The sequence below is a fragment of the Bidens hawaiensis genome, unplaced genomic scaffold, assembly GCF_021521415.1.
Source record: "Bidens hawaiensis isolate Kalapana, Puna unplaced genomic scaffold, B.hawaiensis_p1.1 tig00046777_1, whole genome shotgun sequence".
Classification (NCBI taxonomy): Eukaryota; Viridiplantae; Streptophyta; class Magnoliopsida; order Asterales; family Asteraceae; genus Bidens; species Bidens hawaiensis.
In genome coordinates, this window is record NW_027505999.1 from 77,129 (window position 1) to 143,476 (window position 66,348).

A 66,348-nucleotide genomic window follows, 5' to 3' on the forward strand; every position below is an offset into this window, starting at 1 on the left:
CGGTACGTTTCCTATAAATAATGTTTATGATAGAGTTCTATTTGATTCGGGTGCAAACTAAAGCTTTATAGATTATAAATTTTGTAGTCTATTAAATGAGCCCTTAGTTAAATTAGATAAACATTAGAAGTCGAGACTGCTGATGGTAATGTAAGTAGAATAACCGAGGCTTTAGATAATGCCACAATTTCTTTAGCCAATCACGTCATACCTATCTGATTGTTACCCATGACATTAGCAGGTTTTGATGTAGTTTTAGGTATGGACTGGTTATCGTTTAATCAAGCCCGTATCCTATGTAACGATAGAGACATCGACATTCTAACACCCAATAATAAAACCATTCGTATAACCGGAGATAAAGAAGGAGGAAACGTAGGAATCATTTCCAAGATTAAAGCAAGTCATTGCATAGGTAAGGGGTACCTTGCATTCATGGCCTATGTAACGAAAGAACCCGAACCAAAGAAGATGGAGGAAGTGCCAATCGTGTCCGAATTTCAAGATATATTTCCTGATGAGCTACTAGGAGCCCCGCCTGATAGAGAAGTAGAATTTAAGATTGACCTCATTCCAGGAACATCACCAATTGCCAAATCACCTTATCGTCTAGCACCAGCGGAAATGAAAGAACTAAAGAAACAGTTAGATGAACTTTTGGATAAAGGATTCATACGGCCGAGTTCGTCACCGTGGGGAGCTCCAATTTTGTTCGTAAAGAAGAATGACGGATCGATGAGGATGTGCATAGATTACCGAGAACTGAACAAGGTCACGATCAAGAACAAATATCCATTACCAAGAATCGACGACTTGTTTGATCAGCTTCAAGGAGCAAGTTGTTTTTCCAAGATTGACCTAAGATCGGGTTATCATCAATTGAAGGTGCAAGAAGAAGATATACCAAAGACAGCCTTTAGAACCCGATATAGTTCACTGTGATGCCTTTCGGACTCACTAATGCTCCAGCAGCATTCATGGATATGATGAATTGGATTTATAAGCCATACCTAGACAAGTTTGTTATTGTTTTCATCGATGACATCCTTGTTTATTCAAAATCCAAAGACGATCATCAAGTTCATCTTAAGATCATACTTGAAACCCTAAGGAATGAGAAATTATACGCCAAATTCTCGAAATGTGAATTTTGGTTGTCCGAAGTACAATTTCTTGGTCATGTTATAAACGAGAAGGGTATTCAAGTAGACCCAGCAAAGATTGAGGCTATAACCAAATGGGAGAAACCCAATACACCGACTCAAGTCCGAAGTTTTCTAGGCTTAGCCGGATACTATAGAAGATTCATTCAAGACTTCTCCCGAATAGCGGTCCCATTAACTTCACTCACAAGGAAAGCAATTAAGTTTGAATGGGGACCGAAGCAAGAGGAAGCATTCGAAACACTAAAACAAAAGTTAACTAATGCGCCGATTCTGGCTTTGCCAGAAGGGCTAGAAAACTTTATCATTTACTGTGATGCTTCGCACACGGGAATGGGAAGTGTTTTGACGCAAGGAAAGAAAGTGATTGTTTATGCTTCGAGAAAATTGAAAACTCATGAAAAGAATTACACCACACACGACCTTGAATTGGGTGCTATAATCTTCGTGTTGAAGTTATGGCGACATTACTTGTTTGGTGTAAGATTCACGGTATATACTGATCACAAAAGTCTGAAGCATATATTCGATCAAAAGGAATTGAATATGAGGCAAAGGCGTCGGATGGAAACACTTAATGACCATGACTGTGAGATCATATATCATGAAGGAAAGGCAAATGCTGTGGCTGACGCCTTAAGTAGAAAAGAACATGAGCAACCAAAGAGAGTTCGAGCTCTCAGACTAGAACTTAAAGTTGATTTAGCTAGTCAGATCAAAGAAGCTCAGAAATTGGCACTGGAAGAAGGAAATATTAAAGCTGAAAGAGAGAATGGTTCAATCGATCAACTAGTTAAAGGAAGTGATGAAATACTTAGACTTGGTACTAGGATTTGGGTACCAATAATCGGAAGTCTAAGAGATAAGATTTTAGAAGAAGTACACAAGTCAAAATATATGATGCATCCGGGAAGCGACAAGATGTATCACAATTTAAAAGATGATTATTGGTGGATCGGGATGAAGAAAGACATTGCTTTGAATGTAGCAAAATGCCTGACGTGTTCTAAAGTGAAAGCTGAACATCAAAAGCCGTTAGGATTACTACAACAACCAGAAATCCCGATATGGAAATAGGATATGATAACTATGGATTTCATCATGAAGTTACTGAAAACTTCACGCCAAAATGATGCGATCTGGGTTATTGTCGATAGACTTACCAAGTCTGCCCATTTTATTCCAATTCAAGAAACGTTTAGTATGGATAAATTAGCACATCTATATGTCGAAAACATAGTATCCTTACATGGTGTGCCGCTATCCATCATATCCGATAGAGATAGCCGTTTTACTTCGAATTTTTGGTCAAGTTTTCAAAAGGCTATGGGGACTCGATTAAACCTAAGTACTTCTTATCATCCCCAAACTGATGGCCAAAGTGAACGAACAATTCAAACCCTGGAAGATATGCTTCGTGCCTGTGTTATCGACTTAGGAGGAAGTTGGGATACTCATCTTGCACTGATGGAATTCTCTTACAATAACAGTTATCATACGAGTATCTAAGCGTCACCATTTGAAGCATTGTATGGACGTAAGTGTAGAACACCTGTATGTTGGTCAATAACAGGTGATAGTCAGTTGTCAGGACCCGAAATTGTTCAAAGAACCACTGATCAAGTTATACAAATCCGAGAACGATTAAAGGCATCAAGAGATAGACAAAAGAGCTATGCGGACGTACGTCGCTAGCCATTAGAATTTAAAGAAGGCAATAGAGTTTTATTGAAAGTGTCGCCTTGGAAGGTGTCATCCGATTCGGGAAGAAAGGAAAACTGAGTCCAAGATTCGTTGTACCATTCAAGATACTTGAAAGAATTGGACCAGTTGCTTATCGGCTAGAATTACCCGAGGAGATGAAGGGTATTCACGATGTGTTTCATGTGTCCAATCTACGCAAGTGTCTAGCCGATGAAACCCTTGCAATGCCATTGAAAGATGTCAAAATCAACGAGGAGCTTAAGTTTGTTGAAAAGCCGATTCAAAAAGAAGATAACATGATCAAGTTTCTAAAACACAAACGACTCAAGCTTGTGAAAGTCAAATGGGATTCAAGACGAGGACCCGAGTATACGTGGGAACTCGAGTCAGAAATGAAGAAAAAGTATCCCAATTTATTCCAATAAATCTCGAGGACGAGATTATTCAAAAGGTGAGGAGGATGTAACACCACGTTCCTAACCCTCTTAATTTAAGCTTAAATATATTAACTTAGAAAGTACAGGGACCAGAATTGTAAATTCTGAAAATTTTGTCCCGCCGCGGTACTCGACGGGGGTAACATATAACCCATCGCGGTACGCGATAGGGTTGCTGAGTCAATGGACACGTGTCCAACCACGTGTCAACACGTGGCGCAATGTGACAGGCCATGTGTCACCACCGCATAAGGCGGCGTATTTTTGCGGCGCCGTGGTACGCGACCAGTCCCAAGGGACCGGGCGCTGTACGCGACAGGCTACAAAAATTGGCTATAAAAGGGGGGTGACGGGCATGAACCCATTTCATCCCAAACACACCTTTCTTTACACACACATAGCCTTGGATAACGTGCCCCGTTGCCGTAGCGAGCCGACGTACTGTTTTCTCGATATTCGTGCAAGAAACGAAGTTATAATTAAGTAGTAATCACTTAAGCAAGTAGATCAAGATCCTGCGTTTTTCTTATTATCAATCTAAGCATCCGAACTAAGGTAGGGGTTATGTTTAAGTTATTTGAATTATAGCTTAGACTATCAATCGAGGCTATGGCCTTTAACCTTGATCGTATTTTACAAACATTCATTCACAATCATGTTTTCATAAACGTTACTTCATGATGAAGTAATGTTAAACGAAAGATATATTTTGACGGGCATGTAGTAACTGGAAGGGGGATATCATTAGTAGTAAGTTTCTTGCCTAAGGAAAAGTAATTCGCATAAATCCCAATCAACCGAGGGACCTGTTACTTACCTGGAGAAACTTACCAACGTGATAGAACCTATTAGGCCAAAGCATGCTATATCAAACGTCACAAAAAACTAAGTGTTTTCATTCACAATCTAAGATAAACGATTTAAAGGTTAAGCTTACAATCATAGCTTAACATCATTCAAAACATTCATACGAACCTATTTATGTATAGGTTAATATCATTCACAGTCGATCAATCAATCAGTCAAGGTTTACAACACCGACGGTACAGGTGAATACGTTCAAAACTTTTTAATCAGTCGAAACATATTTATACTCAATGAGACGAACGGGTGTTTGTCTTAACGAGTCAATCAATGTCTACATGAGATAATGAAATCTCTAAAACATTATAATACAAAGTAGAGAATAATATCAACTCAGACCAAATACGCATGTGTATAGATCCAAACATAACTATTAAAGCTCAAATCAATCAATCAATCAAAGGCAATGAAGCCACGAGCTTAAACGGTCATGACCAATTTTCAGTTTAGGGCCGTTTGGCTCGGGAAATACCGTTGTGTGTGTACGGCAGTGGTACATATACCGGAAGTAGAAATGCTTCCGCTGAGATTGTCAAGAAAACTACATTTGTATTGTAATCGTCATTCAAAATGATTTATTGAGTCATACGTGTTCACCAGCATATAGCTGACGTATTTTTCCAACCCATTGCAAGTAATTAAGCATAAGTAGCATTAACAAGGATTGGAGTCTTAATGAAGATAGAAGCACGTACAAGATGGCTCCGTTTTGATATAAAATCCTTGTAATAAGAAAACATATCTTTTGTAAACCAATACTCGGGTATTTAATTCCCGAGTAAAATTTCAATGTAAATTAATATTATATTCATCCTAAAGTCTTCCGCTAAAATTAACCCATAAACTATGATATATTTACAAAACAGGTACCAACTTGTGGTCACACGCCTAGGCCCTAAGTCGGGGTGTGACACCACTCTATCTATCAAGTTTGTAGGACCTGATATTGTATTGATGATCCCTTTTGTCGGTTTCAGTTTATGAAAATATTTTTTAGATCTAAGTATAGTATGCGTGGCTCCACTATCCGCTATACATATATGATCTTCATTTGTTTGATCTTGTGCTACAGTGATTTTCATTTTAAATCTTGAAAGTATTAAGAAAAATAATAAGTGTATAGCAAAGACATTATGATATGTAAATAAGAACTTTATTTAATTGAAAAACAAACAGTACATGAAAGAAAACTACGTAACTAAAGATAATGTGAAACACACTTAATTGTTGCATATAATTATTCTCGTAAAGCAACATTTGTTTCAGAGATCCAAATCATAGTCTGCAATGCTCAGATCAGCATTGAGATCATCAAAGTTATCAACATGGTTAATTTCTTTCTCTTTTCCTTTAAGAGAGGCTTGGTACAGTTCACACAGATGTGGAGCTGTGCGACAAGCCTTTGCCCAATGGTTTGTACTTCCAAATCTAAAACAGGGTGTACCATTGTTCTCGGACCTACCAGCTCCATTTCATTTATTGTGGTGGTTGGAATTGGTATTGTGTGGGACATGATAATTATTGGATCTCTAGTTACGACCACGACTGTAAGAATTAGTGTTCCATTTGAATGAATGCTTACGATCATTAAAATGCCTTTTTTCCAAATGACCACGGCCACGTCCATGGCCTCATCCACGACCTTGTTCCCATTTATTACCAGAATTTTTATGAGAATTTTTGTGAGCAACATTTGCTTCTGGTATTGCTAATGATCCCGTGGGACGAGATTGATGATCTTTCATCAATAATTCATTATTCTTTTCTGCTACAAGGAGAAATGCATTTAGTTCAGAGTATCTCCTAAAATTCTGCAATCGATAATGCGTTTGCAAGGTTATATTTAATGCATGAAATGTGGAGAAAGTTTTCTCCAACATATCTCCCTCGGTAACAGTTTGCCTACAAAATCGGAGCGTTGAGCATATTCTAAACAAAGCGGAGGTGTACCCATTTACTTTTTAAAATTTTGGAACCTGAGATTGTTCCATTCATCTCTAGCAGTGGGAAGTAGAACTTCCCTTTGATGATCCAATCTGCTTTTTAAATCTTCCCACAAAATACATGGATCCTCACAATTTGAATACCCAAATTGTAACATCTCATCAATGTGTTTGTGGAGGAAGACATCGACTTTTGCGTGTCTTGATCCTCACAATTATTTCCCACTGTTATCGTATCCAAAACACCCATTGATTTGAGATGTCGTTTGACATGTGCCGTCCATGACATATAATTATCTTCGGTGATATTGAGAGCCGGAAATTCAAGTTTTGCGATATTTGCCATTTTATTACTAAACACAAATAAGATAAATATTAGGATACTTATTAAAATTGAAAGAAAATACAATGGTAAAACTATAACAGATAAAGAAAAAAAGAAAAGGTTAAACTCTCTAGGTGGGAGATTACAAATTAAGAACAATTATCAGCATAATGGTAGTTAACATTAAAACTGGATGAATCATCTTGAAAGCTTTATCTTGGATAAACTTAAGAAGAAGAATGTTTGTTTTAAATGAAATGGAGTTGATAATTGGTTATTTATAGTGAAAATTTATAACCGTTTTACAACGGTTATATTACCGTTTTATAACGGTAACATTACCGTTTGTATGTGTGTATGTATATATATATATAATATTAATTATTTTAAAGTAAGATAATAAACAAGATATTAAATAAAGTTTATTTTATAAAATATATAATTAGTGTGCATAATAATAAGAATAGAATTGTTAGTGTAAATAAACCTAACTTCTAAATGAAATATTAGTGTGCATATATAAATAAAAGTTAGAATAGTTATCAAATTTTAATAACAATGTTTATACACATTACTGTTGTTACTTAGTATATGTATATGCATATATATATTTCCAATGTACATAATTAAAGAAGTGTTTATGATGCTTATGTGGATACCTTTGTGTCTATTACATTTTTTGATTAGGGTATAAGCGGCTCGTGCTGATAACGTGTTATAATATTAGCCTTATTTACAACAAGATTATGGAAGTAATATTTGAACAAAGAAACAAGATGATAAAAGGAAAAGATGAGAATGTGTATTGGGATAATCTTTCATTTACATCGTAGTATTATTTATACTACACAAAAGTAAAATTGCCGACAAAATCAAATTATTAGATTTTGACTTGGAGTGTTCATGTGACCATATTTTTGACAATTGTGAAAAGGTGACATACAACTTGCACAATTTGTCGGTGGTTTAATAAGTTTCTTATTATTAGTTATTATTTGGAAAACGTTAAATAACCATTTCTAGCGAGATTTGATTGTTGGTTAGACCATATGCAGTCATGACTTTTCATACCTATGTGTTATGCGACATGTGGTGCTCAGTCAAAGTTATAGTTTTTGCAAAAAAGAAGGTGTAGTCATAAATTTCCACCCCCTGGGCGTTATGCGTCACGTGGCGCTCAGTCACTTTTACACTTTTTTGTTTTTTTAATTCCCACTTCTTGCTAATTACGTTAAAATTGTTAACTCCGTCGGATTTTTAACGTTACATGAGGATATTTTTTTGCCAATTTTTATTATATTTTTATGTATAGCTTACAACTTTGGGGGCCAATTATAAACAAGTGAATATGAAAGATGGTTAAGTGTAATAGTTTTCAAATTTAATTAAAAACCCCATACCCCTTTAACCTACCTAACCCCTTTTTTCATCTTCTTCCAAACACGTTTCTTGACGGATGAAGATCAACTGACCAAGCCCCATGCTTCGTTCGATTTTTCTTAATTCAGAACAATTTTGGTCTAATTTTGGTTTAAAATTAGGTAAGAACCAGTTCCCCTTGACTGACTTGGTCTAATTTTGATATGTTTTGATTCAATTTTGACCATGAAGGTCTGATTTTGACCACCACGATGGCAAGAAGAGGATGAATATGGTGGTTGTGGTGGCTGCCAACTGTTCTTTATCAAAATGTGAGTCATCATCAACGTTATGTAAAAAACGTTTAAAAAACACCCGAAAATGCCGTGTGAGGGGGGGGGGGGGGTGCCCCGGCGTTATGCTGCAAAACACGACAACTACGGTTGGTCTTAGGGTTTTAGGTTTCATCCCATCATTATCCACCATCATCATCAGGCCTTAATTAGTCTCTCTTTTCTTAATGTAAGAACTCCCCCATAAATCCAATCATTCCAAAAAAGATCATGACAGTATTGACACTTAACTTAACTGACTGTAACAGACATGACCCTTCAACTTCTTCTTTACATTGTTTTTGTTGTCTTCTTTTAGGTTTATAGTCTTTTTAATTGTTTGCTAGTATTTAATGGCAGTCACTATATTTAAAACGTGTCATACTTGTTCGTAACAAATTAATTTACCTCTTCATCAATTACACCTTTTTTGTTAAAAAAAATATCCATAACGTAAGTGCATAACTTAATGAATTGTGTTAGTAGAACTTCTTTGTTTTAAAAAATTTAAATGTTAACAATCTTCGTTGCTTTGAGATAGTTGGAAATCAAAGCACATAAAAATTTAGGTAAGTTGTTTTTGTTGATTGTTCAAATGATTCGGGCTGTTTAGAACAAAGGTTTATATCTCAAGAGCAGGGGCGGATCTATGTACATTGGTGCGGGTTCACGGGAACCCACCGAGTTTCGGAATTTATATATACTGCCTATACAACATATGAGAGTTAACCCACATATAAATTATGAGTGAACCAATAGACAAAGTAAATCAATGGTTTGGTGGTAAACATGCTACTATTCTATTGTAAGAACCAAGGTTCAATTCCCTATTACAGCGCGTTTCTTTTTTACTTGCGAGCATAAACAGGTAGAAGGAGTTAAAAGAAGATTCTTGAAACACTTTACTAATTATCAAAATTACATAACAAGAGGAAAAACCACTGTGTTTAATATGTCTTCATCATTTTAACATATTAATAAATAAAAAATCCAATTTAACTATTGTATCATACAAAACTAAACTAACATAAAATCTGAATATTAGTTTATGTAATGAGATACTAAAAGTAACTAAATTAATTGCTAAATTATACACTTATAACTAAACTAACATAAATTTTGAATATTAACAAAATAAGTTTGAGTAAGGAGATACTTAAAGTAACCAAATTGCTAAATTAGCACACTTATAATATAGTTAAAAAACATTTTGACATTTGATTGCCTAACTTGAAAAGGTTATGATTGCCTAACAGAGGACATAGTCTTCGTATAATGAGTGATGTATACTTGAATATTTTTTTGCATCTGTTACATTGAAAGGAAGCTCCTTCAATATATATATTTCGGATGCAAAATGTAATGCTAGGTATTCAAAAGATAAAAATTTGTAAAGCACGATTATAAAGTATTTTTTTTTAAATCAAAAAGACTATCGTATTTATATGATATCTTTTTTAGTTTCTAAGGATGATGTTTGTTTTTGCTATTTCATCGTATTTTTATAATGTGATAAACCTTAACTGATCCGAACTGTCGTATCGATCCAAAGAGTGAACCTTTGAACCGACTCAAATAGTGAACCCACTGTAAACAATTCCTGGATCCGGCACTGCTCAAGAGTATTTACACAAATCACATTATACTAAAATAATTAATAACATGAATAAATGATCAAAGATCCCACTACAATCTAAGCACGGGAAGTGACCCACTGGCCTATAGCTTGTGCCTCAAAAGCATTAATCTTTGAGACGACAACGGCTCTGTGAACATGTCTTCAATTTCGTCATACATAGAAATGAATTGAATACGGAGTTTTCCTTAAGCTACTTTTTTAGTAGACAATGCGAAAACAATTTTCAACATGCCTTGTTCGAGCATGTAAGACTGAATTAGCTGTAAGATAGGTAGCCCAAATTATCACACCTGAGCGCCCAAATTATCACACCTGAGCGTGAGAGTAGATTTTGCATCTACTCAAAGCTCTCAAAGAAGAGTTTGTGACCATGTTAATATTACAACCATATCAGCTAGAGCTTTAAAATCTAATTCACTGGATGACCTAGAAACAATTTTCGAGTTTTTGTACGGAGGGTTCTTGCTAGTGAACATCTTGTAATCAGATGAATAGGAACAAAGAACACAATATTTGGCTAACACTCAAACTTTATTGATCAAGAAATCTAACTCAAAAACTTGATACAAATTGTCCCATACCCTGAACATGGTATATATTGACTAACCTAAAGACGTTAGAATATATTTAGGATACAATAAAATAAACATGATAATTATTTCCATCTGAACCTAAAATAGATTTTTCCGTAAAATAATTATCCATAAATAACCCGATTACTTGCACGCCAAGATAACCGGTTTCTTGTATCCCAAGCCGCTCCACGCAATAGTGTAACATCATGAAAATTTTGGATTAAAAATGTCAAGTTCTAAACTCCAAGGTTAAAAATAAAAATTCTGATTTTTGGCCAGATCGCGATACGCGATCACCTTTAACACAACGTCATTGCGTATCGCGATGACGTGGTCTGACATAGGGACACATGTCCCGCCATGTGTCCCCACATGGCACAATGTCCGCCACGTGTCACCATGTGGCACCGCATCTGCCACATGGCACCACGTGGCAAGACTACAAGGTGTGTCATCATAGCTACGTCGCGTATCGCGACGGCTATCTTTAGGCCCATCGCGTATCGCGACGGGGACCCTGGTCAGCCTATAAAAGGGGGCCTCCAGCCCTTATTCCATCACACCTCAAGTTCACACACTCTTTCTCTCTCTAGAAAACTCTCTTTCACTCTATCTCGATAAACGTGCCAAGCTTTCTCGATTTTCGTTCCCTGAACCGACGAAACCTCGAAGCACGTGCAATACACCGACGACATTACATTGAAGTACGAGCCATCCCAAGACGACCCAACGCTCCGCCTCGAAGTGCGTGTCAACGAGTTAAGAAGATTGGTGTGCCTCGATTCGTGTGCCAATAAAGGTGTTGATCAAGGAAATTTAAAGGAAGTAAAGGTGTCGAAGTGCTGCCCAAAGTTTTCAGGGTTTCATAAGCGAAGCAAGGTAGGCATAATGCTCGAATAAAATGTTAATAAAATATCAAAAGGCTTAAAACCCTAAGTCGAGGGTATACTCAATACCTCGAGAATAAACAAAAGAAACAAAGAAAATATATATAAAGATAATTTTATGAATATAATTATTTGTTATAGACAAAGTGTAATTATTATTTAAATGATTTTAGATAATAATAAAGAAATAAAGTATAATCATGTGTTGCTGACGTATTTTTAAACATTTTATAGGTAATGAAGATTAGCCGCTTGAAGTATCAAAGTTGGAGTAGGCGATCTGATGGCTCAGATCATTTTTGATAAACTTAAAATATATGTAAATGATGGTTTAGATAAAAAAGTAATATTTTGTAAACATTAACGGGTATTTTATAATCTCGTCTTTTGATTTATAAATATAATATTTAATCCACGCTAAATATTTTTCCGCACTTAACCCGCAACTCTGATTAATTTACAAAAACGGTACCAACTGTTGGTCACACGCCTAGGCCTAAGATGGGGTGTGACACAATAATTAGTCAGATTGTATAAAGCATCTTGGCGTTCCTCGTGACCTTCATTAATAACCTCCCACTACTATCGTGCATCGTTAAGTAGCTACTCTTCATCTGTATATCACAAATCAGTTGTTTGACCCAAACTAATCACATATCACATTACACTGCAAACCCGGAATATAATAGATGTCGGTCATTAGTTTATCGTTTGCCACTTTACCTTCAAATATAATTGAACCCTTTCCTTTGATCGGTACACAAGAACTATCCCCGAACCTTACTCGTCCGACTATTTGTTCGTTTAATTCCGCAAAATATTCACGGTTTCCCGTCATATGGAAACTTGAACCGTTATCTAAGAGCGACATGTCGGTCTCGCCCGAATCGGTACCATACTTTGTCGGAATTACTTTATCTTCTTGAAGGTACACGATTTCCCGAACACCTTCCATCATGAAAAACGAAGCATCTAAACCATTTGTTTCATTTTCTTCTGTTCGGTTTAGATTTACTTCATCTTTCCGAAATCGGTCGTGGCACCTCGAGACAAAGTGCCCGAATTCATCGCACCTGTAACATTAAATGTGTGATAAATATCGTTTCGTACCTTTTCCTTTCTTATCATCTCAACAGCATCCCCGTCCTCTTGAAGCATAGGATCCTCGACCTCGACACCTGCTAAACGGTTTAGATTTAGTGAACATTAACCGACTTTGACTGCTCTCGGTTTCAATATTGTCTTCTTTTATCCTCTCTTCATAGGCTTTTAATCGACCCACCACATCATCAAACCCAACAGTCTTTAAATCTAAAACTTGTTCGAGTGATCCCATTATATGAATAAAACGTCTCGAAAGACTTGTAAGGAAATTTTTTACCATTTTTTCTTCCAAGAATATCTCTCCGAGCGTGGCGGCTTTTGATAAGTAGCTCGATAACGTGGCTGCATACTCTCAATTGTCCTTGTTTCTTTCATCTTCAACTCGTCGAAGTCTGACGTTAGGGTTTGGAGCTTCTCCTCCTTCACCCGTTCTGCACCTAGATGTCGGGTTTTTAACGCCTCCCACATCTCTTTCGTCGCGCGCAGATTAACAACTTGTAAAATCTGTGCTTCAGGGATCGACTGAAAAATCAAGGCTATTGCAATATTGTTTAGTTTTGCATCGTCGTTACCCGGATCGATTGTTTCCCACACGCCATGCACATTCATCAACACGCGCATATTCATAGCCCAGTCCGTGTAATTTGTTGTTGTTAGTTTCGGACATTGAAACAAGTTCGGGTTCTTGTTCGTTTCTTTGGCCGATTGATCACCCATCATTGTTCGTTAAACTTTAACCGCGAAAACAAGCCAATCAAGATTTGTTGAACCAAGAGAACAAAAAGAAATAACCCCCTTGCTTTTTCTTCTATTTATTTTTCGTTCTTCGTTAGCAGCAACAAAAAAAAGAATAAAACTACCTTTTAGGCTTTTAGCTTTTGTAGCTTTTGTGTTATTTCTTCTTTAATTGCTATACAAATATAATTTGTTTATTTCCGTGCTGTGTAGAACCACTCACTTCAACAAATAATCTTTCGGTTGACTTCGTTTTGCACCACTTTAGAAAACCTGATCAAAATCTATACACGTTTCGATCGCGTCACGGATCTCCCGTTCCAACTTCCTCTAGCGTAAACATGATCACCGATTGCCGCCGAATAGCAAAGAACAACGTTCCGGTCACCAAATCTCAGCCCGTCGACAACCCTTGTCTCGATTGCCGACCGTTGCTCGATTTCTTCTGTAATCAGATGAACGGGAACAAAGAACACAATATTTGGCTAACACACAAACTTTATTGATCAAGAAATCTAACTTAAAAACTTGATACAAATTGTCTCACCCTAAACACGGTATATATACGGTATATATAGACTAACCTAAACACGTTAGAATATATTTAGGATACAATAAAATAAACATGATAATTTTTTTCATCTAAACCTAAAATATATTTTTCCATAAAATAATTATCCATAAATAACCCGATTACTTGCACGCCAAGATAACTGGTTTCTTTTATCCCAAGTCGCTCCACGCAATAGCCATAAGTCGACTCAGTAATTCCCAACAGAACATCAGCGAATGCATGGAAGGTGGAGCAAGAGTTGGAATATTTTTGAGTATGTTAAAAAAATTTTGTGGCTTCAAAGGTACAAGAAGAGGGACGCCGTTTGCTGCTCAAACCGCAGCGGCAAATGCTATTCGTGTAGTAGTAGATCAAGGTGTGTCGTATGAGTAGGCTATGATAAAGGGTGCCATTTAGGTATTGTAGTATTCATTTAATCATAGTGATTTTCAGACAGGGCGATTGCGAAGGCATTATCAAGTATTGAAAGGGTTACTGAACTGCAACTACAAGATAGCGATACTTGGCTGAATCTGAGAATAGAGGGTTATCTCCAATAGATAAGACCTGAGAACAGGGCCGGCCTAGGGGTGTGGCCGGGTAGTCGGCGGCCACATGCCCGACACCCCGCTAGGCCCGAAAAAAAATTAGAATTTTTTATGTAGTTTTATAAAAAAAATTATGTATAAATAATGTTTCAACATAATTTCATAACCACTAGCTTGGTCTAGTGGCAAAGAGGTATGACATCCAACCAAGAGGTTGTAGGTTCTAGTCTTAGTTGAGATATTTTTATGTTTACTTTTATACACAAGTTTTTTTACACAACTCAAATAATAACTAAGTGGTAAGTAAGCCCACTTAAAATTAAATTGTTTAAACAAAAAAAATGTTTATTTTACTTAAGGTCCAAAAAAATTTTCGTCTTAAACACAAAAAAATAATTGTGTTTTCGAAGCCGGCCCTGTCTCTTCGTATTATGTACAGTTTATTTTAACACAAACTAAACTAGCCAATTACAACTAAGCCTCATCAGTGGAAAAAAAAATTATATATGTAGTTTTGAAACAATTATTCACCCTTTATTTGTCTCTGGTTTGTATCAAAACGTGGTGCATTTTTAACAACTCAAACAAAAAACGAGTTGTTTTCATAAAAAAAAACACTCGCATAATAAATAGACTTGACACTTGCAACAAATCAATTTTGTCAAAATCAGAGAATGACACACATGTCACAACCACCCAAAGAAAACGCCAACATAAAGAGATTGCCTTGATCATATATAGATACCAATATAAAGCATCTCTTATATAAAATAAAACTTCATCCATCAGGCATCAAAAACTTTTATAAATAGAAAATCAATATACAACACGCAATACTATTTTTCAACTAGCTAGACATGCTTATCCGGCTGATTTATTTGTAGTTTTGTACCATTAAAATTCAGTTTTCTTATATCCAAGGGCGGTCCTATCACCTGTGCTTGTGGTATGGGGGTAGGGCGTCACTTGTAAAAAAAAAGCCTATCTAGTGCTATTATAGTTTAAAAATTCCAACTGATTTATAAGTGTATATATATAGCGATTATCTAAAAATATTTATGAACTCTATAAGAAAATTTTATGGGTCCGCCACTGCTTATATCCAAGCACTAGTTGAACAAATTGTGTTGATGATAACTAAACTTAAGAGCTAAAAGAGATAAATTAATTACTTTTAAGCAATGGCGAAGGACTCTTAGGGCTAGGGTGGCCCTGGTCCCCCCTGTTTTTTTACATGGTAATGTAAATTTATCAGTTTTCGTCCGAAATTTTATATACGTAGCGTAAAATTTAACCGTTTTCGGCCGAAATTTTTATACGTGGTGTAAAATTTAGCCTTTTTCGCCTGAAATTTTATATACGTAGTGTAAATTTAGCCGTTTTCGATCGAAATTTTATATACGTAGTGTAAAATTTAGCCGCTTTCGCCCGAAAATTTTTATACGTAGTGTAAATTTAGCCGTTTCGACCGAAATTTTATATACTAGTGTAAAATTTAGCCGTTTTCGACCGAAACTTTATATACGTAGTGTAAAATTTAGCCGTTTTCGCCTGAAATTTTCTATACGTAGTGTGAATTTAGCTGTTTTCGGCCGAAAATTTAAGTCCGCCCCTTTGTTTGTGTAATTTTGTATACATTTTGAGTTCGGTCCCTCCGGTGTCTTAGTCCAAGCTTCGTCACTGCTTTTAAGTAATAAAATTAAGAGGAATGGACTATTATGTTTTGTTACAAGTGTAAAAGCTCTAAAAGATTGATAATGGGGTTGTATGTCTTTAGTTTTACAAAATTAATGTATGTTAGCCAACACATAAAATGATCTACTTTAAGACATATATTAAATTTTTATATATTTATTTAAAATAACAATTAAAATTTAAATATAAATGTCAATAGTATTTTTACATCCATAAAAGAACAAGAGAGAAACAAAAGACAAGACCATGTGAATATTGGTTGAACAAGGGCATGATCTAAGCACATATGTCCTACAAGGAACATTGTACAGAAGTTATTAAGATATCTTGGTTCTCCAAGGAAAGATATTTCAAAACAGTTGATAAAAATCCGTAAAGAGAGTAATGAAATATGAAGAAAACTAATTTATTTCAAAGTGTTAATGACAATCAAGTTAGTTTGTTACTTATGAGCCTGAGTTGGGAGTCAAGTTGGCAACACCATAGAAAACCATTATAGGTGGTCTCGAACTCTCGATTCTCGTAATATAGTCTCAGAGATAACTTTTTGTCAGGGCCAGTTCAACCACTTTGGTGGCCTAAAGCGATGTTTAAAAACCGGAGTGAGTGGTTGATATCCCGTATTAGAAAAGCTCATCCGAGTATTGATGGTGGTTCCAACGGATTTAAAAAAAAAAAAAACCAAACTTATATATTTCTTGTTATTATGCAATCTACAACGTCTACTGTCTTGTGGACGTGTGGTTTTGTGAATCTTGATATTCCACTTTCGATTGGCAGTACGATCTTATTATTACAAATATTAAATGATAGCTAAATATATATATCGAAAATCAAGCAATCTCTTGCCGCTCATGATATAAGACATGGGTCATGCTTCAAACGGTGATCATCCATGCATCTTCATTTTTTATTTTTCTTTAATTTCCATTTCTGTATCTGTAGACTGTAGAGAATTGTTAAATTTATAAGGTTCGTGATTTGTTTTATAATTTATTAATCACCGTAAAATACATGCCGACTAATCTGTAGTAACATTTTAGCAATAATTGAGTAAACTGAACTTTAATAATGTACGCATAAGTCATGGACCATGCTTCAAATGGTGATCACCTGTGCATGTGATATATATATTATATTCTCAATATGCGTATAATTTTATACTGTTGCAAACAGTACCTAAGAAGAACTTTTAAAATTCGATGAATGATTATATATAGTTGATATTATATTCTTAGGCAGGCCCGGCTCATAGGGTGGGCAAAGAGGGCAACGGCCCAAGACCCACCATATTTTAGGGCCCATAACTATTTTTAATCATTTATTATATAATATATAAATAAACTAATCTATGCTAAAAGATATAGATTGGTGTAACTGGTTTTCCTATTTCTTTAAAACAGGTGGTCATGTGTTCGATTCTTGTCATAAGCTTTATTTTATTTTATTTGTTATGCTCATTTGTCTTATGTTTCTTTATTTTTTATATTTAAAAACCAAAATAACTTTTTATTTAAAATAACGCGAATTGTTTAAATATTCAAATTTGACAATTCTTACAATAACTTTGTTAATTGTTATTATAATTATCATTGTAATATTAAATATTTATATACAAGTTATTGATTTTTTAAATTTTTTAGGCCCATCTTTTCATTTGCCCGAGCCCTCGACTTTTAGAGGACTCTCGGGGACGGCCCTGTTCTTAGGAACATATAAATAATTACTATTATAGTTAGTAGATAATATATATATATATATACTAGTTGCGTGCCCGTGCGATGTGGCGAGGTATGCACGCAAACATGACATCAGATGCGTAACCGGTGTTACTGTCTCTGTATGTGTGTGACTTCACAATAGTACGCCCGTAGCCCGACGATAGTATGCTCATATTGCGACATTGGAATCTTAACCGGTGTTAGTAAGCATGTCACACAACGACGGTGCATGCTAAGTCAGGTGTCGGTGCGCACGTAACGCTACATTTAACTCGTCTTGACCCGCAACCTGTTCCACTTGACAATGTTCTAACCGAAATTCGTTATGACTTGACCCCTTTCAACCCAAACCCGGACCGACCCAAACTAAATTAACCTTTTTGTATCGACTCATTCCAACCTTAACTTTTTAGACCCATGATCCGAACGGCCGAACTCGCCCGATTCATATGCCGGTTTTTAATGGTAATCATGTAACACGTTAAGTTTCTTTAAAATGAAAAATGATATAACAATACTATACTCAAATTAAAGAGAATAAAATACTAGTTTTTATAGTATAATGTTTTAAAAAAAAATATTAGCGTGCGAAAAAGTTATAAACGTTTAAACGTCATCGGGGTAGTTGGTTTAAAATAAGGGGTATATATGTAAGTATTATATAAGTTAATAAAATGTGATTAAAGTTAAAGGACCAAAATTGTAATTATTTTTGAATAAATTAAAAAAAACATTTTGCTTTTGCTAAAAGACAAAATTGTTAAAAGACAAAATTGCCCCTAAAGTGTCTTAATTTTATGCATCATGGTTTGTACTAAAAACAACAAGTTTGGTACTTCTTAAAAATTAAGAGGTCCATCACTCATGCTTTATATATAGTATATATATATATATATATATATAGGGGAAGGTTATACTAAAAAGAAGTAGTTTCCTAAGAAGACTATGAATAAATAATAATCATTGGATCATATTAATCAATTGTTGAGATTTAAATTTACTAAAAACCGATATAGTTTCTTAAAATTACTCTTTCGTCATTATAACCGACATAGTTTCCTAGAATTGTTCTTTCACCATCATTTGTAATGTCAAGTGTCAAAAATTTGTTGGTTCTTACCATTTCTAGGAAAATCCTTATTCTTATTTGAACTCTTATATATATATATATATAGGGGTGAGATTCAGAGAGAACTCCTTTTAAATAGAGAACTAGAAAATAGTAAAGAATTATTTTTAACTATTTTTTAAAAAAAAATATTTTGTGATTTTTTTTTATTTCCTTCTTCTAACAAAATGATAATGTTCCTAAAGAAAAAAAGAAAAAAAACCGCCGATGTAATGCGTATGTGCATTAATGTGTATTGTATATATAAAATAGTGTTTTATTGCATACAATACAACACAAATACATTATCCAATACACACTATTGAATATATGCAAATACGACACTAATAATTGTATGCAAAACACATTATTGCATATATGTAATACAACACTAATGTATATATGCACTATATTGATTTTTTTTAATTTTTGTATATAATATAACACTATTGCAAAATATACAATACAAACAACTATATATATGCTATTCAACACTATTTCAAATACCAAAATGCACACTATTGCAAATATGCATTATAAAAAAAGTCGATGTATTGCATATATGCATTACAACGTTAATTTTTTTTATTTTTTATTTTATTTTATTTTTATATTTTTTGTGGTGAAAAATAACAACATATAAGAAGAATGAAAGAAAAAAAATTTTAAAAATGTTTTTTTAATTAAATTAAAAATACTTCATTATTAGTTCTCTAGTTCTCTTTATAAAATGGAGTTCTCTCATGATCCTCTCCCTATATATATATATATATGTATATATATATATACATACATATATATATATATAAGAGCATTCACATTCAGTTCTCTACCATATATTCATATATATCATATAATTACACTAAAAATCATTAAAGTTTCTTTCTCATTTTTCAATTAAGTAATACATGACTTTTATATCTTTATCATTATTATTTCTCTCTCCTTCACACACAAATATTTTAAGAAAATATTATACGGTGTGAACAGTGAAATTTCAAATTTAACTTTATCATATAACATTTTTTCTCCCCTCTGCTCACAACCACTTATAATTATACCATAAAATTAAAAATTCCACTCATATATTTTTAAGAAATAGGTTGAAAATGCCAAGGCCGGCCCATAGGGGTGGCAGGGTGGTCGACGGCCACAGGCCGGAAACCACGTTAGGCCCGAAATTTTCTTTTTTTTAAATTATATTTATTTTTATTAAAAACAATATGTATATGTAATGTTTAAACTCAATTACATGACCACTAGCTTGGTCTAGTGGTATAGGGGTATTACTCTCAACCAAAAAGTTAAATGTTCTAATTCTATATAAAACATTTTAATCCTATTTTTATACAAAATTTATTTACACAACCCAAATTATAACTAAGTAAACTCATATAAAAATTTAATTGTTTAAAGCAACAAAGTACGCCTTTTAAATTAAGGCTCAAAAAAAATTTCGCCTTTAACCCAAATTTTTTTTTGTTTTCTCAGAGTCGGCCCTGAAAAATGCCCTAATTAATGTGTCATAGGAATTTTTATGTTTCTTTTTCAACCTTTTAAATTCCAAGGAAAGTATAAAACTATTAGTTACCTTGTAATTTATGAGATGCATAACGTATTTTAAGACAAGTGTTTAGAAAAAGAATACACGGCCTAGACATGAAAAAAAAACACATATGCGCACACGCGCGCGTGCTCGTGTAATTTTAAGTGGCTTCATTATTTATTATATATAATTACATATATGTAATCATAATTTTACATATGCGTATGTTGTTTTAAGTTCATGTGATAAGTGATTTTAGTTACAAGAAGTGCGAGAAATGGTAAGAAGATATCTCAACCACTCGATCATTTTAACCAATGATTAAAATTAATAATGACATACTAGTAATTAATTAAAACATTTAATGTATGAATTAATTAGCTAAAGGTGGTATTGGAATTTTTTTTCTTTTTATTTTTGGTATATTTCTTCTTAATTAAATGAGTTAAGACTGTTTCAAGTATCCGTTAGTTTTATTTAGGGTGCTACTAAATGTACCACTTCACACCCATTTTTACTAAATATACTCTCTCCCTTAAGTTTTACATTAATACAATTTAGACATTTTTGTTGTTTTCTTTGTCATTTTGTTATCTTTTATTATTATTATTATCATTATTATTATTATAATTATTATTATAAAAGCATTGTTTTTATATTTTTATTAACAACCTTTTTTTCTATTTATCTTTTTATGTATATTTAAAAGCCTTTAAAAAAACATATTTCTTCTTTACTTAGGAAAACGTATTTTTTTTCTTATCTAAAAAAAAACGTCGTTTTTCTTGTTTTAAAAAAATATTTTTTTCTATACTTGTTTTAATCTTTTTAGAGAGCATTTTTTTTAATTAATAGATAGCTTATATTCTTTTAAAAAAATCATATTATTTTTTATAAATAAAAGGGTTAAATAACATACAACTTGATAAACAAATTTAGCTGTTTTCTCAGGTTACATTAATCTCATGTATCCAAAGCTAACAAAAAAACAAATTGTTTTGAATACATTATATAAAATAAAAAACTAAAAACTAAAAAACTAGCTATAGAAAACATACAAAACTTTTTAATACATGTAAAAAAATCAACAAACTATTAATAAGATCTTAAAGAAATAAAATAATAAAATCAGTAACAAATATATATATATATATATATATATATATATATATATATATATATATATAAAGCTGTAAAACAAGAATAAAAACTTAACAGTTTTTTCTTTGATATTTTAAAAAAAACAATAAAATAAAATAAGAGGAACTAACATGTCAATTACAAATGTTAAGGGGAAATGAAAATTCAAGGGGGTGTATGGTTAGCAAGGAATGGGGGTACGTTTAACCTGACCCTTTTATTTATTATTATATTATTATGTGATATAAACAAACTAGTGTTGCATGGATATTGTAACATCCTAAATTTTCGTATTTAATAAAAGAAAGTTGCGTTTAGTTGTTGGGCATAAATAATTAATTAGTGTTAACAAAGAAAGGATCATGGACTTGGATTAATTAAGATGGATTAAAGGGTAATGGGTCTTAGGTCCAGGGCTTTAAGGGATATAAATACCCCCTTAAACCATCCTAAAACCCTAACTCCCATTCCATCTTTCCATAATCTCTACACACACACACACACTTACACCGTCCGCGACCGAGAGAGAAAGGAAGGCCCGAGATCAAACAAACTTGGATCTTTGATATACAAGCCGTATACAAGATAAAGGTTCAATACCAAGCGAAACCGTAACCTTAAAACGAATAAAGGTACGTTCTTGATCCTTAAAGGTTATGTTTTTTACAAACGGTTGGCCATGAACCTTGAACCGAGAGTAGATCGGGTATAAACGAAACGCAATGTTGTAAACTTGATGCTAGAATGAACTTAATGGATCTATAAATAGGTACGGCTCATTTAGAATGAACCTTAGATCTAGTTTTGAACGTTTAAGGTTAAAGGTCCAAACTTTATAAATTTCTGGGTCGTGTTTTATCCAAAAATGGCCACGGGAACGTTTACGGGAATTATTAACATCGTATCAAAGGATTTCACGTTAAAAATGAGATGTCTATGGGGTTAAAACCAAACCCGAAACTGCTACTGTACAACTTCGCCTGCAAGCAAGTTCGCCTACTTATCAACTTCGCTGTTGATTAAGTTCTCTGCTGGTTAAGTTCGTTTACTGACATGTTCACATCGTACAAGTTCGCTTATTGATAAGTTCGTTTAATGCTAAGTTCGCTTAATGTTAAGTTCGCTTAAGTTAAGTTCGCGTAAGTGAAGTTCGCTTAACATGTATGTTTGCTTAAATTTATGTCCGCTCATAAATACAAGGTAACGAATCAGATAGCGAATCAGACTTAATTCGCTATGAAGAATGAGCTAAACGAATTAGTAAAATAATTTAAAATTCTAATGAGAAATATGTTAAGACAGTTAATGGAAATAAAATTTTTTCAAGCTGACCTGGCAGCTTAACCCTAGCCAGGGGCTCTGCCCCTTGGACTCCGCTAGGGGCTGCCGCCCCTAGAACCCCGCTGCCAGGGGCGCTGCCCCCGGACCCCCGTTCGTTGAGGGTATTAACTAAACTAGAAATACAATATGGTTACGCTTTATATATTGATACGAATAATTAATGTACAGTCAGTCGAGCTCAGTTAAGGAAAGGAGTAACCATAAACAGAGAACGAAACAGGATTCATGTGAGTTTATAGCCCAATTCCTTGTTATGTTTTCGGGGTTGTGTGCATACTCGATGTGACAGTTAATACACTTACCTTAAAATGGTAAGTGTATGCCATGTATGATATACGTGATAGATACAAATGATTGCTTGCTGGTACGTGAACGATCTTCGGATATTGCATGTACCGTCAGGTGATAGTTAAAGATACGATTGATATATATGATGTACGAATGATGTCATAAACGTTCATTACATTTTCTTGTCATAAATTGTTTTTTCATTACTTTTATTATTGATTATTGATATAATTTCTATTTTGTTGTCTTTAGCAACCATTGGTGTTATGTATGTTATGTTGATAGCTTATTGATACGTGAACGATCTTCGAATATTGCAAGTACTGCCAGGTTAATAATAGAGATATGAATATTGTATGTAATGTAAGGATGATTGCTTGTCGATACGTGAACGATCTTCGGATATTGCATGTATTGCCAAGAATAGTGATGATTTCCTTATATGGATATTAAATAATAACTTATACATAGAGTTCCCTCTACGGATAATATATAGAGTGTTCCTTTAATGGAAAGTAAAGTGTTCCTTTAATGGAAAACATAATGATCCTTTAATGGAAATCATAGTGTTCCTTTAATGGAAAGTACAGTGTTCCTTCTATGGAAAGTATATAAAGTGTTCCCTCTATGGGTAATATATATAGAGTGCCCAATCTATGGAGAATATATAGCATGGGCAATAATAATAGTTCTCTTAATAGATATTACGTGACGTTCCTCTTATGGATATTTATACAAGGTTAAGATATGTATGTATGTACGATATGTGTAGGTATTGTATGTCGTCTGATTAACTAGAACTCACTCAGTGTAGCTGACTTTTAGTATGCACGCAGGTAAATAGGTTTAAAAAGCTAGCATGAGGACGGCACATGCATGGATTGAACGGCTGGCATCTGAAGATGGAAGAAATGATGTTTTAAATATGATGTTTTATGTTATGGCTTTAAGGAAAGGATTAAATGATTTGTAACGAATGATCTAACTAACGTTTCCGCGAAAGTTTTAATTGACTCTGATTTGTAGAACTGTGTTTATGAGTAAATCCAACGCTAAAGTAGGGCTACCGAGTTCGGGGCCTTACAGATATTTAAAAAATAAAGAGTTAAGTATCATTTTAGTACATGTGGTTCGGCCAACTACGCAACTTTAGTGCCTATTCTTTATTTTGTACAAATGGCTACCTCAGTTTCAAAAAACTTGCAGTTTTAGTACTTTTCTTCTAAACCCGTCTATTTTTTCTGTTAAGTCGAGGATAATTTGGTAACTTCGTTATTTACTTTGTTCTTTTCTTTTTTTTAAACGCTTATATCTTGTAAACCCTAAATCCCCAAATTATAACATCAAAATCCAAATCCTGAATCCCCAAATATCGTAAATATTTAAACCCTTTGATGATATGGAGAAAGGGTTTGGAGATTTAGGATTTGAATTTTGATGTTATGATTTGGGAATTTAGGGTTTACAAGATATAAGCGTTTAAAAGAAAAGAAAATAAAGAAGTTATCAAATTATCCCTGACTTAACGGAAAAAATTGACTGAGTTAGAAAAAAAGTACTAAAAATGCAAGTTTTTGGAACGAGGTAGCCATTTGCACAAAATAAAGAATAGGTACTAAGGTTGCGTAGTTGGCCAAACCACAGATACTAAAATGACACTTAACTCAAAAATAAATTAAAAAATTCTCCTATCTCATGATTTATTCTACACAATTATAAATATTTTTTCCATACATTACAATTAAAAACGTTTTTCATAAATTTTTATACTTTTTTTCATATTGTGTTATTGAATAACCTACACTTGGGTGTTTATATATATTTTATTTTTTGATATATAAAAACATTTTTCCTATGCATATAATTAGTATAACTACACAATAATAAATACCATACACTTGTGTTTTTGCGCAATAATATATAACATACACCAAAACATATACATGTATAGGTTATATACTTTTGTGTAAGTTATATATATTTTTGTGCAGGTTATATATAATTGTGCAAAAAAACTAATGTTTGGTATTTTTTTTATGCAAGTTATGTTTTATATGCGTAGGAAAAATGTTTTTTATATGAAAAAAATATAAACACAAGTGTAGGTTATCTGTAGATATACAAAAATACAAGTTTAGGTTATTCAATACTACACATGTATGAAGAAATTTTGTGTAGGATGAAATAATGAGAGAGAATAAATTATTAATATTTTTTAATGTTTGGTTTGATTAATTATGTTAATTGAAGAGATAATTATATGGTTCAATTAACTATATTAATTGGAGAGAAAACATATTTAATGTTGCTTTTATATAATTTTCATTTAATTTTAGAAGTTTAAAATTAAAACAAAATGAGTGGTCTAGATTGATTTCTCACGTTAACATAACTTCTCGCGTGAACTATCCAGTATCCCGTATGTATGTATTAACAATGTTACATATATGTGTAATAGAAATTTAACCAGGTGTAAAAAGCAATTTCACGCACATATAATTATGAAACTAAATGTAGTAATTAACAAAGCTAGCGTGACCATGATTAAGACAATATAATCTAGTCAGAGTGAGACATTAAAGCTCTTCAAATTTGAAAAGTATAATAGCTTATACAAGAAAATCGTTGTTCTAAATAAATTATATTAACGCATGTGTGAATATGTTAGTAAAGTTATTACTGTTTGTAAATATCTTTGATCTATCTAATAATACTTTATGGGGCCTCATACTTTAATATGTTTTTTTTTAAGTTCATTGTTAGCTTTCTAAATATAAAGTTCTAGTGGCTCCACAGGAGTCCACATTAAGTCTCATCGGCTACTAACAAGACCGCGACACAAATTGTAACAAAGCTAAAACATCACGACTATAAATTCAAAGAGGTTGAGTTCAACTCCTTTACATTTTATGTTTAACAAAATAGGATATGACTAGACTGCCGTAAAAAAATATTGTTGATGTATTCATGTTCTCCTTGTTGTATCATTTTTAGTTTAAAGATATTATTGTCTTAAACCATACCGTACAATCTTGAACCACATCAACTTATACTATTCAAACAAAATCATTTTTCTACATGTCATTCAATTAAAGTAACCAACTAACTAGGATGTCAACTAATATCATTATCATTTATAAAATTACTAACAAAGTTACAAATATAACTTTAAATACTGTATTAAATGAGTTTTTAGACATTTATGAATTATAAAATTTTATTTATTATTTTTTATACCTTATGAATCCATAATATATGTTATTATGTATATTATTAAACTAGGTTATGCACCCAAGTCTTACACGGTTTAAACAACTTAAATTTTGTAAGTGATAACTTTTAATAAATAAAGTTGAGTAATACATTAAGTACGAAGTTAAATTATAACTACTATTCACAAACTTAAAAATAAAACATAAATCTCTAAATACTTCTTTCGATACAACATTAGATAATGCACTAAAAATATAGTAGCAAATAAAGTAAAATAGTATTATAAGAACATAAACGGTACAATCGAAACAATACGAACCCCCCCACCAATAGAAGAAAACGTTCGATTAGTTGAAGAATGTACATTAAAGGAGAATCGGTAATGTTTTGATCAACAAAATAAGGATAGAAAGAAAGATGTTACGGTTATAGGTGAAAAGAATGCGGGTTGGGTTCAATAAAAGATCCACATGTTTTTAACAATGAACCCGTTGTATAATGAAAATGTTCAACTTTATAAATAAACCGTTTTTTGAAAATATAAAATACGTTTTGTAAAAGCAATTAGAGAAATCATAAACAAAATATATATAAATAAACTTTAAAAAGTACGCATAATTAATAGAAGAGAGAGACGGAAAGAAAAAATAAGAATGCATAAGAGAATGACATATGACATGAGAAACTTTTATTTATTATATAGTATAGATTTAATTTTTTAGTTGCATTTTTTAATTACTCGTGTATTACACGGGCTATATTTTAGTTGTGAATAATCCTAAACCATTTATTTTGCAAGCAAACCACATTACTTAAATTCATTCAAACTAAGGTTAACTAATAACCACGTTACAAATTGTCCTTGAGACTTGGACAAGTAATATGACTTCATTTAAAGTCGGATTTAAGTGCCATTTTTGTATACGGTGGTTTATCAGGTGGTTTATCAATTGCTCAACGTTAGTACTGCTTTTGAATTTATTGCAAATTGATATCTCACGTTTCTAAAACTTGTCATTTTAGTACTTATGATACTAAAATGACAAGTTTGAAAAACGTCAAGTATCCATTAGCAATAAATTCAAAAGCGATACTAAAATTGTGTAATTAAACAAGTCATATGTACTAAAATGACAATTAACTCTTTAAGTTGTTTTTCCTTTGCTTGTATTTGGAATCTTTCATCAATAAGTAAGATGCAACACTCTAATTTTCGTAAACCTTTTTATAATATTTTTCAAAATGATTTCATATTTTTCAAAATTTAACATATGACTAGTCACATTAACTATTTATAAAACTAATAACTTACATTCAAGTTTTCACAAACCTCGTTCATATTTAATAAATGAGTACTGATAAAACCATGGTGTAACTTTAGAAATCTACAAGTTTTGTGGCATATGGGTATGGGCTAATTAAATATTTAGTCCGATTTTCGTCTCGAAAACCGATCATGCCTTTTCATCCCAAATTATATGTTTAAATAACATATTAGCAATTTTAAGTGAGAACACAACTAAAAATACATTAAAACTTGGTTAAAAACAAAAAAATCAAACGAATTAAGATACAACGTATGACAAGTGTAGGGGAAAAGGAAAATGTTAGACCCGACATATGGCTTACGTAAGCTAACTCCGACCTTTGTACTAGCATGGACAACCCCTTTATAAAAGCCATATTTTTCAAGTTTTCAAATCAAATCATATAATTTTTCACACACATTCACACATTACTAGTTTACATAACATAAATGAACAAATAACTCATTTAATTCTTAATATTCTCAATTTAAAGGTTTATACCTTTGATATGCATCTGAGATCCATATATCACAACTTGCGATCTATGTCAAAAAGTTCTTGTTGTGACCCTTATTGTTAAATATCATGGCCGGTCTTCAACTCTATCATGAACCAATTATCATAACTCGTTATATAATTCGTTTGAGATAGTTGAAAGAGGGGTTGAGAGAGAGAGAAACCATGATGAAAGACATCTAATTCCCTATATAAAGAGGAGGAGATTAAGAGGGTGAAGGCCAAGTTCTCATACAGGAATTTGAATCAACATTAGATATTTATTACACTAGCTAGTTCTAACTTTACTATATATATGAAAGAAAAGATGAGAAATGCCTTAAACCCAACCATATTTCCTTTATGATTTTACATGTGTGACTTATATTCTAATTTCATATATATATATATAGTTTACCAAATCCTTTAGAAACGACAGTACGTATATATCTTCTATCATTCTTCTTGATAAAGGTTTCATCTCCTCCCTTCTTCTTCTTTTCATTTCACTTTTCTGCATATCAAAAACCAAACTCATGCAGCATGAGAAGTTTAATTACAAAAGATAGCATAAAGCTAAGATAAGGGGTGGGATCCGAAAGAGATCAAATTAACGTATTAAAGGTAAAAATAACTACAGTAATTATTTTACAGTTTTGAACTATAGTAATTACAAAATGAAGTTGAGTAATAGTAACTCTAATTCAAAAACTATTGAGTACCAATAGTATTAGCGTAATTACCACATATGTGTGTACGTTTCTCACGTTAAGAGTTGCTTGTATATTATTAATATACGCTTCTAGAAATATATCTATATATATAATTCAGAAAGCATTACCTAATGATCTTTTGCAGTGAACAATGGCCTCATGAACCGATCCTTCATTATAATCATGGTATGCTTTATCATTTGAACACGAAATATGAGACCCACTTGTTGAATTGTGACTCCAGCTCTTTGATCTCCGGAATGTAACAACCGAAGATGATATACAAACTGAATTGCTTGAACTGTCTACAATCCTTGTACTTTTTCTAGGTACAAGAAAGCTAAAACACTTTCTAAACAACTTCTTGGATGAAACTCGCCAACTTGCTATAAGTTGACTATATTTTTTCGTACATTTTGAAGGTTTTTTGTGTGGAAAATGAACCACAGGTGTGGCGGGACACGAGTAAAGCTTGATCTGATTGATGGATTTAGGAATTATGTGTCCATTAAAAATAACTTCATCGGCATCGACAAGATTCGTAGCATGTGGAAGATTGAAACAGAAATTTGTGTTGTTATCTTCGTTGTTGCAGTTGTTTTGATCGAAGATGTGGTCTAGGGAGGGTTTTTGGTTGATTAACCAAGAGTAGGAGAAGCTTTCTATGGTGAGAGGTTGAGAGGTTTCCATGGTTGCCTTTTGGAAGGAATAAGGATATTAGTTTTGAGTTATGACATATGATACGCCCTACTTGCGGTGCGCGCATATAATGTATATATGTGTGAACCTTCGGGTGGGCAAAAGTAAAATTGCACTAATTTTGACGTTATTTTACTAATCTCGTGAAAATAACGTTAAAAGTGGCGGAAGGTTAATCAGGCATCATGTGGTGGCGTTGATAGCCGAAAGACAAGGGCACATGCACCGATCAGCCGGTGTCCCGATGATTGAGTGCTATGTGCCTTATGTCCAAGGCTTGATGCAAAACTACTATCGAGCCGGGGGTCTCAACGGAAGCAGCCTCTCTATCCCTATGGGATAGAGGTAAGGCTGTCTACATCTTACCCTCCTCAGACCCTACCATAGCATTGCTATTGGTGGGATATACTGAGTATGATGATGATGATATGACATATGATTATCATGTAAAAGAGCATTTATATAATTGAAAGTGTACATGAGGGGCCAGTTTGGTGTTTTAGGTTTTTGACTTAATAGTTCTTTACAATAGGAACATAATTTGAATTGTTTATTTCGAAAGACGTTTGGTAATGATGTTAAAATAGTATAAATTCCTTTTCAACGTTCTACTAGTTCCTAAACTATTTCATTACCTTTAATATATATATATATATATATATATATATATATATATTCTCTAAGAACAAATGGTGGTTGTGTTCGGGTTCATGACATAATTCTTTGAAACCATGTTAATAATGCTTGCAGGAAAGTGGTAACGACTAATGATGACTTAAAGACCTAACCGCAACATCCGGCAACTCCCTTGATCGAGGCTAGGGTTTTAGAAAAACGTTTTTAATAAATGATTTTTGGAGCGATTTTGATGATATTTTGTTGTGATCCAAAACCGCACCAAAAGAACATTTTCACCACTCCAAAAGACAATATTTGTACTAGTGAATACACATTCACTTATAAGGTGTATGTTTATATGAACTCTGCATATGAAATCAGCGTACATATGTAACGTATCCAAATTTCATAAAGAGACCAATATATGCGGATATATATATATAGGTATCCCTAATTTGATTCCTGTCACATATGAAGTTAAACATCCAAAACCACTTACTAAAAACGATTAGTACATATGACATATCCAAGTTGCTCATTCAAGTATGATCAATGAATTTCTTTTACATCACCAAAAAATTGCCTGTTAATTTGTCTTCTTCCATGCATGGTATGCTGATATCACCTTCCAATTATTTTATAATTATTTACCATCAACTATCCAATTAAAAAATCACAACACTTGTACGATATGAACCCCAAAGTTGGGCCACCGACCCTTTCACCCATTATAATGGCATTAGATGATTAACCAAAAGAAATGGTCAGCTGAAACAATTTTGGAGAGAATTCAGAAAATATTTGAGAAAAAGAAATGAGGTAGGATTAATGATTAAAATAAAAGGGATTTTTGATTTTTATATTGTTTGTGACCCTTGTCTCGTTAAATATAATAATTGCTATTGTGAGCTCTTTAAATTCTTCAAATGTATTTAGAGTTTTAAATTAATGCCATTATATACACACCGAAACACTGATCAAGGGACTATAATAAATACTTAAAAAGTAACTAATATTTTGTTTTAAAAGGTTATAATAATATTAATTCGGTTGAAAATTATAAAAGAAACAAAATAATGTCGGAAGTGCGATTTGAACCCACGCCCCTCTCTCGAAGACCAAAACTTGAGTCTAGCGCCTTAGACCACTCGGCCATCCTGACCTTTTGATAATAACATTCATAAGAATTATTATATTTGTTACTTCTTCTCACACAACTAATCAAACTAGCATGCTTATGATTATTTGAACAAGATGCAATAAATTTTATATTTGAATATTTGACTGAACAATTGAATTCATTACTGTCAACAAGTTTACCACTTGAATTTTATCAGAAACAGGTGAGCATACAAGATAATTTCATTATCTAGGCTGTATAGTGTATATTATATTATTATGCATAAATAATATCTTAGAATAATCATATAAGTATGGCATGCTGATTGCTGTGATTACTTCATAAAACATTTAATTAATAGTTTCATAAGGGGCAATAATTTAGGATTCACACCTACTACTATTTAAATTCAATATTACAATTCTGTTTCTCATATTGTAGCTCAAGACTAATGAGTATGAGAGAAATCTCATTATAAATTAATCTTGATTAAATACTATATCTCAGTAACCAAAACCAATCCTTTCAAAATCTGAAGTTAACGAACTAATTCTTTGACTTGTCAAACCGTACAACATTAAACTTGAACAACCGAACTGTGAGCACACACTTAAACACTCAAAAGAAATTAACATACTTAATTACAACCAATGTTTCATAGCCGGGCTCGTCATCAAACTGGCTGCTTTATTGATTCATCTCATTTTTAGTCCAGCACACTAACTCCGTTGAATAATTATGTTATATAAAAAGGCAATTTGGTCCTTTGGTATGAGATACAACCATTGTTGAACAATAGATTTATTCCCATTTTTTTTTATAATTGTGTGTGTTCATGATGGATATGGTGAGGATGCAGCATATGGAAGAAGGCCAGAGGTTTGATTAAATATAAAGAAATCACTCATTATCCTAGATAATTTTTTTTAGAACGACGACTATTTTATTTCATTCCCTTGTTCATTTCATTCCTTCTTCATTCCATTACTTCCAACCAAGCATACACTCAATATATTCAAACAAAATAGACGATTTAAACAAATTTTATCAAAAAAAAAAAATCCATCCACCGAACTGGTAATGGGTCCGGTTGTCAATCTGGCCACGAAATAATGCATACAACTTCATCAAATCCACGTCTCAGCTTTTGCTTGAAGGAGACATTATTTCATCCATTTCTTTTTAGTAACGTTTTAGGGTAAATTGTATGTTTTAGACTTTTGGTGAGATATAAAGAGAAAATGAATGTTAAATAACTCATAAACCGGTTGAACCGGTCCAACCAAAGCATTATGGCCGATTTAAATTTCGTCTTTAAAAACAGGAAGACTTCAAATTGAGTTGCAAAAAAGAAAAAAAAACAATTATGAAAAAAGAGGATAAAACATGTTTTCTGTTGTGAACAACCGACACTATTTATGTATGACACATTTCAATTTTGTCAAAGTCTTTGGCCACAAGAACACTCAAGATATATTTAATAGTCATGTTTGTCTCCTGTATATTTACCTTTTGTGTAGTATAAATACTACGACGATGGAAATAAAATATCATCCCAGTAGAACTAACAACTTATATATATCTCTTCACTCTCTTGTCTATTAGATATAATAAAGATCAATTATCATTTCAATAATCTTGTTATAATTAGAGCTAATATTATAACACGTTATCAGCACGAGCCGCTTATATCCTAATCAAGAAAGGTAATAGACACAAAGATATCTACATAAGCATCATAAACACTTCTTTAATTATGTACATTGAAAATATATCTATGCATATACATATACTAAGTAATAACAATAATGTGTATAAACATTGTTATTAAAATTTGATAACCATTCTAATTTTTATATGCACACTAATATATCATTTAAAAGTTAGATTTATTTACACTAACAATTTTATTCTTATTATTATGCATAATAATTATATATTTTATAAAATAAACTGTATTTATTATCTTACTTTAAAATAATTAATATTATATATATACACACACACATACAAACGGTAATGTTACCGTTATAAAACGGTAATATAGCCGTTGTAAAACGGTTATAAATTTTCACTATAAATAACCAATTATTAACCCCATTTCATTTACAACAAACATTCTTCTTATTAAATTTATCCAAGATAAAGTTTTCAAAATGATTCACCCGGTTTTGTTGTTGGTCACTATAATTCTTATACTACTTCTCATTCTAATTTTTAATCTCCCATCTGAAGATTTCGGCATTTTCTTTTTCTTTTATATGTTTATAGCTCTACCAATGTATTGTATCTCATTGTTGATTGATATATATATGGATTCTAATATTTATCATACTATTTGCTCTATTATGTTTAGCAACAAAATGTCAAATATAGCAAAACTCGAATTCCCTGCACTCAACATTTCTGGAGAAAATTATATGTCTTGGACAGCAAATGTCAAAAGACATTTAAAATCTATGGATGTGTTAGAAACAATCCAAGAATACAATGATTGCTCTGACCAGGATAAAGCAAGAGCTGATGTTTTCATCCATAAACATATTGATGAATTACTACAGCATGAGTATTTTAATTATGATAACCCATATATGATATGGGAATATTTGAAAAGCAGATTCGATCATCTAAGGGAAGTTTTACTTCCTACTTCTAGAGATGAATGGAACAGTCTTAGGTTCCAAGATTTTAAGAGGGTAAATGATTACACCTCTGCTTTATACCGAATTGGCACAAAGCTAGAATTTTGTGGGTATCCCGTAACAGAGGAAGAAAAGTTAGAGAAAACTTTCTTCACGTTTCATGCATCAAACATAAACTTGCAAACACATTATCGTTTGCAGAATTTTAGGAGATACTCTGATTTAAATGCATTGCTCCTTGTAGCAGAGAAAAATAATGAATTATTGATAAAAAATCATCAATCTCGTCCCACGGGTTCATTAGCAATACCAGAAGCACATGTTGCTCACAAAAGTTCTCATAAAAATTCTGGTCATAAATGGGAACAAAGTCGAGGACGAGGCCGTGGTCATTTTGACAAAAGACATTTTAATGATCGTAAGCTTCCATTCAAATGGAACAATAATTCTTACGGTCGTGGTCGTGGCCGTGGCCGTGGTCGTAACCAGAGAGCCAATAATTATCATGTCCCACACAATACCAATTCCAACCACCAAAATAAATGGAATGAAGCTGGTAGGTCCGAAAACAATGGCACTTCATGTTTTAGATGTGGAAGTACAAACCACTGGGCAAAGGCTTGTCGCACAACTCCGCATCTGTGTGAACTGTACCAAGCCTCTCTAAAAGGAAAAGAGAAAGAAGTGAACCATGTTGATAACTTTAATAATATCAATGCTGAGCTGAGCGTTGAAGACTTTGAGGTGGAACTTTGAAACAAAGTCGCTTGATTACTATAATTAGATGCAATTATTAAGTGTGTTCTCATTATCTTTAATTATGTAGTTCCTCTTTCATGTACTACTTGTGTTTCAATTAAATAAAGTTCTTATTAAAATATCATATGTCTTCGTTATACACTTATTATTTTTTCTTAATATTTTTTCAAGATTTAAAATGAAAATCACTGGAGCACAAGATCAAACAAATGAAGAAGATATATGTATAGCGGATAGTGGAGCCACGCATACTATACTTAGATCTAAAAAATATTTATAAACTGAAACCAACAAAAGGGATCATCAATACAATATCAGGTCCTACAAACTTGATAGAAGGAGTGGGAAAAGCTAATTTAGCATTACCAAATGGTACAAAGCTCAAAATAGAAAATACTTTATTTTCCCCAAAATCAACAAGAAATTTGTTGAGTTTCAGAAACATATATCATAATGGATATGATACTCAGTCAAGGACTGTTAGTAATGAAAAATATTTGCATATCATAAGCAAAGATCAAATATTGGAAAAATTGCCAATGCTCCATTCTGGTTTGCATTATACATATATAAATGTGCCTCAAGCACATATGGCAGTCAAAGAAAATTGTTGCGATTCTGGTATCATAAACTTATCGCATGACAGATTAGGCCATCCAGGATCCACAATGATGAAAAGGTTCATTGAAAATACACATGGGCATCCACTGAAAGGTCAAAAGATCCACAAAAAAGATAAAATGCCTCAATGTACATCTTGTTCTCTTGGAAAATTAATTACAAGGCCTTCGCCATTAAAAGTCAATAAAGAAACACCAATGTTTCTTGAAAGAATTCAAGGTGACATATGTGGACCAATTCATCCACCATGTGGACCATTTAGATACTTCATGGTCTTAATAGACGCATCCAGCAGATGGTCTAATATCTCTTTATTATCGACTCGTAATGTTGCTTTTGCAAAATTTCTTGCTCAAATTATCAAATTACGTGCACGTTTTCCCGATTATACTATTAAGAGAGTAAGGCTTGATAATGTCGGAGAATTTACATCACATGCTTTTGATGATTATTGCATGTCTGTGGGGATAGTTGTAGAACACCCTGTTGCTCATGTACACACACAAAATGGCTTAGCAGAGTCGTTGATCAAACGCCTACAACTAATAGCTAGACCATTAATAATGAGGACAAAACTCCCTGTTTCTATTTGGGGTCATGCAATTATGCATGCCGGATCATTAATCTGTGTGAGACCAAGTGCAAATCATAAATACTCTCCCACACAACTTGTTTCCGGAAATGAGCCAAATATCTCTCACCTTAGAATTTTTGGTTGTGTTGTGTATGTTCCTATTGCACCACCACAACGCACAAAAATGGGTCCCCAAAGAAGGTTGGGAATATATGTTGGATATGAAACGTCTTCCATCATAAGATACCTTGAACCTTTAACAGGTGATGTATTTACAGCACGTTTTGCTGATTGCCATTTTAACGAGACAATGTTCCCAGCATTAGGGGGAGAAATGAAAAAGCAAGAAAGAGATATATCATGGTGTGTACCATCATTGTTACACCTAGACCCAAGATCAAAACAAAGTGAGACAGAGGTTCAAAAAATAATACATCTACAAGAAATTGCAAATCAGTTACCTAATGCATTTACTGATATAAACAGGGTCACTAAATCTCATATACCAGCTGTTAATGCTCCAGCTCGAGTTGAGATTCCAAGCAAGCAAAATAATAATAATGCACCTCGTGAATCCCAAATACGTTTAAAACGTGAAAGGCCAATCGGTTCAAAGGATAAAAATCCTCGAAAAAGAAAGGACTTTGAAAATGATACTGACCCTAAGGAAGGAATGATTAACAAAACCTTCCCTCAGGAAAGAATAAATGATATAACATTCTCTCAGAAAGGAATAAATGATTCCAATAAAGAATTGTCAATCAACTATGGTCAATCACATATAATGTGGGATCGAGATGAAATGGAAAATATTGATGATATATTTTCTTATTCTGTGGCAACTGATATCATGGAAGAAAATGATGACCCTGAACCAAAATCTGTAGATGATTGTAAAAATCGACAAGATTGGAACAAATGGAAAGATGCCATGCAAGCTGAATTAAATTCCCTAAATAATCGAAAGGTTTTTGGACCTATTGTCATTACACCAAAGTCAATGAAACCTGTAGGATATAAATGGTTTTTGTGAGAAAACGAAATGAGAAAAATGAAGTTACAAGATATAAAGCAAGACTTGTAGCTCAAGGTTTTTCTCAGAGGCCAGGAATTGACTATGAAGAAACGTATTCTCCTGTTATGGATGCTATTACGTTTAGATATTTAATCAGCTTAGCAGTCTCTAAAAATTTAGAGATGCGTCTTATGGATATTGTCACAGCTTACTTTAATGGAACACTAGATAGTGACATCTATATGAAAATTCCCGAAGGATTTAAACTCCCCGAAGCAATAAGCTCAAAGCCTAAGGAAATGTATTCCATCAAATTACAAAGATCCTTGTATCGACTGAAACAATCTGGAAGGATGTGGTACAATCGTTTGAGTGATTATTTGATAAGCAAAGGATACACAAATAATCTTATTTGTCCATGTGTCTTCATCAAGAAGACAACATCAGGATATGTGATCATAGCTGTGTATGTTGATGATCTAAATTTAATTGGAACACAAAAAGAAATTAATGAAGCAATTGCTCTTTTAAAGAAAGAATTCGCAATGAAAGATCTTGGAAAAACCAAATATTGTCTTGGTTTACAAATTGAGCATATGCATAATGGGATACTTGTGCATCAGTCAACTTATACTGAGAAACTCTTAAAACGTTTCAATATGGACAAAGCAAATCCTTTAAGCACACCAATGGTTGTTAGATCACTCAATGTTGACAATGATCCATTTCGTCCTTGCGAAGATAATGAAGAGATTCTTGGTCCCGAAGTACCATACCTCAGTGCAATTGGAGCACTTATGTATCTTACTAACTGTACAAGACCTGACATTTCTTTTGCAGTTAATTTATTGGCAAGATTCAGTTCATCCCCTACTAAAAGACATTGGAATGGCATTAAACATATTTTTCGGTATTTAAAAGGAACTGCTGATTTAGGTTTATTTTATCCTAACGATTCAAAAGAAGGGTTAGTTGGTTATGCAGATGCAGGTTATTTATCTGATCCTCATAAAGCAAAATCTCAAACTAGATACGTATTTAAGAATGGAGGAACTGCGATTTCATGGCGTTCTCAGAAACAAACACTCATTGCAACATCTTCAAATCATGCTGAAGTCATTGCATTGCATGAAGCTTCAAGAGAATGTTTATGGTTAAGATCTATGTCACGACACATATTGATTTCTTGTGGACTAGAGAAAGATCGAATTCTAACTCCTATCTATGAAGATAATGCAGCTTGTGTCTTGCAAATGAAGGAAGGGTATATCAAAAGTGACAGAACAAAGCATATACCACCAAGATACTTTGAGTATACTCGAGACCTTATTAAAGACAATCAGGTTGAGATGAGATATGTCCAGTCCAGCAACAACTCAGCTGATCTTTTCACAAAAGCACTTCCCACAGCAACATTCAGGAAACATGTTCATGATATTGGCATGCGCCATGTACGGACAATGTAACGACCTGCAATATGAGGGGGAGCTATATACTGCACTCTTTTTCCCTTAGCTAAAGTTTTTTTTTCCATTGGGTTTTTCTTTAGCAAGGTTTTTAATGAAGCAGTACTTCAAGACCCCGAAGTTTTGAAAATGTGTCATCCAAGGGGGAGTGTTGTGAACCACTGACATTATTTATGTATGACACATTTCAATTTTGTCAGTCTTTGGCCACAAGAGCACTCAAGATATATTTAATAGTCATGTTTGTCTCCTGTATATTTACCTTTTGTGTAGTATAAATACTACGACGATGGAAATGAAATATCATCCTAGTAGAACTAACAACTCATATATATCTCTTCACTCTCTTGTCTATTAGATATAATAAAGATCAATTATCATTTCAATAATCTTGTTATAATTAGAGCTAATATTATAACATTTTCAACATTGCCAAAGCATAGAGATGGACTAATTGGCCCGGTGGTCCATCGAACTCCCCAATTATTTGCAAATTCAGTAGTAAAATTATATCAAACAATGTGGATGATATTCATGGTCATCCATAAATCATTCATTATACTTGTTTAAAACATGAGAAAAATGAATATGAAACTGTTATACATATAAGTTAGATGTAAAACCATCAAAACTATGTAGAATTAATCTGGATCTAATTAAACCATACATGTTCAATTGATTGCCGTTGATTGTTCATCGCAGTCACTCTCTTGCTTGATCAGTAGTTGCGAATTTTTTACAAATCACAAATGTAATATTTCACGTGTTAATCGTCAGTTGCTAGAATATGCCTATCAAAGTGTATGTGGATGAACTGATATTCTTTGGATAATTAATTTTATGAGGTAACTTAATATGATGCTTTCTTTGGTGAAAATTGAACACCTTAATAAAGCATTTAGGGCCCATAAAATAAGTGGAAGAAAGACATTGGATTTTGGAGAAGGCAAACAGATATCGGTTGATGGTTGATAGAAGCTGATTCGAGATGGCAAATCTTTTAAGATAGTGTCTCTTTAAGCGGGTTAGACTTTAAAGAAATAATAGAGAGAACGAGACATTGTTTTATCAATTTTCTTCTTACCTTTTATTTTATAATAAGCAAAATGCCTTTTTATAAAGTATAGACTTACAAGAAAACTATAAAAGAAAGACATGCATACGTGAATTAAGACTAACTCCTCCACTAAGTCACTAACAATATAGTTACTAAATAAAAGAAAGCATTTAAAGGGGAACGTGGGTCATGGTTTGACATGGAGATGGGAACTTGAACGTGGGCACGTATCAATGGTCAACAAGGTTTTTAACCCGCGCGTTGCCGCGAACTTTTTATATTGTGTTTGTGTTTAATAGCATAAACATATGAAAACCATGTCATATAAGAACAAAAGATTTGGTTTTGAACCTACATGTTACTTACAAAATGCAATGTTAACGTTAATGCACTTGTAAATCCGCTGACATGAATCAACTACCTGAGAAAATGGGAATAATTGGTATGAAACATTTTATTTAATATTTCTTTTACTTGTCTTCTTTGACTTGTCAAACCGTACACCATTAAACTTGAACAACTGAACTATGAGCACACACTCAAAAGAAATTAACATACTTACAACCAATGTTTCATAGTCGGACTCGTCATGCATCAAACTGGCTGCTTTATTGATTTATATCAATTTTAGTCCAACCCACTAACTCCGTTGAATAATTATGTTAAATAAAAAGGCAATTTGGTCTTTTGGTATGTAATACAACCGTTGTTGAACAATACATTCAACAATTGTGGAATAATTGGTATGAAACATTTTATTTAACAATTGTGTGTGTTCATGATGAATATGGTGAGGATGCAGCATATGGAAGAAGGCCAGAGGTTTGATTATAAAGAAATCACTCATTACTCTAAATAACTTAGCTGATAAACTAAAATTTGCAATAAATAAACTCCATAATGTTTAAATGAACAAAATAAGTATATATGTGATGCTTTAAATTATATAGATAAAAGAAATTAACACACTTACAAACAATGTTTTCATAACCAGACTCGTCATCAAGCTGGCCCGTGCTCACTGGCCGGACTCAATACTCAAAAATCGGATGACGCCAAAATGAGCTTTATATAATATTTAAATATCACATAAAGGGTTGAGTTATAATAAGAAGATTAGTTTTCCTAAGAATGATAGGAAATAATCTTGTCCATTCATTTTAAAATTGAATGGTTGAGATTAGATTAGAGAGATCATCAAGTGTAAAACAAGGGTAAGGGCATAATAGGGATAACACATTTGTTGACTTTTTCTCTCCACATGCAAGGCACATGTCAAATACCCCCATCATTTTAAAACGCCCATAACTTTTTTATACATGTTTTTTTCAAAACAATTTCACCATAATAACGAGTGTTTTTTTATCTTTTATATGAGTACCATATTGCTATATAAAAATAAAAAAAAATTCGTGGGTTTTTTTACATAGTGTGTTTTATCAAAACTGTGTTTTATAAAATTGTGTTATACAAGTGTGTTTTATTTTTTCATAGTGTTTTTTGCATTGTGTTTTTTACATTGTGTAATTTAATTGTGTTTTTCATTGTGTTTTTGTCATTGTGTTTTTATTTTCATAGTGTTTATTCCATTGTGTTTTTTAAATTGTGTCTTTTTCATTGTGTTTTTATAGTGTGTTATTTTCCGACGAAATTTCCGAAAACTTTTCCGGCAAGGTGGTGGCGGTGGGTGGCGGTGGGCGGTGGTGGTTGTAGGAGATAAGTTAAAATTTAAGTGGGTTTTAATTAAGTGGGTTTTTGAAATTAAATTAAGTGGGTTTTCAATATTAAGGTATTAGACAAAAATGTCATCCTTCCTAGCCTTCTTAGGATAATCAAACTTCTTATTTGATCTTTTCTCATCACATAAAATCTAAACTTTATATTACTATTACATTTAAAGTTTGATATAAGTATGTTGTTACGTTAGTTATTTTAAAATAAAAGAGAAAGAAAAATTACTGTTTTAAAAAGAGATTAATAAGAAGTGTATTGAATTTATATAACCATAACTCTATTATCAATATATTCAAATAAAAAAATACATTTTAAATAATTTTGATAAAGAAACCGATTTATCGACTGAACTGCTAACGGGTCTGGTTGTCAGTCTGGCGATAAAAACATTACATACAACTTCATCAAATCCACGTCTCAGGTTTTGCTTGAAGAAGACAGTATTTCATCCATTTCTTTAGCAATGTTTTAGGTTAAATTGTATGCTTTGGTGAGGAATAAAAAGAAAAAAGATGCTAAAGAGTTAATGGTCATTTTCGTCCCTGTGGTTTGCCACTTTCGCCACTTTAGTCCAAAGTTTGAATTTTTGTTAATTTTGTCCTCATAGTTTTAAACATTGGCCAAATATGTCCCACCGTATAACGGCATCCAACTATGCCGTTAGTTTAAGGGGTATTTTCGTCTATTACATTTTACTAAATATTTTAATAAATAAGTAAATAAATAAACATATTTTCCTTTTCTCTTTCTTCTCCAACTCATCCTTCTCCTCCTCCTCCACCACCACCACCACCACCACCACCACCACCACCATCCCAACCCACCTGCACACCCACCTGACCACCCCTACATCTCAAACCTCAATATACAATAAACCACCAGCCAACCCGTCTTCCATCTCCCCTAAATCAATAATGGGTTAACCCTCAATTTACCCTCACCCCCAATTCCACTGTTCCGATCGTCTTGATACAATTGGCGACAGCAACGGGCGTGACCCACCTGCTCTTCCTCATGACAACTCCGCCCTTAATCGGTTATCAGAATCCATAGAAGTAATATTATTAGAACCCTCTAGTTCATCTTCAATACCAAGATTCTGGTGGCCGGAATTTGGGATTTTTGCCGGAAAACGAGCGGAAACCGCGGCCGGAAAACGAAAAAACGAGCAGTCGCCGGCGTTGAATTTTGGGAAATTATGTGACGAAATCTGAGTTATTTGTGGTGGTGGTAACACGCGGTGGGGCTGATAGGTTGTGGTGGTCATAGACGGTGGTTGTGGTGGTCATTAGTGATCGTGGGTTGGTGGTGGCTTGATGGTGTCGAACTACAGGTTGAGAGAAGAGACGCAGAGAGAGGGATAGAATATATTCTTTTAGCTTATATATATATATATACTTATTAAAATGTGTTTTATTAAATAAGTGGGTAAAATGACCAATATACCCTCGTATAAAAAGACAAAATACCCTTAAACTAACGGCATAGTTGGATGTCGTTAGACGGTGGGACGTAATTGGCCAATGTTTAAAACTATTAGGACAAAATTAACAAAATTTTAAACTTTGGACTGAAGTGGCGAAAGTGGCAAAACACATGGACGAAAATGGCCATTAACTCGATGCTAAATAACTCATAAACTGGTTGGACCGGTCCAACCAAAGCATTAAGGCTGGTTCAAAATTCGTTTGCCAAACCGGAACAACTTAAAATCGAGTTAGCATACCATTTTGCTTCAGTTTTGGTTGCTAAAAAACAAGAAGATAAAACATGTCTTCATCAATACAAAAGCATAGAGATGGACTTGAATCCTTGATACCGGGCCGGTGGCCCATCGAACTCCTCAATTATTTGCAGATTTGTAAAACTATATCAAATAATGAGGTGATATTTATAGTCATCCATAAATCAGTATACTTGTTATAAAAGCAAACTAAGATTAATATCTTATTTTCTTTTTGTTGTTAGCAGCATATCGATCCCAATTATAGATAGATAGATAATGAGATTTCTTTCTTTTCAAAATTAAAAACAAAAGAGTATAATGTTAGTTATTAAATGTGTATCTATATTTATATTTATACTAACTAATAATCAAAATCATATCACAAAATTTAATATTTACCTGTTTTGAAATACATTTTTATAAAAAAGTTGAATCAAATTAAGATACGCCTTTTATTTAGCCGAGATTTATGTGAAACCCCAAACTAAAATAAGATGTGAAGTTTTATTACATGTTATACAATTTATCACCAAAAGCTTTATTTGGATCTACAATATAAATTCAGCTTAAGAAGAGTAATTAAGATGGTGTGAAAACTACAATATCTGGCAACAATAATAAAAGAAGCATATAAAAATAGTTGTTATCGTAATATGTTAAATAGAAAGAATAAATGAAGGAGCGAAATAACTTAATCAAAACAATATACAAAATAAGGCTTGTCAATTAAATTCGTTTTATAAACATGTTCGGTTTTAGTTAATGTCTAGCATTATAGAGGTATAGGGGTAGCGAAAAGCTTCAAATACCCAAGAAATAGTATTCACGGATCTTTCAGGACTTCCTCAGAAATCATCCGCGCACTACAAGAAATTGGGGTGTTTACCTACACATAATTTAGCTACACATGTAAATGTGTAGGTACTTAACTACACATGTTTGTATAAGTGTTGGTAATTGTTTATGATATGTTTTTCATGATATCTAACACTTAATATATGTTGGTAATACGTTTTAGCTACACTTGGTGTTGGTGGGAAAGTTTCCTCCCTGTAACGGAGATACATAAAATACTTAATTACCCACACATGTTGTAAGTTTTTGTCATGTGTAGGTAAATTATCTACACATATGTAAACATCTAATATAAGTGTGGGTAATTGATATTATTTACCAACACATGATTTTTGTAAATAAAGATGTAGATAAATTAAGTAAATAAAATTTTAATTTATTCTTTGAAAATGACATGGCAAAATCAATACCTACACATTCTTAAAAATGTACAATGTGTAGAAAATGGATTTATATAAATTAAGTAAATAATTTACCCTTTTTTTTTAAAAAATGACATGGAAATATAAATACTCACATGTTTAAATTTGAAAAATATGTGTGGATACTTGATACACGCTATTATAAAAATGACCATTTTAGACTAAATTATTTGATATTAATTGTTAAGTTACAGTTATTTACGATTATTATTGGTTAATTTGGATAGATAATGGTTAATTAAAACAAAATTGGTGGTCACATAAAACTCTGCTTAGAACACATGGTGAAAATGGGTGTATAATGTTTTGTATTTGTATGTATTCTAAACATCATTTATACTTAGGTTGTAATTACATAAAAAAAGTAATATTTCATGGATTCCATTTACTAGTTAATTCTTAAATCATGTTTTCCTTTAGCATCTTAGGTATTATACCATGATGTATACTATAACCTCTTACCTTTACTTAGTTTCCATATTACTTGTTTTCCCCTCTTTCATTCTAACTCATACTAAAGAAATGGTTTAAAACATTTAACTCCACATCCCCCACTTTTTTTTATATTAAACATTTAATTTAAATAAAGTAATAAATTATTGGATTAATATTTCATTAATTTCTTAAAATGATACATACTATAATAAACGCTCGAAAAAACAAAATAGACCAAGTCCAACTATAAATTGGAGGTGACTCATTGGTAGAGCACTCACTTTATTAGTGAGAGGCATGTGGTTCAAACCTCACTATCAACAATTTATATGGAAGATATGAGGATGACCTTGGCTTGCCAAGGTTCGAGTCCTAATCTCACCCGGTTTTATCGGCTCCTCGCTGCCGTGCCATTTGGCAGGCGTGGGAGTCAGGTTTTATCCGGGGAATCCCTCAATAGGTACCCGACGTTACTTAGTTGGTCGTTCCAATAAAAATAGAAGACCAAGTCCAACTTCTTATCTTCTCAACAAAAAAAAAAAACTATTTTGAAATTCAAAAAATATTAGTAACACCAAAATCCAACTTTAAGCTGAACCTCTTGACTTATTTTGAAATAAAGGCCCACAAAAAAAATTAGGGTATTATAAAACCATAAAAATCATCTTTGGTTGATGTAAATAAAATAGGCCGTCTTCCACAATCCACAGCCGCACAAACACCGGAACCGCCTTCTCGTGGAACTGCACCGCCACACAAACCCAAGATGAGAAGGAGATTTAGCTTTTTTCGTTTATAGGTTTTGCCTATCGATTGGTGGATAACGGTGGCGCCGTCATGATGTTGTGAAGCTTGCCATTTAGATAGAGATCAATGATTACCCACGCCAGTCGTATATAAATGTTCGTTTTGTGTCTTTCTTTATTCAATCGTTTGATCTATTCTTTGCTTGGTTTATTGCTACCTATAAATTGGATCTTACAACTCTTTTATTCTTTCTTGATGTTTTTTTCTTATAAATGCAGGTTGGTGTTGATGGCTTTTGTGTTGGCTAAAGGTGCGTTGCAACTTGTAACATTGTTTTCGATTTCCTTTTCAAATTTATTGCTTCTATAATACTATATCAAATGATTAATCGCAATACTTCTTTCATGTTTCTACAGGTAATTGTTGATAACAAAAAGATTTATGATGGTCTGATGACTTTTTGGTGAATACTAGCTATGGAAATTAAATTTAAGAAGACAAGATACTTTGTTTATTAGCATAGGATATGGTTTTTTACTAGACATACTTGTAACTTTGTATGATTTCTCTATGTAAATTTTGTATTTGTCAAGAGTCTAGATATACATGAGTCGTTTGAGGTTTATACTGTGGCTTATTTGCACTATATTATTGTAAATGTTTATACATAAACAAATTTGTACTAAAACATCTATATTTAGTTTTACACATTGAAATCAATGTCCACACATCAACCACCTTTACATCATCATTATCATCATCGTACTCAGTATATCCCACCAATAGCAAAGCTATAGTAGGGTCTGAGGAGGGTAAGATGTAGACAGCCTTACCTCTACCCCATAAGGATAGAGAGGCTGCTTCCGGTGAGACCCCCGGCTCGATAGTAGTTTTGCATCAAGCCTTGGACATAAGGCACACAGCACTCAATCATCGGGACACCGGCTGATCGGTGCATGTACCCTTGTCTTTCGGCTATCAACGCCACTACATGATGCCTGATTAACCGTTCGTCACTTTTAACGTTATTTTCACGAGATTAGTAAAATAACGTCAAAATTAGTGCAATTTCACTTTTGCCCACCCGAGGGTTCACACATATATACATCATATGTGCGCACCACAAGTAGGGCTAATCAACCACCTTTACCAAACATATTATTACATTTACCAACACATATTTATGACACATGTCAGCAATAATTTGTAAAGACATGCCATGTCATTGTTATAGTCCACGTCATTTGGCATGTCATCTGCCAAGTTAGCTTCAACCCAACAAATTGTTATACCTCTAACCACACATATTAATCAGTTTTAGCCACACATATATCTGTAGGTATAACGTGCTATTTACCTACACATAATAAATGTGTGGGTGATGATCTATCTCAACAGTCCTGAGGCAACACATCATGATACTTAATTTATGTGTAAGTAAAGAAAATTACAAACACATAATACGCTTTCACCAACACATACTATGTGTGAGTAATGACCCAAATTTCTTGTAGTGGCGGGCCATCCTCATCACCCGCATGAAACAAAAAGGGCACGCATCATAGAAGTGCAAACTGATACAAGGGGTAAAAGGTTACTCGCGTATGCGAAGGTCTCCCAAACGTGGAATGATGAGATACTTACATCAACAAAGCAACTGTAACTAATTTCATTGTAGAAAAACAATTAAAATATTCCTTTGTGAAAAACACGTGGCACGGTAGCCAATCAGAGGAGAACAGCTGGATGGTTTGTTACAACCGTGCACATGCCTAGCTGTCATCTCCTATCAAATGTTGCCACGTGTACAGTCGGTTAGAAAGTATATCTTCTAGAAAAGGACAGTTATACCAATAATATTTCTTTAACCACCGGCTATAGATACTCACTTCACCATCAATAGGTATTCATTCAAACTTCACATATTACATCAATCACTTAAGTATTTTCTCTCTTTACAAGAACTGTACCTACTCTTACGCCGGGGGTGGTTACGAGAAGACTCCCACTCTTGTCCTTCCCGTAGCGAGTTCACAGTGTTCTGTTTTGCAGGTTTCCGTCATCAGAACTGTACTTATTCTCACGCCGGAGGGTGGTTACGGGAAGACCCCCACTTTTGTCCTTCCCGTAGCGAGTTCACGGTGTTCTGTTTTGTAGGTTGCCGTCATCAGAATTGTTAGATCCACACTCTTGTTAACCTAGTTATTATACCTTAATCCATACCCGGTGGAATCATCGGTCTAACCTAATCGGGTTTAGATTCTTGCTTCTTCATCTAGCATGAGTAGTACCATGTGTACTAAAATTTTAAAAGTGAACGTGCTATACTAAACAAATTAACAAGTTCACCCATATAAGGAAGGTCTATTATTAATCAATAAGAACGAGTCTTCTTCAGTTCTCTCCATATCATTGAAGCTTGACATCTTTTTTCTATTAAACTTCTTGTTGTTTCGGCATTTACATAAAGTCCAAAATGTTCGTAAGAAAAACGAACATGATAATCTTGTTAGACTGTGTGTAGTAAGTTAATAAACCAAAAATGTGCAAGCGTAAATTGTCACGTAGGCATTAGGGTTTTTAACTAAACCAAATTTTCGTAAGGGATTAACTAAACACATAATTAAATTTCAATCCTTGTATTAATTTTACAAAAATTGGAAACAATTTTTGATTGGTTATATTGTAATTCGGACCCCACGCCCAAGCCCTCAAGCCCGTAAATGGCTTACCGAGAAGGAGGGCGTGAAGTCCATTTGGCGCCCCTCAGATTGTGCTAGTAATCGGTTGGCACTGCCTTGGTTGTGATGTGGAGGTCCATTGGCACCTACGTCTAGTCTTATTTTCGCTTCTAAGTGTCTTGGCTTCACATGCATAAACACTTGTCTTATACCAATGGAAAGGACATTTGATCCAAATCAAAAATTGCCATGAGAAGTTACAAGACTAATTTAAAGGGTGTTTGGGACTGCTTATTTTAGTCTACTTATAACTTATTGAAAAGTAATAAGATGTTTGGGTTTGCTTTTGATGTAAGAGTGATAAATTAATAAAGTACATTTTTATAACTTATTAACTTAATAAAAAGTTATAAGAAATTTTTATAAGGAATCCAAACACCCCCTTATCTCATCTTGTATCAAGGTGTGTAGGCATTTTTCTACAAATGAAATGTCAATGCATATTGTATGATTTTGGTGTTAACTTTGTTTTTGCTTCAAATGTCTGTATGAGGATTATGTCTGCGGGCACGCATACATAAGTTTCTGAAGACAGTTTGTTTAAAAAAATGAAAAAGATCTGAAAACTGCTTATATGGTCTTAAATAATAAGCTAATATCCATCATCTTCACACTTCTTATCTTACCAACATCCAATGTCCACCACCACCACCACCCACCGTCCATCGCCGACACCACCACCCACCACCCACCGTCCACCGTCGCCACCACCACCGTCAACCACCCACCACCACCCACCTTCCGCCACCACCACCGTCAACCACCCACCGCCACCACCCACCGTTGACCACAACCCACTACCACCACCCACTTTCTGCAACCACCCCCACCACCGGTCAGCACCACCGCCACCAACCGTCGGCCACAACCACCGTCCACCGCCATCACCACAGTCCACCACCCACCACCACCGTCCATCACCACCACTACCCACCATCGGCCACCATCATCGTCCACTACCACCGTCCATCACCACCATTCACCGCCTATCACAATCGTCTACCACCGATCGTCAACCACCAATCGTCAACAACCACCCACTTCCATAGTCCGTACACCACCAACAATTATTTTAGAAGTCTGCAAACGTTACATGACTTTTATCTATTGTGATATATATGATAATTAACTAATTTTCAGCTTATGCAGACGATATCAAGTTTATAAAACAAACAGTATTATATTTTCAGATTGCAGACCTGTAGGCCACATCTTCAGTTACAGACATAATGTCAGATGAAATCAGATTGCAGACAGTTTTTGTCTTAAAAAACAAACAGCATCTAGTGTTATTTTTACAAATTTCATTTATACATAAAAAAAAGTATAGTTTATTTGTTGATGATATTAACCAACTAGGTTAAAAACTTTGATATACCAAATTATGTTTCATGTATTCATTAAAACTTTGATATACCAAATTAACTACGGAGTAGATTACATTAAAGACTTTTCTTCGATCATAAAACCAAAATATATATTTTATTTGTTAACAATAAACATTTCTATTATTTGTTTTTTCAATTTCAATTTCGGGTTGCATGCATGTGATTTAACACAGTATGAATACATGTGTTAATTGTTATTAGCTTGGGTGTGGCAGTTGGGTTGGTGGTATGTTCGATTTGTGAAGATGAAGTAGGGTCACAGAACACTTACTTGGGTCATGTCAATTTGCGCAATCTATCTGGAGCATTATTGCTACTTGGTGTAAGGTGTCGTCTGTCTTCGCCTTTTTAACTTGTGATTTGTTGGAATTATATAAGTATTCTTTATTACCGAAAAGGAGCACGAAGGTGTTTCATGCGGTTTGCTTGACAACAATTTGATGTATCTGGAAAATGAGGAATTTAGTGGGGTTCGAAAGTAAACCGATATCGCTAAGTAACGTGATTGATGATTTAAAAGCACTAAGATTTTTTGTGAATAAAGAACATGTCCAGGTAGCCTGCTGGACTTGACGTGGAAAAAATAGTATACGTTTAATTTTTAATAAAGCACTAAGTTTCTTGGTGTTGTCATTATCGTGATATTTGATTGTATGAGTGGACTCGAAGATTCTAGTATGTTGCTAGTTTTGCGTTATTTATGTGAATAATAATAGTAACAATACCCTAGAACATTCATTTCATCATACATACACGTGTTTGCTATATGCTATATGCCACTCACAATCTAGCATCATCATATTTGACTACATTGACGGTGGGTTCATTCCAAAGCCTTATTAAAGTCAACTCTGCCGCTCATATATTCTGAGACTCAACAATCTAACAGTTTAGCACACAAATGGAACAAGTGATCAAGAACACACAGATTGTTTTGAAAGATTACGTTAATAATGGGTTCCCTAAGGAATCCGACATGATCCTCAATACTTCTGCCACCACTAACCTCAAGCTTACACAAGGCTCTACTGCAGTTCTTGTTAAAAACCTTTATCTGTCATGTGATCCTTACATGCGCATCCGGATGACCGAATCCGGAGGCGGTGCCTTTAAACCCTTCACACCTGGTTCGGTCAGTAACTTCATCTTCATATGTTTTCTGATTTATTTTCTAATAAAAATTTAGCACAAAACAGTTATACAACATAGAATATTATAACACAATTTTCATATGTTTTTAGTTGTCATTTTTTATGTACTGATTTTTTTTTGCTGGAATAGGTGATTTAAAGAAAAAAAAAATAAAGTGGTTTAAGGTGGTCTAGTATAATTTGAATGGTTTTAGGTAATTTGCTATCTCCTGTAATCAGATTATTACCTGTACAGGGTCGTCCATGTGGAATCCGCTTCTCAAATAGCAGATTACGCAAAGTCCTTTTACCGACATTTACCATTAGAGTTTTTTTTGCGTAATCCACTATTTGAGATAGCAAATTCCACATGGACAACACTTGCGGAACAAATGGATGACGTGGATGGCCACGTGGAAAGTAAGCTGGCGTGTCAAATTACCTTACACCACTTAATTTCTTGTACCCAAAACCATTTTTCTTTTTTGTTAAATCACCTAATCCAGCAAAAATTCCCAGTTATAGATATAAAAATGCCCGAGTTTATGATGCAATCTTTAAAAGTGCTCATTTTTAACATACATGCCTCCAATATTTTTATGTAATTAATCTTTACCGGCTTGCAGCCTATAGAAGGATATGTAGTAGCTAAAGTTATTGATTCCGGTCATTCAAACTTCAAGAAAGGTGACCTAATTTGGGGAGAGGCTAGATGGGAGGAATACAGCATTATCGATGCACCCGAGACTCTATTCAAGATTCAACATACTGATGTGCCTCTATCTTATTATGCAGGAATTCTTGGTATGTTATTTGTGTGCTCACGCTTAAAATTAGACGTTTTATTTTATTACAACTCAAATGTTGATGTATGTGTATAGTTTTTAGATGAGTGTACTTTTTGTGTTTATGTTCTGTTTTTTATATATATATACTTTTGGGTTATTATGTAGGTATGGCCGGTATGACTGCTTATGTTGGTTTCTACGAGACTTGCGCTCCAAAGAAAGGAGAGTATGTCTTTGTTTCAGCAGCTGCGGGTGCAGTTGGTCAGCTTGTTGGGCAGTTTGCAAAGTTGTCGGGATGTTTTGTTGTGGGGAGTGCGGGTACAAAAGAAAAGGTTGGTTTTCTGATACTCTTATCATAGTATTGCCTCGTATGATTGCTAATTCCTTGCTACTTGTTACATAAATGTGTATAAGGTTGACCTGTTGAAGAATAAATATGGATTTGATGAGGCTTTTAACTACAAGGAAGAACAAGATCTAAATGTGGCTTTGAAAAGGTTAGTTTTTTTCGGTACATGTTTAGTCAAATTAACGACAATTTGAAAATACCTAGTAAGATTATTTTTTTTATATTATTGTTTTATACAACAATGCCAGGTACTTCCCCAACGGCATTGATATTTACTTTGAGAACGTCGGTGGGAAGATGTTGGAGGCGGTACTCTCAAACATGAGAATAAATGGTCGGATTGCAGCTTGCGGGATGATTTCATAATACAATCTAGAGCAAGGGGAAGGGGTGTGCAACCTGTTTTCGTTTGTAGCAAAACGTTTGCGCATGCAAGGTTTCATCGTGGGTGATCACTATCACTTGTATCCAAAGTACACGGAAATGGTTATACCTTTGATTAAACAAGGAAAGATTTGCTACATAGAAGACGTTACGGAAGGGCTCGAGAATATGCACCTGCGGCTTTGGTTGGGCTGTTTCAGGCAAAAATGTTGGGAAGCAGGTGGTGGTTGTAGCTCGTGAATGAGTCCATGTATTTAGGCTTTAACTACTATATGGTTGTGGTGTTTTAAATACCGAACAAACTGTGATACACTGAATCACTGATACTATTATAATATATGTGTTAGCTTTTACATACTGCAAAATCATAAATAAATCTTTACATATAATGGGCTACAATAAAAATTTTGATTAACTTATATCAAAATAGAAGTTAATTATTTTGTAAGAATAATATATGTGTTAGCTTTCACATACTGTGAAATCATATATAAACTTTTACATATAATGGGCTACAACTTTATATAATGTTTTTTAAAAATTTAATTGTTATTAAAAATAAAAAGACAAAAAATAATGTCAGAAGTGGGATTTGATCCCACGCCCTCTCTCGAAGACCAGAACTTGAGTCTGGCGCCTTAGACCACTCGACCATCCTGACTTTTTGTTATTAATTTGTTTTGTTAGCATTTAATTTATCTTTAAATGCAGTAAAATGCATTTAGAAAACTATAGTTAAATCTTTTACATTATTTGATTTTTATTGGTAAAGCATAAGTTTTTCCCACTTCAATATAATTCTACATCAACTGCAGATACAAATTGTAAAGCTCATCACATATCACTTCTTTGTACTGCTTAGTGTCCGATTGCATAAACATCGCATTAGCATTACGATCAAAAAGGTGATCGGGATTCGTGTTTATGTGAGAATTGATAACGAACATTTTGATGTGGTTCCCACCGATAATCGATTAGCCAAAGAAATAAGAAGGAAACCAGACTAGAAAATAGAGAGATAACAATACTTAATTCATATATTCATTCATAATCAATTCAAAGAACTAAATTGCCTTATAAAGACTTACAAAAGAAAGAGAACAACTTCCATGACCATACTAACCAACCCACTACTTAATAACTAACATGTCCACTACCTTAAATTAAGTAAAAACAAATAAAAGATAAACAATAATTAAAATATTAAACTCCATGCACGTAAATGATTTTATGGCACATATCACATTTGAATGCATCGAAGGTTAAGGAAATATATATTTAAGTATTAACACTGTTTAGAGGAGACTGAAGTAGGTAATGCTCCTTATTAGGACTAGTTCACCAACGATCAATAAGATGAAAATAAATATAACTAGGATGGATCATAGATGAATATTAAATTTATATACTCTTTCTATATGCACTAGTTAGTACGTATGTGTAAAAGCCTTAGGTATATGCATCCTTAATTATTCGATTCGACTGTGAATAAGCCCTTCAAGATATGCTAATTCAAAGATGGTATTTGCAGCAACAGACCCGAAGCCCATTATGGTAAACTGGGGGGGGGGGGGGGGGGAACTAACGGGGTAATTATGGAAAGTTATTGAAAACGGCTCATTGATTTTAAGTACAAGGTTAGGGGATTTTTGGTGAAAATTTTAAGTAAAAATGATAAAACAAAACCTTTGGTTCATTGTCTTTAGGGGTGTGCAGGAAACCGAAAAAACACCGCCACTTTGATTTTATGTTTTTGTAGAAGCTGAACCGAATTCCTAATTTTTTTATTTTTTTATTTTTTTATTTTCATTTAAGTAATTTATAAGAATTTAGTAAATATGTAACTCAAATATTTTTGGTGCATTAGTTAACAATTATAAATTTATTTATACCTAAATTTATTATTTTCGGTTAACCTTTTTTTCAGTCTAAACTTCTCAAGCTCAAATGAAAAACCCCGTGAAACCGAAACCAAAATAAAAACTGAAAAACCTAAAACTGAACGGTTTCAAAATATCTAAAAACAAAATTTTGGTTTTCAGTTGGTGTAAGCTAAAAATCGCACCAAAACACATCACGCACACAATTGATTGTCTGTGTCCATTTGAGCTTTGGAGTTTGGAGAAGGTTGTATCCATTAAATAGTAGACAAAAAAAAATTTGGGCTTCCAGGGTCCAGCACAGTCCACTATATTGATCACTATTTGTATTTTATTATTTTAATTAAATCAAATACAAATAAAATTAATATATTAATTGTATGAATCAAATAATATAATTATATAAACATAGTGTAATTATAGTGTAGTGAAATTTCATTACTATGTAATAAATAATTACACTATGCTTATACATAATTATACTACTTGATTCGAACAGTAAGCACGTTTTTTTAGTTTGTCAGTTAACTTTCCCTTAATATGCTATACAAGTCATTTATTATTGATAATATACTTTATATAATTTATTGAGTAACTTCATATTTTAACAGCTTTGTGCATAACGAAACTAGCGAAAGCTAGTCAACAAAAAAAAAAGAGCAATTATTGAGTAATTAAATATATATTGATGCCTTTGTATAGGTGGGTCGGCTCGCACATTGGCCAATTTTATTACTCATTAATATAAGGCCAAGAAAAATTTTCTACATTTAATACTTTGCACGACACAATAAATTTCACATGGCTAACAGCTTGTTTATAAAACCTTTAATAAATCTAAGAATTATAAATCTTTTCTTATTGTCTTTTGATTGGTTAACATTATCAAAGCAAAAAAAGGCTATCTAGCAAGTATTACTAACTAATACAATGTTAAGCCCGGGGTTTTAGGCCCACATTTATTAGTTTCAACAGTTTTGTCTTTCATAAAAACTTAAAAGCCAAAATATTTAGGGATAATTCTCAAAATAATTCAAAAAAAAATGATCCTAAATGGGTCCACATTCCCAAACTAACCCATGAAATATGTACTGACCAGACACTTTGGGAAAATAAACGACTGGATTTGTAATCCGATCAAAATGTGACATGTGTAAAAGATTTGACACATCAGACGAGATTTTAAAAAATCTCGTCTGTTCCGACCATATTTTAAAGTTAACTCACTTTTTAAAAAACAATCTATCCAGACGGTTTTTTTATGTTTCTTGTCTGGTCCGTTCAAATTATTATTAATCCTAACTTCTTCTTCATCTTCATCTTCATCTTCTTCATGTTTTATCTTCATCTTCATCATTTTCTTCTTCATCTTCATCTTCTTCGGCACCCTCAACCTCACCACCGTCTGACACCACCTCACCGCCACCCGACACCACATCAACGCCACCCGTTGCTGCCGCAACACCACCGCCAACCACCAATTCCCCACCTTCGGCAGCCATTTTTATGGTGTTTGTTTCAGGTAGGATATCTTTAACCATTTTTATTATTATTGTTATTATGGTGTTTGTTTCAGGTAGGATATCTTTTTAAGTTTTTTGGTTGGCGGTGGTGATGTGGTAAGGTGGTGTTAGAAGGTAGGGAACTGGTGGTTGGCGGTAGTGATGCGGCGGCGACGGATGGCGGTGAGGTGGTGTCGGGTGGCGGTGAGGTGGTGTTAGACGGTAACGGGTTAGTTTGGGAATGTGAACCCATTTAGAATCATTTTTTTTTCTCTATTTTGTTTTGGATCATTTTGAGAATTATCCCAAATATTGAAATACAAAACCAAATTAAACCCAGTATATATGAAAACAGAAACACACACGGTTTTCAAATAACCTAGAACCGAATTTTGTTTTAGCCCAAAACCACCCATCGCACTTCACACCCCTAAATCCTAATTAGAAGCATGCCATTAGTTTTAAAAAATGATTTAATTGTTAGTTTTTAATATTTTAAATGCTTAAATAAACAGATAATCCCCATTGTGTGATCACCACATGGTCCACAATATGTTCGTATGCGTGTGGTCAACAAAAAAGAACTCATATGTCGTCCTTGTACGTGGGTGGTCAACAAATAAAAAGGAAAACAAATATAATCTAATTTATAATTTAACAATAACGAAAAACCTTTCTTTAAAAACTAAATCAGCAAATGTTACATTGAGGACAATGGGGGTGATGGTCGAATAGAAAAAAAAACAAAGTCTTTAACATTTGGATTTAAAAGAATGTATTGAGTTCAAATCACACAAAAGAAAATTTACGGTTCAAAATAAATTTACAAGAGTTCGTTTATTGTATTTGTGAGACTTTCAATATTAAGAGAAAGCATCCGGAATACAAAGACGTTTAAAGTACAAAACCTTTTGCGTTATAATTACACACAAATTAAGTATATAATTAAAAACATATATAAGTAATATTTACACATTAAGTAATTAATAACATATTAAAGTTAACCAATTGCGCACAAAATTACACGATATGAAAAAATAATTACGCAACTTATAAAATAATCACGCAGTCTATATTTAAGCGTTAATCATTCTTTCTACAATTAAGCATAACTATTAACTAAAATACTGATATCACAAAAAAAAAAAACAAAGTTATTATTATTAATTAAAATCAAAGTTCGTAAACAATATAACTTTACACAAATTTCAAATCAAGCCACCAACGTACCAAACCCTAACCAACAAAATACCGTACCAGAAAACCAGATCTGCTGACGTCAGATCACCTCCGGCGACGGCCATCGGAGTACTGCGAGAGCGGAACAACCTCCGCCAACGGTGTAGACAGCGGTGTAGGAAGCGGCGAGTTTCGACAAACCGGACACGATGCATTAAGCTTCAACCATGCATCAACACACGTCAAATGAAACCAGTGCTTACAATCCGGCAACATCCTCATCATCTCGGCTTCTCGGTACTCGCACAAACAGATCGCACACATCGAATCAATCGTCTTCGATGTTTTGATCTTGGAGTATGGAAATTTAGGGTAGGAGTTGATCACAGACTGATCAAGTCCCACCACGACGTTTTGATTTTCGTTGGCCGTGTCCTGGTCAACGAAAATTATCGTCGGGAGGATAACGCCGTTATCAGAACCAGAACTTGCGCCAGAGTTTCCAGTTCTGGTTCTGGTAACGTCGCTATCAGGGTTTTGGACCCTATGAGTGTGACGGTGACGTAAGCAGATGTAGGAAGCCAGGAGGAGAGAGGAGAAGAGGACGAGGAAGCCGAAGGCGATGGCGATGGCGTAGCCGAGGCCGAGGTTGGTTATGTAGTAATGGGCGGCGTTGGGGATTGGAGATGGTGGTGTTGGTGGTGGGAATTGGATGGTGGTGGACATGGTGGTGAATAGTGGTGGTTGTCCATTTGTAGATGGGAAGAATGGAGGTTAGATGATGAAGGGTGAGAGTTTTAGTTTAAGTGGTTGAGCTGTAGCATTAAATGACTGTTGAACAAGTTAGAGATGTGTCATTAATGGCTATCGATCACCATCGCCATTGAAAGGATAAACAAACCTAACCGGAAAGCTAACCATATTTTACACCCTTTGTTTGGTATTAATAGCGTTTTGAACTACCCTTAATATATTATTATAACGCTAGCTAGTACAGGTCTAACTCAGTCAAGAATATCATCGAGAAAACTCATCACTATAAGGAAAATCTATAGGGTCAGGTTTCAAATTTGAGATGATAAGTTTTTAAGCCTTAACCATTATTATTATGTCATTTGGATGAGGCCAACCAGGATCTAATGTCTTACTCCCTCCGCTCTGGTCTCTTAGTTTGAAAATTACAAAGTTTAAGGTAGATTAAATTATTGTTTTCTTGTTTACCAAATGACAATAATGCCTTTGAAAATTGGGTTCATAAATATTGTTTATTAATGATAGTTTTGTGTGTTTAAGGGTAAACTTAGAAATTGACTAATGAATTTTGAAAGTGGATATTTGTAATGGGACAAATAAAAAAGAAAATATGTACACTTTTAATTGGACGGAGAGAGTAATATTCATGTAAAAAGGATTTTTATAGAGAAATTTTTGTGCAAGTATGTTTTATAGGTGAAGTATTGAAGTTTAGGTAGGGGGTCCAAGGACAAAAGGAGGAACATGCAACTAAAAATATTTATGGTTTAATATTGATACGGAAGATGACACATAAAAATGAAAGGTTTGTTTGTATGTGAAAATTGTCAACAAGACAATTAGTTTTGCCCGCATGTCAAGGCCGACATCGTCCACCTATGTATATGCTTAATATGTATCTCCATCTATAAAAAAAATGATTTTTCTATTTAAAAAAATCTCTGATTTTTGTTTGATCTTTCATATATTATTCTGATATTCTCCATCGATCTCTAGATTTATACTTTTATTTTATTATTTTTTTCCTTTCTTGATGCGCGATATACTTTGAGATACAGTTTTTAAATTTTAGATTTTATGAATATTGAATCTCTCCATAGATAAAGAATTATTATACTAAATGTTTTTATATTTTAGAAATAAAGATGGTGATAGAAAAAAGAAAATCAGTAATCATATTCACAATAATAGTAATAATTAATAAATTGTATTTTCTAAATGAATAACCAGTGTTAGACGAGTTATATCAAACACATGATTTCAATTACAAATATGTGTATTATACACATTCATTAATTAAATGTATTAGTCCTTTTATTTTGTAGAAACCGGGTGTTGCACAGTCTGGAAACAAGATGATTATGTATGATAAGGTGTCTTAATAACAAATAGGTTTGGTGTCATCCTCAATTTCATGAGCTATAGGGATTGCAATACTTGCTTCCCATTTTGACAAGGCCTCGAAGAGTTACCGAACTATCTGATATTTGCTATCAGACATGCACATATCATGGTGTTATTACGATTAAAAGGGGTATATACAATGCCAATTATTTATGTCACTATGGGCTTAAACCCGTGTGCAGTTTGATAACAAACTACGTATATGCCATGTCTGCGCTAGAGATGTATGCTCAACTTTACGTTGTTTCCAAACGTTGTTGTGGATATGAATAGAAAGTTATTATGAATATGGAATTTATAAATTAGTTAAAGAGACAAAATGCAATGATTTTTTGTGTGATAACTGGCAAGACATTTAGTTTGCCCGTATGTCATGGCCGTTATCATCCACACAAATAAGACCCCTTTTCATATATATGATCACATTATTTAAAAAAAATAATTATAAATAAATATTTCTATGTAAAGAATCTATTACTTTAGATAAAAGAATATAATTATGAGAATTTTAACTTTGTAAGGTATTAAGCCAAATTTATTCTAACAATAAAATTATATGATGTTGTACCCCAGGTTCATTTATTAGATCTTATAGTTGTTTGACTATAGTATAAAATAATTTAAATTGCTGCTTTAAATTCTATAAAGAAATTAAACTATTTATTGTTTACAGCTAATATATAGATTAAAATATGTAGACATATACGGATATACCACATACAACCAGACAAAAAAATAATAATTTGTTAACTAACACTCTATAGTTTGACTTTTCTCTTACATTTTTGGTCTTCAATTGATCTACTATAAATGTTGACTTTCATGGTGCAATTCATCCTCACAGTCACATGCCTCTCTATAATCGACAAAATTTTGATCCTACCACCAACTGATGTGTAGCTGCTCATGGTTAATGCTCCTGTACCCAAATCATTTTGTAAATGAGGGTCTTTTAATAGACTGTCAACGATAATATCGAGTGTAATGTTCATTCTAGCCGTGCGTCGCGCCTTCGATTGTCCTGGTGGCCCTCGTGCCTCCCCTATCACCGCCCCATGGTAGTAGAGGCTTGTTGTCGTGTTCTTGTACCTAAAAGATATTATCGTCCCATAAATGTTGACTCCATTATCAGTTTTGTAAATAGTAAATGAAAAACATGTATTAGATACTATATAATTAACATATATAAAATTATAAGAGAAAAGTTGAATGGTGTCACGTGACACTGGTCTTTACTAGTTGGGTCCGCCCCTAGCTATATATGTAACCAATATATCTAATATCAAAAAGTCGTAATGAGATTTAGAAGGCGGATAAATATTAGCACCTATTTTACCCATAAATAAAAATGAAACAATTTTTGCAAATTACCAATCAAAATACATTGCTAACCTGAAAGACGAATAATTCGGGTTTTTAACAGATATATCAGCTGTTAAAGACATGTTGGTCCCTGGTCCTGGTACTGGTACAGTGCCATTAACAAAACCAAGATTGTCAACCGTAACACCATTCATCTTGATCTCGGGTTCTTTAACCTTAAAGATTGTGAAAATCAAGGTCACAATCACCACGACCACGATTATTATCGCAGCAACCAAGCAACTACACCACTTGATGTATTTCCTTCTACGGGTTGTTTTCTTTAAGACGGTCTCTTCGTCTCTGCTATTGCTATGGTGGTGATCCGTGGCTGGAGCTAGTGGTCTAACCTGTTCTTTTTCCATCATGTTAAAATTTGTAGAGGTGTGTGGGAATTGGTTTAGAGTTTTGGACTTTTGGGGTTTATGAGTTATGTTATGTTGCTTTATACTTGTACAACCTTCATTTATTGTTTTGACTTTTAAGAGTCATGTTATATGAATCTTTTGAAAAAACAATGAAAAATTTGTGTCTATATTAGCTGGTATAATAAGTATGATACGCAGATGTGAAACCATGACATAAACAATATAAGCATGAAGTTCTATGTTCTAAAGATGAACAAAAATACATATACCAGCCCTTGAGCTTCAGCTAAGACACGGGACATTAACGTAGATAATACCAGAAGGATATATTCGTATTACAAAAGATATAATTTATCCCTGGTTAAAAACTATCATATATTATACGAGTTGAATAAAATAAATATTAAATAGTTAGTAACGAAAAATTAAAACAATTTGAATAAAAACAGATATGCATCATGGAGTTTTAAAGATGATTTTGATTTTTGTTTAGTATTTACCAATTTGCAAGTCAACAAGGTGGACCAAACGACATTAATAACATTAGTTGAATAATTTCAGAAAACTTTCCACATGTAGACATTAGATAAACGAACACTAGTTAGTGGTGATGGTGGTGTGTAGAAGTCGTTCACATTAATATCGTACTTAGTTTTTTTTCTATTTATAATATTATTTATATTTATATACGGGTATATACGTGTCTAGAATGAAAATTTTTTTTAAATAAAATTAATGATAAATCAATCAAATCATTATACACGAGTTTTGACAATCTTAACACTTTGCCGGTGGTTTTAGGGAAGCCCGACATGGAACTAGAGGAAGTAAGCAAAAATAGTTGTTGTAAGAACACATACAACAACTATTCACACAACTAATAAACAGGAAGTTTATTATACTCCAACTAAGAATAAAGTGTACGATTAAATAATCCGTTAATATAAGTGCGTATTATATGAAAAAAAAACACATCATCATATGAAATGTTTTATTTGTCATTGTTGATTCTAATTGTAATTTGTAAGGAGCATATGACCGTTAACCAAAATCATTAAAGACGAATTAAATATGGTGGTTGTGTCTTTGTTAGTCCTTGGTGATGTGTAACGAAATGTGGCCCAATACTCTTGACCTTTGACTGTATACATTATGATTTGAGTAGCCAATTTAATTACCAATAATTCATCATATGAATTAAATTATAGATGGGCGTATGGGGCAAATTCGGATAACCCAATCGGGTCGGTGTTTTGGAAACACCAGACCATGCACATCGGGAGAAATAATCGGGGTCAAAAAATTGAAGTATACTCGACGATAATGAGTGTTTTGTGTAGAAAAGTGAGCCTCTTTCATTTTTACGCGAGATCCCGTTCTGTTTATAATAATTTGGTTTTTATATTTCGTAGAGAGGAAAATTCTTTGAATATAGCAAGTGTTTCATACTAATTCAATGGTAATTTGAAGCAACTTTTAATGGTATTCGAATAATGTAACATGGAAATTTTTTTCGTCGTTTGGCATGAGTGTCACTCGTTGACTAGGCAACGAGAAATAAGAGTACTCATGACGAATACTTACTCACACTTTATAAGGTGTATCAATATTTATTCTTAATTTTGTTTAATCTTTGGTAAATCATGTTCGCGCAAAATGATTCAGTGACACTTCAAATATCTATTCGAACCTTAATCGTTTTGTGACCTTAGTATCTACCCAAGTGCCTATAATTAAAGATCATATTTTTTAAAGGCACTTAAAAATCATCTGCCTTTCAAATTAAAAAATGCAATGTGTAACTAGAGGCGGTGTTTTAAAAATCGCTTGTCGTTAGTCGGGCGGTGAGATGGGTACTAGCGATTAATCAGGATTAATCGGATCGGACTTTAATGTATGATTTTCAGTTTTATATATACACGCACACATTATTATATTTAATTTTCTATTTTATACATACACAAATCATTTTGAAACCTATTTCCTAGAAAAATAATTCTAACCGATAGAAACCGGTTTGGATTGGATAGGGACCGATATAAGTGAAACCTGTTTAAGAAACCTATCACTTTTCTGTGAATTCACGCTCTCATCTCTCAAAACTCAAAAACAATCTCTAGTAATTGTGGTCAATTACAATCTTCCGTTTCAGCGAACTTGAAAGTTGGCTTGGACAGGACGATGCTTGAAAACATACTTCGACAACGTGAAATGGATACCCTTACAGCCTTACTTCACCCCTCTAAAAGATAATTTCCATAAAAATTAATAACAAATACCTGTTGTGGGTCTTGTTATCGGCTATCGGGCTCAATATTGTGTCTTTGGTCACTTTTGGTGCACTTATGTCACTCATATGGGCTCGTTATTATTGTTAATGGGCTTAGATATTTGTATACAGCTAAAGAGCCACTTACTCACGTGTGTCTGAGATTAGAGGTGTAAAAAAACCTGTACCTGGGACCGGTCCCGAAATAAAAACCTGGAATCGGTTTTTTCTAAAACCCGGGTTTTTAATACCCAAACCCGTACCCGACCCTACCCGTAGGGTAGGGATAGGGTATGCATTTCGGTACTAAAACCTAAACCCGAACCGGACCCGATTTGTACCCGGTAATACCCGAAAACCTGAACCGGGTTTTTCCAATACCCGAAACCGGGTATTTCAAATAACCGACGTATATCCGAATAATACCTTAAAAATACCCGAAAAATACCCCTAAAAAGTGGAATCTTTTAAAAAATCCAATCTATACCCGAAAAAAGTCCGAACAAACCCACATATGGTTTTTTCAATACCCGAAAATAGGGTTTTCAATTACCCGGTTTTAGAATACCCGATTCTAGACCCTATCCGAACCCGATGCATAGGGTATGTTTTTAGAGGCAATACTCGGACCCGAACCCGACCCGGGTAATACCAATACCAGATTTCCAAGACCCGATCATACCCAAACTCGGTTCTATACCCAAACCCGGGTATTTGAAAGACACGATTTGTGCACCTCTAACAGAGATTAGAGGTTGGCAAACCAGGTTTTTTCATGAACCTATACACACCTCTATTTAAGATTGTCAAAAGTAATGCAAATCTTGTTACTTTTGGACTATTTCAATCCACTGCCACCAAATTTTCACTACGTGTATGGTCCAAAATGCTCATTCGAACCTTTCGATTGGTTTGATTGATTGTTACAACTTTATAATTCACACGTCACAACTCACAAACAAACATCAAACTTCATAAGATATAATCAAACAAACTCGATATATTATTCTTACATGTCATCCTTTGAAACAAACTACACATGATCACCCTTTAAAGTAGAGTTACGTATACAACAAGTATATATCATCATAACATCACGAACATAAACGGGTATAAGTTAACATCCGAATAAACTTGATAGTGTTGGGAGCTTAATCTCACCCTTACTATTAACCGGGATATTAAAGTTACCAAAAATCGGAAGATCCACAGTCAGAATAATATTGAGCTCGTAGTCTATGTCCCAGTCCGCACCAATGTCCTTCACGAGACTAGCTAACACGTTGTGTGGCACCTTAACCCCGACATCAAGCATCGTATCGGCATTCGCCTTTAGCGACCCCGGGTCCGGTATCTTGCCTTCAGCAATCACCCTGATCATTTCAATATTCACACACTAAGTACTTTTGTGATACGAAATATGAATTTATCGAAAAATAATCATGATTTTTCGTTTCGATATTTTCCTTTTTATAAGAAAAGTTGTTTTAATCCTATTAGTTTTGTGTTATCTATGGGAATGTATATCTTTAACAATCTTAAAACCAATATTTATTTTATGTATAATTTGTTAATTTAGGGCCCTAGGGAACTAAGGGCCTAAAGCCATTAGTTTATTTCACTTATCTCGAACCACTACAGATATCTATCTGATCTAAAAATTCCGTAATCATGAAACCGGAAATTAGCTAACTGAGAAACCTTTTATGTTTACATGAATACCTAACATTCAAAAAAAAAAAAATAAAATAAAAAAATACTTAACATTCGATTAAATTTCGGTTTTACATGTAATTAAAAAAATTGAACTAATCCAAACTTGTAGATTTTCATTTTTAATCAAGTTTTAAATAATTTATAAGAATATTTAACAACGTAACCAAATATGTTAGAGCAATGAACATGAGATTGAGTTTGAAACATCTTATTGGCTTATTTGCTTTTTCAAAAAGTCAATTTAACTATTAGTTAAATGGTGTTGGGCAACCACAACAAATCCCAAATTCTGGTTTTTCAAAATGACTTTTTGAATAAACCAATAAGTCAATAAGTAGTTTTCAAACTCAATCCCATATAAGGGTGTGTTTGGGATTCCTTATTTTCCTCTCTTTATAACTTATGGTGGTTAAATAAGTCATTTTTGTGTTAACAAAGTGTTTAGGAACACATAAAGCTTTTTCCATTTCTCCTTATCAAGAAAGCCAAAATAAGGATTTTCAATAAGTTGGAGTTTGCTAACTTATTTTCTTATAGGATTAGAATAGGCATTACACCATTCCAAGTTCCATTCCCCAATTGCTAAATTATATCCATCTTGATCATTTTAATCAATAAATTAAACCAAACCAAAAAAAATAACTTATTTTTTTACGTTAATCCAAGGACTTTTTATGAAACTCCTTATTAAAAAATTATAAGGCATTTTTAACTTATCATAAAAAGGCCTTTTTATCTTAAATAAGGAATCCAAACACCCCCTAAATCATTGAAAAATTATTTTGGCCCAAAATATTTTTTTGTCAATCGTCTCCAGAATTTCAGCCCAAAAGGTAAATCCGAAAAAACGAAAACCAAAAACTAAGGTTAAGCTAAAAATTATTAAATCAACCCAAACCGACCCATTCACACCATGTAAAGATTAAAAAAAAGGTACCTATCCGCGCTTTTGAAGGTATACGAAATCTCACAAATCGGAATAGCGGTGCTATAAGGATTCGAGACGTTAACGTCGGCTTTATACGTGATACAATCGGACGCAACGTCTTTTAAATCGACATTTGTGACTTTGGCTTCCGGTTTCTCCATGTTTGTCACCTTCTCGGCCACAAACTCCTTTGCCTGATCAAGCAATCCCGCCATTTTTATACGATGGTTATAATTATGATATATTAGAAAACAACAACGTTAAGAGAGATTTTGTTTGGTCTTGAACACGAATGTGATTTATGTTTATTCGTTTGAATGGAGTTATATATATTACATGGTTGGAATAATATGTATTTGGGTTATCCGTGGGTGGGCCGTCTGATCGGGTAACACCGACACGTGTTGCTACTTTTCATAGTACAGATCTCCTCTTTATTATGATTTATGGATTTCCGCGTTACGCCACCGGCCAATATTCACTTTTTTTCGTATAAAGTTAAAAGAATATATTTTTTTTTTAAAAAGTAAAGTTTCAAAAATTATATATTTGTTGTGAGATATATGTTGTTTGCCCTTATTTTGCTAGCCAAAACCGAATGACATCATGTTCATTTTGTGTAAATAAGTTATTAAACACAGACATAAAACTCCTAGCATATGAAAAAGGTCAAAGACTACATTTTTAATAAATACCATAAAAAAGTAAGCTTGTAAGTAAACGGAACAAACACGAACATATTATTTTCAAGTTAGCGCATTTAACATTAATTGAGCAACGCAGCCTTAAGAAAATGGGTGTGTTAGGAGTTCTTCGTTAACAAACAATATAAATAAAATGTTTTGCGAAAAAAAATAGTTTTAGTTGCTATTTTTTAAATGAATAATACTATTTTTTGGATACAAAACTGAAAGATTTTTGACTTTGACTTCTGCTTACAAATCATAATTTTAAAAAGTAAAATAAACATAATAAGAAAAAT

The 66,348-nt window shown here is 33.4% G+C and overlaps 3 protein-coding genes, 2 non-coding genes and 2 pseudogenes across 6 annotated transcripts; 1 reads left to right on the forward strand and 6 right to left on the reverse strand.

Annotated features, from left to right (window-relative positions):
- Positions 1–28,849: 28,849 nt before the first annotated feature.
- LOC143616303 (uncharacterized) lies at positions 28,850–29,470 on the reverse strand. Its single transcript, XM_077089174.1, has one exon. It carries the CDS (start codon positions 29,423–29,425, stop codon positions 28,850–28,852), a length of 576 nt encoding a protein of 191 aa, XP_076945289.1. The 5' UTR covers positions 29,426–29,470.
- Positions 29,471–31,129: 1,659 nt separating this feature from the next.
- TRNAL-CAA (transfer RNA leucine (anticodon CAA)) lies at positions 31,130–31,214 on the reverse strand. Its single transcript has one exon. It is a non-coding gene; the product is annotated as a tRNA-Leu (tRNA).
- A 19,009-nt stretch (positions 31,215–50,223) lies between these two features.
- LOC143616304 (2-alkenal reductase (NADP(+)-dependent)-like) lies at positions 50,224–52,358 on the forward strand (annotated as a pseudogene). The gene is made up of 5 exons (XR_013150640.1): positions 50,224–50,486; positions 51,111–51,288; positions 51,438–51,604; positions 51,687–51,769; positions 51,870–52,358. The product of XR_013150640.1 is annotated as a 2-alkenal reductase (NADP(+)-dependent)-like (transcript).
- A 224-nt stretch (positions 52,359–52,582) lies between these two features.
- On the reverse strand, positions 52,583–52,666 carry TRNAL-CAA (transfer RNA leucine (anticodon CAA)). Its single transcript has one exon. It is a non-coding gene; the product is annotated as a tRNA-Leu (tRNA).
- Positions 52,667–56,520: 3,854 nt separating this feature from the next.
- On the reverse strand, positions 56,521–57,461 carry LOC143616308 (RING-H2 finger protein ATL67 pseudogene; annotated as a pseudogene).
- Positions 57,462–59,370: 1,909 nt separating this feature from the next.
- On the reverse strand, positions 59,371–60,483 carry LOC143616309 (late embryogenesis abundant protein At1g64065-like). The gene is made up of 2 exons (XM_077089178.1): positions 60,116–60,483; positions 59,371–59,812 (listed from the first exon to the last, which is right to left on the reverse strand). The coding sequence occupies exons 1-2, from the start codon at positions 60,451–60,453 to the stop codon at positions 59,482–59,484; spliced, it is 669 nt and encodes a 222-aa protein (XP_076945293.1). The 5' UTR covers positions 60,454–60,483; the 3' UTR covers positions 59,371–59,481.
- A 3,326-nt stretch (positions 60,484–63,809) lies between these two features.
- On the reverse strand, positions 63,810–65,655 carry LOC143616307 (late embryogenesis abundant protein Lea14-A-like). Its single transcript, XM_077089177.1, has 2 exons — positions 65,376–65,655; positions 63,810–64,095 (listed from the first exon to the last, which is right to left on the reverse strand). Exons 1-2 carry the CDS (start codon positions 65,579–65,581, stop codon positions 63,840–63,842), a joined length of 462 nt encoding a protein of 153 aa, XP_076945292.1. The 5' UTR covers positions 65,582–65,655; the 3' UTR covers positions 63,810–63,839.
- Between the last annotated feature and the right edge of the window lie 693 nt (positions 65,656–66,348).

Coding starts and splice junctions, on each gene's coding strand:
- LOC143616303 (XM_077089174.1), bottom strand. CDS start 29,425: ATGGAAACCTCTCAACCTCTCACCATAGAAAGCTTCTCCTACTCTTGG.
- LOC143616309 (XM_077089178.1), bottom strand. CDS start 60,453: ATGATGGAAAAAGAACAGGTTAGACCACTAGCTCCAGCCACGGATCAC. Junction 59,813..60,115: donor CCGAATTATTCGTCTTTCAG/GTTAGCAATGTA, acceptor AATATCTTTTAG/GTACAAGAACACGACAACAA.
- LOC143616307 (XM_077089177.1), bottom strand. CDS start 65,581: ATGGCGGGATTGCTTGATCAGGCAAAGGAGTTTGTGGCCGAGAAGGTG. Junction 64,096..65,375: donor ACCTTCAAAAGCGCGGATAG/GTACCTTTTTTT, acceptor TGAAATGATCAG/GGTGATTGCTGAAGGCAAGA.